We start from the raw sequence: 72,089 nt of genomic DNA, 5'->3' as shown, positions 1-72,089 counted from the left end.
GAAGCCCCCACACTGAGTCTCAGATTTGCACTGGAATACTCATAATGCTAAGGAATCCAAAACATTTAAAATAATCTCAGAATACAAGTGAATTCCGAACTGAGCGCTAGATTTGGTTATGGGAAATTTCTACCGCTACAGGAAATCGCATTGTGGTAATGGGTCAAAGGAAGCCTGTTGATTCTATTTTAGCAGCGTGATATTAAATGATCTCAGCATAAGGGGAAACGTTTCGAAAAAAATAAATCAGTCATTTCAGATATGATTTCTCACTTTCAGTGCTGTTGTATTAAAAACAGGGGGAAAGTGAAATAAAGGCTTTGTTGTCCCATGATGGCACGAGGCAGTGCTCTATTGATTATATCATTTCCTTTAGGTAATCTGTCACTTCCACAAACCTCAGAGCTAAACCACATGTGAGATTTTATGACTGGACACAGATGTTTGGATTGAACCAAGCTCAAATGTGTGTGGGGGGGTTGATAATTTCAGATTGCTATGGCTTAACTCCTCATAGCCCAAGGAATTGTTATTGCTTTATTTATTACTCGAACTCTTCTATTCTGCATATGTTTGATTTGCTGTACTGCAGACAGGAATGGTATGGCCCTGTATCCATGGGCAGGGTCGGACTGGGCCGGTGGGACACCGCGAAAATAAACAGAGGGTCCCGGCCCTCATAGGCCCCCATCCAGACCCCCTCTCCCAATCTGCTGGCCCTGAAAAAAAACAATTTGCGGCACCACGCAGCACCGTTTGCAAATGCATGCTGCATGACTCAATGAGTTGTTCTGCAACTCTCCAGTTTGGAATTTTAGATGCTAAATTACCCTAGCAACCAGGCAGTGGTTTGAATGAGAAATTGGATTATGAATTGGCGATTGTCTAAATAGAAAGACAGCAATAGTTGTGAGTTCCTCCAAAAAATCCTGTGAGCCCATGAGTAAGTGTATGAAGAAATTCACTGGCACACAGGAATTGTGATCGCAGGGCAAGCCGTTGCAATTTTATTAATGCAGTAGTGCAACGTTTCATGGACACGACCGCCTTTGTCAAGCATGATGAGTATGACGAGTAAGTGCCCAAACAGACACGAAACGCATTAGGCTTCACCTAATATGTCACAATAAATACTTATGTACTTTTACCATCCTTGGCTGATTTTTCGGAAGAACTCAAAACTTAAAACTATTGCTGTTTTTTCATGTATATGCAACCATGGACTGGGGGGAACTGTGAGTATATCCTCCTTTTTCACATTATATATATATTTTTTTATATTTGCTTTAACTTCTGGATCTATATCCACTGAGGTAGTGCCTATACTGGCTTTGTTCACCAATTCATTTTATAGTCTAAATAGAAAGACACCTAATAACAATAACAATAAGATTGTGTCCTCACAGAGCAATCATTTTTTGGCTGTGGGGGGTCAGTGACCACATTTAAAAGCTGGAAAGAGTCAGATGAGGAAAGCATGAAGAATGGTATGGAGTAGAAGAAGGGTATGGGGTGGGATGGAAGGTGCCTACAGTATATGCCTACCCCTGCCCCTCATGAATGCAGAGCCACCAACAACAGGTCCATTTTGGAGAGTTAATTTTTTTTACTTTGCACCCCAATAAAGTTAAAAGAAATTAAACTTACCTGGAATTGATGGTTAAGTGTCCTTTTCAAACCACAGAAATGTATTGACCCTTATGACCCTGCAAGTACAGTGAGGGTAAGTGGAATAAGGCACGGGACTTCCTAAAAGAAAATTAAAGTAAAAAAAAAAAAATTAAAAGAAATGCATACAAAAATGTTATATGGAAGAGTTTTCCATCAATTTGTGGGGGATTTCTGCAGTCAATCAGATGAAAAAGTTGATGGTGGAACCCCTGCCCTAGTGGGCCCTGGCTAAATGCCACTTTTGCCTGTTTATTAAAGTAATGTGCTGGTCACATTTCAGTGTTTGGCTTGTTTGTGACTCAGGCGCAGAATAATTAGGAAACTAAATCCTTTCACTCTTAGCCTAGTTTCAATACCAGTTACTCAACACAGTCAGTGCTTCAGTATTACCAAGGCCACCTTGTGTAACCAGCAATTAAATGTGTCCTGGGAAAAACCGCAGTGGAAACATACTTTATTGTAAGCTGCCTGCATTAGCGAGTTAGGCTACATTTCTCTCACACCTTAGAAGCAACAGAATCCTACAGCAAAGGTAGAGTTTAAAGAGCAGCCCAGTGCAATGCTTGGAAGGCTTGGAAGGGCGACAAGTATGGACAAATTTGTAAAGCTTCATCTCATTAATTCATGAATGTACAGAGCGCAGTTTGAGTTGGTTATGCAATATGTAATAGTTAAATAATTGCTTCATGCTCCGGGACTCAGATCTCATCTCTACAGTAAGGATTAACTTTTATGGGTAGATCAGTAATTATAAAGTACCATTTCCCGGGTTAAAGTAAATTCAGCACCTATGTCAAGGACGAATCATTTTAGAAAGGTTTAGAAGTGTTATCTTCAGTTGGGGTTGTATGGAGAATGGCAGGAAGTTCGTAGAGTAGATTTGGGGAGAGTAGCTGCAAAAAATGCCAAAAATGCTTTTCTGCTTGCAGTTGGTTGGTCCCATGTAATGCAAGGTTTTAGTTAATATATAATTATAACTGTTATTAACAATAAGGTCCCAATATATTGCATAGTGCTGTACAATAAATGGGTTTAGATATTGAACATACAGATTTACCTATAAAAACAAGAGGTCCCGGGCCAAACAAGCTTTAGCATAATTGCGTCTGATTCACAGCAAAGTATGGGCACAATGACTGCAATTATGCATCTTCCACAGTGAGCGTAATGGAATATTGAGTAAATAACATGCTGGAGAGAACATGAAAGAGATAAACTAAAGAGAGCGTACAAATATATGCTAAATATTAGGGTTTCCTACCCGATAGCCCCAGGGCACGTAGAAGCAAGAGGGCGACAGAAATAACTGGGGCCACAAGTTTAGAAGACCAAGTTGATAATTGACCATTGCATTATAGGTAACAGATTCCTCAGCAAGTGCTTCAAATACTGTATCACTGAATGTGGCCTACATTTAGCCAATGGTAATAATCATCAAGGAAATTATGCCATTAGTCATTAGGTAACTGTGCTTATAACACTTTTGTTGTGTCAGTGGCATAACTAAGATGGCAACAGCTTTATTATATAATATTATAGCTGAATCACTCAAGGCAATATTCACCTAGATGTAAGGAGCAACTCTTATAACCTTCTTATTATGCTCGTATCCATCACCCAATCTAAAAATGTTAAATTGCAAAACTAAATCAGTCAATAACCCAGAAATCAGCCTAATTATGCCTGTTCCTTTATCCAGAATCCAGAGTTCTTTGTACCCTAAGGGGAGCCACGTTCCCATTCATTTGCATAGGAGCCAATTGCAGTTGTGGAAGGGTGACTTTTACCCTAAGGCTGGTAATGTTCCCATTTATTTAAATGGAAAGCAACTGCAGTTGGGGATGGGTGACTTTTACCTTAAGGTTAGCCATGTTTCCATTTATTTCATTGGGAAGGAACTGCAGCTGAGAAATGGTTTTCTTGATCACCAACACATTTCGACCTGAGAGACCCATGACATTCAAAACCCTCAGTGTGGTAAAGGTCCAAAAGGATAGTGTTTTTAGGAAGTCTTTGAATTTCTGTTATTCGTTTTCTCTTAGTGTTAGATGATCTAGAGATGGAGAGACACAGGTTCACTGCTTTAGACAATATAGTGGATGGTCATATTTTCTGGTGCAGAGATGATAATCCTCATCTAGGTTGTGTATATTTCTTTATTTTCTGTTACATGTAAAGTCAATTACACTAGTTATGAATGTACATTGGCATCTGGGAAGCACATGTGAATTTGACTGTAAACTATGAGTCAAGCAAGTGTAGAGTTGGTGTAGAACAAGGAAGGCTTCTGTAGTTGTTATAGTGCCTTTTTAAGCGGCACTTGCTGTTTGGATCCTTTACCCTGAGTTGCATATGAAACTGGAATTCTATTTACCTGCAGCCAGTATTGCACTATTTTCCTACACATAATCCCAAGGTAGCCTGAAGTCTCAGTTATATTAGGAATTCATCATTTCATGAAGAATCCATTTTCTACCTGGAATATGACACTCGCCTTGTGGATAGAATGAAGCCAGCCACTGGGTACAAAAATATACTGCCCATTAGGATGTGGAACAAAAATATAAATCGCTATTTCCTTGCAGCCAACCTGGATAAAGGAGCTATTTATACACATTTAGGTGTTGAAGTGGCAGTAACTGGGTGAATACAGTGCAATGTTTTACTTAGTGGATCTATATTGGAAATTTCATCTTTTCTGATTTTCCATACGGTCAATGTTTATCTCAGAGCGTCATAGAGACTTTGGAACAAGTTTGGTTCCCTTAAACAATAAAATGAAGATCAGATAGTTCACTCTAAATTCTAAAAAGGCTTTTAATTTGTGGTTCAGGTAAGGCCGATCCCCAATTTCATGTCACATGTTGTATGTGCCAGGAAAAGGCAACGTTGTACTGTTTGAGCTGCAGCAAAAATAATGTGCCTTCTGCCAAGGAACTTGTACCTGTTTCCACATCTGTTGAGTTCAGTAAAATATGAGCAGCAGTATATATTGTTTACCATGGACTGTTAGTAATTATACCGAAATTATAGGTTAGCAGGTGCAATAACAAAGTACCCATATAGCACATTTAAGCCTAGGGCTCTACAGTACAATTTATAAGCAATTACAAGCATAGTTACTCATTATAATGAAATGACATTAAAAGCAGTCAAAAGCTTTGGTAGACAGATGGGGTTTGAGTGGTAAGAAGGTCCACGGTGTGGCAAAATCTGCAGTTTCACTGTACTTAAAAAAAAAAAACAAGTAAGTTGTGATATAAGGGAGCTAACCTATCTCTGCACTCCCTGTTCTCATTGGAATTTAGGACTTTAAAGTCATCAGAGAGATGTCACATGGCACTCCCATGGTTGACTACTGCATTGTGTAGATCTACAACTTGGTGAATTTTATCCCAAGTATACAGTATCCCCAACATCTCCAAGAGAAGCGTGGGAATGCGCCCAAAGGAGAGAAGAAGCATTTGCCAATCTACCAGTTGAATGGTGGCCAATAAACTATTAAATATATGAGCAGTTTCTTGGAGGCCCAGTAGCACAGATAACCATCCTCTAGGTTTGGAGGGTGGGATAGATAGCTAGAAATGTAATGTAGAGCAAAATAACTTGTAGTTATGCTACTGGGTGTAACATCAGCAAAAGAATATATCTGCAAGTACAGGAAAGGCTACAGTATAATTCAAGATTCACATACCAAGCTAAAGAAACAGTGAATATCAGCTATTGTGTGCTCGGTTGATCATTCATAAGATAAAGTTACTGGTCATGGCTTTCACTAATCTCTTTCTAAACTATGGCATATTAAAATACAAGCTAATATGATATCCAAGAAATCCCATGCAGGCCCAGACTGTGAATAGATCAAACCGAAGGCGAGCATCACAACATCACCTTATTAGCCAGACAAGCTCAATCAGTTGAGGCACACGCAGCATGATAGCAGCAAGAGCCTATTGTGAAAACCCTTGGCAGGCAGAGGAGGTCACTTGGTGTCTCAACAGCTGGAATGCTCTTTCAGGAGATTGTGGAGCCAAGCGAGGGACAGTGTTGAGTGCCAGCTGTAGGCCTCACTCTCTGCCAAAATCCATTACGAATAAGGCAATGGAATGATGAAATATATAGCACCAGTGACCTTTCGGGTTGGCTTTCTTTCCAACATGCAACCTTGATTTAGTAGTCATGATATTTTCTTGGACAGGGCTAGTACATGGGAAGACGTGACTTGTAAGTGCAATTAATATGGATGGTTAATGCCGCATGCAGGCAATATGGCTGAGGCATCATGAGCTCCAGTATTAGTCATGGTGTCCTATTCCAAAATCTGACGTGCATAATTCGTAAGGGAAAAGGCAGGCTCCAGTTACCACATTGATGTTGGAGAACGTGGGTGACCATCCATTGAATCCTTCACGCCACATTGTTCATCAAGACATACCTGCAGGAATTCTGAATCAAGCGATTCAGGGGAAGAGGGTAGAATATGTGCTTGGTGAGGCTACCAATAGAATACTTACATGGAAGTGCTTATAACAGTAGTCTTCTATATAGTAGATGATTTCTAATGTTAAGGCTAGGCTGTCAAGGGTTAGGTAGGGGATGCTGTGGAGGCAGCTGAGGGAAGGGTGAGTCCTTGAGGCAGGAGTTGCATGTGACTAAGAGAACACTACAAGGGAAGAGCAGGACCATGGTGACGAGGGTGTAGAATCAGAACAGCAGACCGGAGCAGACTAGCAGGAGTAGGTGTAGGTCAGATTAGGAGACAGGAGCAGACTGGATTGAGACTGGATGGTGCGGGTGTAGTTGCGATCAGGAGACAGGAGCAGACTAGTAGGACAGGATGGTGCGGGAGCTGATTTGAGATCGGGAGCAGGAGGACTGGATAAAGATCAGGCTAGGCAGACAAGATACAGACAGGAGAAGGAAAGGTCAAGACAAGGTCAGGATTGGAGCAAACCAACAATCAGGCTGCTTCTGGGCTTGGGCTGCAAAGGCCAGGTAATAGACAGTGATTAACCCTACAGGCTGCTCACCTGACCCAGTGGATAAGGCACCAAGCCAGAAGTCTCTGCCTCGAATCCCAGCAGAGCCGGACATAGGCCTCCTTATGCCTTAATCTCCAACTTTGAAGGGATCCCTCCTATTTATCTTCTCTGATTTAGGTACTAAAATCCACCAGTTTAGTTGCAACAACCCTTTTTTCTGCTGTCATACTGTTAGTAGACTGATCAAAACTACCATTTGGCTGCTATAGGCAGTAAATGAGTCCTAATATTATATATAGAGAAGAAAGTTGATTAATTTGTTTGGGCATTTCTTATGTGATTATACATTAAACAGATGCAATGAAGCTTATCAGGAAATATTTGGCTCCTGTTTGCAATGGCCCTATATATCAGGGCCCCATTAACTTTTAAATCAGGTCACCAAAAATAATTGATTTGGACACAAAATGCTGCAAAACCTTTTATGGATCCTCTGCTCATCTGGGAAACTACTTTTGATTCGCAACAATTTGGTACTTCTGATCAAAATGGGCCCAAATTCTATCTGACCAACCCATTTCAGTTTTTCATAGGCTACGATCAAACACAACAATACATTTACCCAGAAGTTTTACAAAGGTACTGAACTTCAATATGCCATTAACTCCCAAGTCACATGCCTAGTCATCTGACCAACCAGATTGCATCAAGCCCCTTTTAGTTTTTAAAAAATACACAGCACCACATTGTGGCAGAGGACAAAACATTCACCTAAAGGTGTTCAAAGGTGTTGAACTTCAGCATTCGATCCATTTATTAAAAAATTACATCCAAAGGTGATTCCATCCATTTACTCAAATATCACATGCCTGCCATCTGACCAATGAGATTGTGCTGTTCCATAGTCCAGTACATTGTGGCAAGGGAGAAACCACATATGTAAAGTTTTCACAGGTGATGAGATTGGTTATGAGGTCTATTTGCATGAAAACCTGATTGGCTTACTAGCTAGTTGTTACATATGGAGTCCCAGACCCAGAACTAACGCAAAGGTCCCGGTCACAGCTCACTCTTCTGCCTATAACTTTTGCTTCGGTAGGAGCCCTCTGATAGAGAGTTCTAGGCAGGCAAGGGAACCGTATGTTTGCAACAGGAATTGAGAACAAGGAGCGTGGTCAAGGGACAGGTTGAGTTTATACAAATCAGGCAGAGCAATACACAATCAGAAGACAAGAGCATAGTCAAGGCCATTTTGGGTTCGCCTTACCTGGCGCTTTTTTTTTACCTCTCACCCCAGACCAGCAGATACATGGCAGCCAATCAGGAAGCTCTCCCTCCTGGACCACCCCCACACCCCCTGGACCACTCCCCTTCCATATATAAACTGAAGCCCTGCAGCGTTTTTTCATTCTGCCTGTGTGTGCTTGGAAGAGCTAGTGTAGGGAGAGAGCTGTTAGTGATTTCACTGATTTGAGGGACAGTTGATAGTAAGTTTGCTGGCTAGTAATCTACTTGATACTGCTCTGTATTGGAGGGACAGAAGTCTGCAGGGATTTGAGGGACATTTTAGGTTAGGTAGCTTTGCTGGCTAGTAATCTACCTTCTACTGCAGTGCTCTGTATGTAGCTGCCTGCTGTGGGCACTGATCTCTTCTGATCTCATCTGCTGACTGCTGTAATAACCCAATAGTCCTTGTAAGGACTGCTTTTATTTTCTTTTTTGTTTTTTTACTTTGCTAGTTGCTACTATAAGAGCCCAGTGCTATTAGTCTAGCAGTGTTGGGGAGTGGGACTGGTGTGCTACTGTGCTGCTCCTAGTAGTTCAGCAGCACCAACCCGAGAATTTTTTTTTTTTTAATATACATATAATTTTTTTTTATTTTACTTATCTTACTGTTCTTTAACGTGTACAGTGCTGTTTGCTGTTCTTCATAGTAGTGCACCAATAGTAGTGCACTTGCAGGCATTATTTGCCCAGTGTGTTCTTCAAACAACTGCCATCTAGCTGTGTGAGCTTGTTCACATTCTGTCTAAATATCAATAATAATACCGTCTCCAGAACCACCACCTGAGTGACGTTTTTCAAGCAGCAATAATATATTCCGTATCCACTGCTGTAGTAGTGTATACGTTGACCTTGCAGGCATTGTTTCAATTTGTTTGCCCAGTGTGTTCTTCATTTTCAAACAACGGCCATCTAGCTGTGTGAGCTTTTTCACATTCTGTCTAAATATCAATAATAATACCGTCTCCAGAAACACCACCTGAGTGACGTTTTTCAAGCAGCAATAATATATTCCGTATCCACTGCTGTAGTAGTGTATACATTGACCTTGCAGGCATTGTTTCAATTTGTTTGCCCAGTGTGTTCTTCATTTTCAAACAACGGCCATCTAGCTGTGTGAGCTTTTTCACATTCTGTCTAAATATCAATAATAATACCGTCTCCAGAACCACCACCTGAGTGACGTTTTTCAAGCAGCAATAATATATTCCGTATCCACTGCTGTAGTAGTGTATACGTTGACCTTGTAGGCATTGTTTGCACAGTGTGTTCTTCATTTTCAAACAACTGCCACCTAGCTGTGTGAGCTTGTTCACATACTGTCTAAATATCAATAATAATACCGTCTCCAGAACCACCACCTGAGTGACGTTTTTCAAGCAGCAATAATATATTCCGTATCCACTGCTGTAGTAGTGTATACGTTGACCTTGTAGGCATTGTTTGCCCAGTGTGTTCTTCATTTTCAAACAACTGCCATCTAGCTGTGTGAGCTTGTTCACATTCTGTCTAAATATCAATAATAATACCGTCTCCAGAAACACCACCTGAGTGACGTTTTTCAAGCAGCAATAATATATTCCGTATCCACTGCTGTAGTAGTGGATACGTTGACCTTGTAGGCATTGTTTGCCCAGTGTGTTCTTCATTTTCAAACAACTGCCATCTAGCTGTGTGAGCTTGTTCACATTCTGTCTAAATATCAATAATAATACCGTCTCCAGAAACACCACCTGAGTGACGTTTTTCAAGCAGCAATAATATATTCCGTATCCACTGCTGTAGTAGTGTATACGTTGACCTTGCAGGCATTGTTTCAATTTGTTTGCCCAGTGTGTTCTTCATTTTCAAACAACGGCCATCTAGCTGTGTGAGCTTTTTCACATTCTGTCTAAATATCAATAATAATACCGTCTCCAGAAACACCACCCGAGTGACGTTTTTCAAGCAGCAATAATATATTCCGTATCCACTGCTGTAGTAGTGTATACGTTGACCTTGTAGGCATTGTTTGCCCAGTGTGTTCTTCATTTTCAAACAACTGCCATCTAGCTGTGTGAGCTTGTTCACATTCTGTCTAAATATCAATAATAATACCGTCTCCAGAACCACCACCTGAGTGACGTTTTTCAAGCAGCAATAATATATTCCGTATCCACTGCTGTAGTAGTGTATACGTTGACCTTGCAGGCATTGTTTCAATTTGTTTGCCCAGTGTGTTCTTCATTTTCAAACAACTGCCATCTAGCTGTGTGAGCTTGTTCACATTCTGTCTAAATATCAATAATAATACCGTCTCCAGAAACACCACCCGAGTGACGTTTTTCAAGCAGCAATAATATATTCCGTATCCACTGCTGTAGTAGTGTATACGTTGACCTTGTAGGCATTGTTTGCCCAGTGTGTTCTTCATTTTCAAACAACTGCCATCTAGCTGTGTGAGCTTGTTCACATTCTGTCTAAATATCAATAATAATACCGTCTCCAGAAACACCACCCGAGTGACGTTTTTCAAGCAGCAATAATATATTCCGTATCGACTGCTGTAGTAGTGTATACGTTGACCTTGTAGGCATTGTTTGCCCAATGTGTTCTTCATTTTCAAACAACTGCCATCTAGCTGTGTGAGCTTGTTCACATTCTGTCTAAATATCAATAATAATACCGTCTCCAGAACCACCACCTGAGTGACGTTTTTCAAGCAGCAATAATATATTCCGTATCCACTGCTGTAGTAGTGTATACGTTGACCTTGTAGGCATTGTTTGCCCAGTGTGTTCTTCATTTTCAAACAACTGCCACCTAGCTGTGTGAGCTTGTTGACATACTGTCTAAATATCAATAATAATACCGTCTCCAGAAACACCACCTGAGTTGTTGTTGTTGTTTTAAAAATAATGCCAGGCAAAGGCAGGCCGCCACGCAGAGGCACTAGGGGCCATGCTGCTATGCTATCCTGTGGCCCTAGGAAATTGCCCAGTTTTAAAAAGGCAATGACCCTGAACTCCCAAAATGCTGAAGAGGTAGTTGACTGGCTTACACAGCACACCCCATCCTCTACCGTTTCTAACTTTACCACAACATCCTCCACTGCTATGGCCACCCCACGTAACACTTCCTCCACCACCGGCGCCCCTTCTTCACTGGAGTCAGAGGAGTTATTTTCACATGAGTTTCTTGAACTGAGTGATGCGCAACCATTATTGGCAGAAGAAGATGAAGGAGATGAGGACGTTACACCAGATTTAATTCTGGCAGAGAACACAACAGAGATGGACATAATGAGTGATGAGGAGGTCCCCGCTGCTGCTTCCTTCTGTGAGCTGTCAGAAGAAATTGATGCATCTGAGGAGAATGATGATGAGGAGATTGATGTTTTGTGGGTGCCCAGTAGAAGAGAGCAAGAGGAGGATAGTTCAGATGGAGAGACGGAGAGTCAGAGAGGCAGGAGGAGAATAAGACGCAGGGAGGACAGCTTGCAGGGAACAGTAGGGCAACAACATGTATTGGCACCTGTGGTCAGCCGGCCAACGCGCCTGCCATTGCCGCCAACGCCGCCAACTTCTACTGTTACCGCCAGATTGCCAGCTTCAAAAAGGTCAGCAGTGTGGGATTTTTTTAATGTGTGTGCCTCTGACAGAAGTGTTGTAATTTGCAATGAGTGCAGTCAGAAACTGAGTCTTGGGAAGCCCAACAGCCACATAGGTACAACTTCTATACGAAGGCACATGAACGGCAAGCACAAAGCACTTTGGGAGCAACACCTCAAAGGCAACAGGCAAACTAAAAGCCACCCTCCTTCTGGTCCAGCATCTTACTGCTCTACCTCTGCTGTCCTTGACCCGTCTGAACCACCCTCCACTCCGCCTTCCACCTTGACCACCAGTTCCCATTCCCAGTCATCTGCCCCCAGCCAAGTTTCTGTGAGGGCCATGTTTGAGCGTAAGAAGCCAATGTCTGCGAGTCACCCCCTTGCCCGGCGTCTGACAGCTGGCTTGTCTGCACTCTTAGCCCGCCAGCTTTTACCATACCAGCTGGTGGACTCTGAGGCCTTCCGCAAATTTGTAGCAATTGGGACACCGCAGTGGAAGGTACCCAGCCGCAATTTTTTTTCAAAAAAGGGAATACCACACCTGTACCACCATGTGCAGAGCCAAGTCACCGCATCTCTGTCACTTAGTGTTGGGCCAAAGGTCCATATGACTACTGACGCATGGTCCTCCAAGCATGTTCAGGGCAGGTATGTCACCTACACTGCCCACTGGGTGAACTTGGTAATGGCTGGGAAGCAGGGAATGTGTGGCTCAACAACGACAGTGGAGTTGGTGTCACCGCCACGGATTGCACGCGGTTCTGCCACCACCTCTACTCCTCCTTTGCTCTCTACCTCGTCTTCTTCCTCTTCTTCCTCCTCTGCTGCTGGGTCCTCCTCCTCCACACCTGTGCACCCCCAGCTCCCCCTAGGCTATTCGACGTGCCAGGTACGCCGTTGTCATGCTGTCTTGGGGATGACGTGCCTGGAAAGCAGAAACCATACCGGATCTGTACTCCTGTCATCTCTGCAGTCACAGGCCGATCGGTGGCTGACCCCACACCAACTGAAGATCGGAAAAGTGGTGTGTGACAATGGAAGCAATCTGTTGGCAGCACTGAGACTGGGCAATTTAACACATGTGCCCTGCATGGCACATGTTCTGAATTTAATAGTCCAACGTTTTGTCTCGAAGTACCCAGGATTCCAGGACGTTCTCAGGCAGTCCAGGAAGGTGTCGGCCCATTTCAGACGTTCCTACACAGCCATGGCACGCCTTGCTGACATTCAGCAGCGGTACAACATGCCAGTCAGGCGTTTGATTTGCGACAGCCAGACTCGCTGGAATTCAACGCTCCTCATGTTGGAACATCTGCTGCAACAACAAAGAGCCGTCAACGAATACCTGTTTGAACTGGGTGGTAGGACTGGATCTGCAGAGCTGGGGATTTTTTTCCCCCGTTACTGGGTGCTTATGTGCGATGCCTGCAGGCTCATGCGCCCTTTTGAAGAGGTTACAAATATGGTCAGTCGCACCGAAGGCACCATCAGCGACCTAATACCCTTTGCTTTCTTCCTGGAGCGTGCCGTGCGACGAGTGACAGATGAGGCTGTAGACCAGCGTGACGAGGAGCAGGAAGCGCACGATTTCTGGTCGGAATCACCAGAACGAACCCAGGCACCTGCTGCAACGCAGGGAGAGGTGTCAGAAGTGGAGTCAGAGGAGGAAGGTGGCTTTGTGGAGGAGGAGGACCAACAGGAGCAGGCTTCCCAGGGGGCTGGTGGTGACCTTTTGGGGACCCCTGGTCTTGTACGTGGCTGGGGGGAGGAGACCGTGGATGATGCAGTCCTTGATAACGAGGAAGCGGAGATGGATACCTCTGCATCCAACCTTGTGAGAATGGGGTCTTTCATGCTGTCATGCCTGTTGAAGGACCCCCGTATCAAGAGGCTTAAGGAGAAGGACCTGTACTGGGTCGCAACGCTACTAGACCCTCGGTACAAGCATAAAGTGGCAGAAATGTTACCAACGTACCACAAGTCCGAAAGGATGCTGCATTTACAAACCAGCCTGCAAAACATGTTGTACAATGCTTTTAAGGGTGATGTCACTTCAGGAACTCATCAACATTCCAGGGGCAGAGGTGCCAGTAATCCTGCCATGAGCGCACCTGCAAGGACAAAGCACTTTGGCCACTCTGTAACGTCAGACATGCAAATGTTTTTCAGTCCAAGGCAGCGCCAGAACCCTTCTGGATCCACCCTCAAAGAACGCCTCGACCGGCAGGTAGCGGACTACCTGGCATTAACTGCAGATATCGACACTCTGAGGAGCGATGAACCCCTGGACTACTGGGTGCGCAGGCTTGATCTGTGGCCAGAGCTGTCACAATTTGCCATGAACCTCTTGTCTTGCCCCGCCTCAAGTGTCCTCTCAGAAAGGACCTTCAGTGCAGCAGGAGGGATTGTAACTGAGAAGAGAACTCGCCTAGGTCACAAAAGTGTGGATTACCTGACCTTTATTAAAATGAATGAGGGGTGGATCTCGGAGGGTTACTGCACGCCGGAAGACTTGTTCTGAGTTTCTGACTCCCCATGCAGCTGTCCTTCTCTGCACGCCTCATGACTCCACACACAGCTGTCCTTTAGCGTCCTCCTCCCTCCGCCACCGTTATAAACTAGGGTGCAAACCCTACTGGTTTCATTTGAATCCAGGTAAATCCTGAGTTTTTCTGGCCTCTGTGCTTCAGTGGCTGCAACCAAAAAAATGAATATTTTCAGCATTTATATGGCATATTTTTTCTGGCCTCTGTGCTGCAGTGGCTGCGACAAAAAAAATGAATATTTTCAGCATTTATATGGCATATTGTTTCTGGCCTCTGTGCTTCAGTGGCTGCGACAAAAAAAATGAATATTTTCAGCATTTATATGGCATATTTTTTCTGGCCTCTGTGCTGCAGTGGCTGCGACAAAAAAAAAATGAATATTTTCAGCATTTATATGGCATATTTTTTCTGGCCTCTGTGCTTCAGTGGCTGTGACAAAAAAAATGAATATTTTCTGCATTTATATGGCATATTTTTTCTGGCCTCTGTGCTTCAGTGGCTGCGACAAAAAAAAAAGAATATTTTCAGCATTTATATGGCATATTTTTTCTGGCCTCTGTGCTTCAGTGGCTGTGACAAAAAAAAATGAATATTTTCAGCATTTATATGGCATATTTTTTCTGGCCTCTGTGCTTCAGTGGCTGCGACAAATTTTTTTTTATATTTTCAGCATTTATATGGCATATTTTTTCTGGCCTCTGTGCTTCAGTGGCTGTGACAAAAAAAAAATGAATATTTTCAGCATTTATATGGCATATTGTTTCTGGCCTCTGTGCTTCAGTGGCTGCGACCAAAAAAAATGAATATTTTCAGCGTTTATATGGCATATTTTTTCTGGCCTCTGTGCTTCAGTGGCTGTGACAAAAAAATGAATATTTTCAGCATTTATATGGCATATTGTTTCTGGCCTCTGTGCTTCAGTGGCTGCGACAAAAAAAAATGAATATTTTCAGCATTTATATGGCATATTTTTTCTGGCCTCTGTGCTGCAGTGGCTGCAACCAAAAAAATTAATATTTTCAGCATTTATATGGCATATTTTTTCTGGCCTCTGTGCTTCAGTGGCTGTGACAAAAAAAAATGAATATTTTCAGCATTTATATGGCATATTTTTTCTGGCCTCTGTGCTTCAGTGGCTGTGACAAAAAAAAATGAATATTTTCAGCATTTATATGGCATATTTTTCTGGCCTCTGTGCTTCAGTGGCTGCGACAAAATTTTTTTATATTTTCAGCATTTATATGGCATATTTTTTCTGGCCTCTGTGCTGCAGTGGCTGCAACCAAAAAAATGAATATTTTCAGCATTTATATGGCATATTTTTTCTGGCCTCTGTGCTTCAGTGGCTGTGACAAAAAAAAATGAATATTTTCAGCATTTATATGGCATATTGTTTCTGGCCTCTGTGCTTCAGTGGCTGTGACAAAAAAAAAAGAATATTTTCAGCATTTATATGGCATATTTTTTCTGGCCTCTGTGCTTCAGTGGCTGTGACAAAAAAAATGAATATTTTAAGCATTTATATGGCATATTTTTTCTGGCCTCTGTGCTTCAGTGGCTGCGACAAAAAAAAAAGAATATTTTCAGCATTTATATGGCATATTTTCTCTGGCCTCTGTGCTGCAGTGGCTGCGACAAAAAAAAATGAATATTTTCAGCATTTATATGGCATATTTTTTCTGGCCTCTGTGCTTCAGTGGCTGTGACAAAAAAAAATGAATATTTTCAGCATTTATATGGCATATTTTTTCTGGCCTCTGTGCTTCAGTGGCTGCGACAAAAAAAAAAATGAATATTTTCAGCATTTATATGGCATATTTTTTCTGGCCTCTGTGCTTCAGTGGCTGTGACAAAAAAAAAGAATATTTTCAGCATTTATATGGCATATTTTTTCTGGCCTCTGTGCTTCAGTGGCTGCGACAAATTTTTTTTATATTTTCAGCATTTATATGGCATATTTTTTCTGGCCTCTGTGCTTCAGTGGCTGCGACAAAAAAAAATTATATTTTTAGCATTCATATGGCATATTTTTTCTGGCCTCTGTGCTTCAGTGGCTGCGACAAAAAAAACATAATTTTTCAGGAAAGTACACATGCCTAATTTTTCAGGGTTCTGCAACAGTGGCAAAATCGCATCTTTTATGGTCACCACAGGTGATCAATAACGTAGACCAAAACTGGGCCCACACTGCAGAATCAGTGTTTTTTGGTTCACTTCACTGTACATTGAATTACCTCTGCCTGACCGTGCACGTGCGCACAAGCACGGTGACTGCTAAACACACCACTACAGAAATATTGCCACCAACAGGACGAACATCCTGGAGGTGACAAGCTCAACTAGTAATTAACAACTATTATTTGCTCACTTGACGGTATCATTCATTAAAGCTCTTTGCGTTTTTTTGCGTTGCAGTAAGCGCCGCGTTTCGTCTTTGCGTGTGAACAGGCTGTAACCTTTACATGTAGACGCTGGATGTTTTAAAGCAGTTTATTACACAGGTTTAGAAATGTAGTGTGATTTCTGCCCTTTACAGCACAAAATGCAGCGCTGTGTCAACAATGTATTTTTCAGATACATTTTTGCCCTTGATCCCCCTCTGGCATGCCACTGTCCGTCGTTGCACCCTTTAAACAACTTTAAAATCATTTTTCTGGCCAGAAATGTCTTTTTTAGCTTTTAAAATTCGCCTTTCTTATTGAAGTATATGTGGTTCGCGACGTTCGCGAACCGTTCGCATTTTTGACGCAAGTTCGTGAATATGTTCGCGAACTTTTTTTCCGACGTTCGCTACATCCCTACTGCTGAATCCAAAGGCTGAATCCTGGCCAGATCCCGAACCGAATCCTGGATTCGGTGCATCCCTACTATTGACTATTGAAATTATAACCTATCAGAGACAGAACTTAAAGAACTTAAAACAAAATAACCTGCAAGAACAGGTTAAACAAAATAACCTGCAAGAACAGGTATCCCCCTTCAAATTTTTGATCAGTTAAAATCTGGGGCGTAGAAATTAATTTGCTTTTGAGAGTGGAAAACTGCATTTTGTACTCTTTATAGGCAGTATGAATATTTAGTTAATCACTTTTTGCTGAGTAATGCCCCAGCTACTTTTCAATTTTTTGCTAATGACATTTTTCTTGATCTGTTAGATTGGTTTGTAATCATCTGTCTTGATGATATATTGATTTTTTCTTAGGAGTTCGAACAGCATTGACAACATGTTAGGGTGGTATTGCTCAGGCTTAACAAACACAATTTATACGCAAAGCTCGAAAATGTGAATTCAAGGCTTTTTAATATATCTCCTGAATCCTGATGGATTAAAGATGGATCTGAATAAGGTTCAGACAATTTTAGGCTATGGACACACAGGCTGTTGTCAGTGGCAGTTTTCAGCCTGCCTAATTGGAGCAGGGGCACTGAGCAGATCTGCTTCTCTCAGCCAGCAAAATAAGCCGCTGACAACAGCTTGTGTGACCATAGCCTTACAGTGGGTTGCTCCCACTCATGTCAAAGAAATTCAGTGGTTTGTAGGATTTGCTAATTTTTACAGGCGCTTTTTCAGGGATTTTTTTGCAGTTATTGCTCTTATCCCACTCCTTATGTGCAAATGGGTTCCCTTTCATAGATCTACTCAGGAGCAAGTTGCTTTTGAGAAATTTAAATCATTTTAAAACACCCGGAATTGGAGAAGTCATTCATAGTTGCGGTGGACTCTTTAGATTATATGGTAGGTGCAGGTCTCTCCCAATGCCATGGTTCCATATCTCTTCCCCATCCTTGTGCCATTTTATCAAAAAGGTTAACTGAAGCAGAAAGAAATTATGATATAGAAAACAAAGACTTACTAGCAATTAAAACCGCCTTTGAGGAAAGGAGACATTTCTTATAGGGAGCTAGATACCCTATAATGATGTTCATAGATCACACAAATATCTGGAATTTCTAAAATCTGCTATGCAGCTTAACTTCTGTCAAGCCAGATGGTCTTGGTTTTTCTCATGATTACATTTTTTTTCAAAATGGAAAAGCTGATGATTTTTCCAGACCTCCAATACTAAGTCCAACTCTACCTAAAACTGAAATTGTAGACAAAAAAACATTTTCTTTTTTCCAATCCTCGCTTCAATTTTTGGGAAGAGATTAGAAATGCTTATGCTACAGACCCTGACACTTTGATTCTGTTGTCATCTTGGGAACTGCAAGCACTGGACAATTTCCTTGTTCACAGAAAGCAGGTTTTCATTCCTGTATCCCATCAAAAACAAATTCTGTTGTTTACCCATAGTTCCCAAATTGCAGGTCATTTAGGTATTTCTAAAGCATTAGAACTCCCACTAAGGAATCTTTGGTGGCCTAATATTCGTCAAGATGTAATTGACTTTGTTAATTAGCACCATGTGTGCTCTTGATGTAAGGTACCAAAGAAAGCATTTTTGGGTCGGTTAATGTCAGTTCAAGAAAAACCATGGTGTTCATTGTCTTTAGACATCATTGTAGACCTTCCTATGTCTCAAGGATCCAATATACCATACTGGTTGTTGTGGATCGTCAAATATCAAGCTTTATTCCTGCTCATTGTCTTCCTTCAGTGGCAACTAAAGTAGATTTGATGGTCTTTGAAAACTTCCAGCTACTTCCAGGTACCCTTGATACAATCGTGTTGAATTGAGGCACACAGTTTTCCTCAAAATTTTGGCGTGAATTTTGCAAATCTGTTCAAACCTCCTTTTTCACTGCCTTTCATCCGCAAACAAACAGACAAATGGAACGTGCCAACCAACCATTGGAACAATATTTACGTTGTTTAGTAACATTCTTGCAGGATGTTTAAGTTCCTTCCCACTGCAAAGTTCACATATAACAATGCGATTTAAGCCACTCCATTTTTCGCAAACATGGGCATCCATCCTTCTCTGTTTCCTGGAACACCTTGGGCCTCTTCATTTCCAGCAATCGAAAAACAACTTACAGCTTTACAAGATCTACACACCACTGATTCCTTCACTTAAAGGGATACTGTCATTTTTTCAAAATGAATCAGTTAATAGTGCTGCTCCAGCAGAATTCTGCACTGAAATCCATTTCTCAAAAGAGCAAACAGATTTTTTTATATTCAATTTTGAAATCTGACATGGGGCTAGACATTTTGTCAATTTCCCAGCTGCCCCTGGTCATGTGACTTGTGCCTGCACTTTAGGAGAGAAATGCTTTTTGGCAGGCTGCTGTTTTTTCTTCTCAATGTAACTGAATGTGTCTCAGTGGGACATGGGTTTTTACTATTGAGTATTGTTCGTAGATGTACCAGGCAGCTGTTATCTTGTGTTAGGGAGCTGCTATCTGGTTACCTTCCCATTGTTCTTTTGTTTGGCTGCTGGGGGGAAAAAGGGAGGGAGGTGATATCACTCCAACTTGCAGTACAGCAGTAAAGAGTGATTGAAGTTTATTAGAGCACAAGTCACATGACTTGGGGCAGCTGGGAAATTGACAATATGTATAGCCCCATGTCAGATTTAAAAATTGAATATAAAAAAATCTGTTTGCTCTTTTGAGAAATGGATTTCAGTGCAGAATTCTGCTGCAGCAGCACTATTAATTGATTCATTTTGAAAAAAAAATTTTTTCCCATGACAGTATCCCTTTAAAGAGGCTAAAGCTGGCCATAGATGCAAAGATACCAAGTCAGTCGATCTGACATGTTAAAAGATTTATATCGTCTACCGATAAGATCTCTGTATGTATTGCCTGACGATATCAATAGGAGACTGTCACTACTATTTGTCAGACATAACTTTCGTACAACTGCTGGTTGCCCTTTTATTGGCCACCACTGGGATCACCTGACTTTGATGTAGTTGGCCAGCTTAAATATATTGCAATATATGGACAAACAATCCCTGTTTTGTTTAAAGGGTAAGGCTTTTTTAGTATCTTAAAAAACAAAATGTCTCAATGTCCTTAATATATTGATAATGGGTTGAGTGCAGAGGACTCTTGTATTTGCCTGTATGAATTTTGTGGTGACAGCCTCATAGCACCCCCGCTTAATGGTTTTTAAAAATGAGTAGTGAGCACAACTTTCCCTTGTTTGTTATAATGAGTTAGCTTTCCATCTTGACTTACTTGAGTCAGTAAGGGTCCATCCAGTGGTTCATGTCAGTCTTTTAAAACCTTGTATTAAAGGGAAGTTTTCCCATCCCAACGTAGTTCCTCCTGCTTCAATTTTAGTCAGTGGAGAAGAAGAATTTGTCTTTTCATATATTTTTTGTAGACTTAAGGTATGGCAATCCAAATTATGGAAATACCCCTTATCTGGAAAACCCCGGGTCCCAAGCATTCTGGATAACAGGCACCATACCTGTATAACTCAACAGTAGCAAGATTAGAGGTTAAAAAGTTTGGGAACTCTAATTATAATTAAATCAATATAAGAGTTGTTAAAGATATACAAAATGTAATAAAGCAAACACAGTTTTAAATACAAGTAGATCTGGGGTTAAGTCTAAGATAATATGATAATATTTCAAGTCAAGAATGCAGATTTAAACTCAGTAAGTTATACATTTACCCAACATATTTAATCTTTTGTAACTGCAACACAAGAAGTAACCTGCTTAAGATATTAGATAAATTGCAGCTCAGAATCTCGATTTTATAGTTAGAGTTCCATGTACAGTAGAACCCCCATTTTACGTTTTTTTCAGGGGACCAGGAAAACATTATGTAAAGTCCGGGGAAATATAAAAAGGGGAAATGTGTTAAAGTAACTTTTTCATCAGATACTGAATGGATAGAAGCACAGGAGTCTGTTTTACTTTGAGATACAATATTTACTGTGTTAATAACAAGGGTTAAGCTTTGCAGCATTAATGTTACACTATGGGGGGCATGTGCAAGTATCTCTGTCAGTCACATGCACAACCTAAAGCAATAAGTGGTTGGTGCAGAACTGTATAAGGGGCAGACTAAATGGAATTGACCATTTACAGGCAGAACCATGGCAAAATATACATCTGGTTAGTATTTTAAACCTCTGTATTTCACAAATAATAACATTCATATAGGGGAAAAAAAGCATTTTTTTGAACATCGGGACAAGATTTTGATGTAAAAACCAGAAAAACATGACTTAAAATCAAGGAAATGCACCCACTGAAATGCATTATAAATTGGTGGGACCACAAATAAAAAAATGCTACTCGTATCACAATACTGAGTGATTGATTGGTTGTTTTCTGAACAGGCAGAGTTATTTCAGAGATTAAATCATTTGAACTTTCTCACTGTTTCCTTCAGGTTTCTAATGATATTTTCTTGTTGACCTGACACTTTGACCCTTTCAGTGAGATCTGGTATAAGAAATTTGAGCAGCAGATGACGTAGCCCCCAAGTAAGAAAAGGCTGGACAGTGAGGAACCACAGATGATGGTTATGTGCAACTTGTCTTGTGTGTGTCACTGGGATACTTTGGAGAGACCTCTGTACAATCCCATTCAGAAAAGAGACTTGATTTTATGTTTATTAGGCTTCAAAACAAGTTTAACTGCACACCCTGGTCAAAGGGCAAGTAGGCTCATTCAGGCCTGTGTGCTTTTACTTATGGAGCCGGAGAACCGGCTATAACTGACTTGAGTTTGTACCAAACAAACTGGGAGGATTAACTCAAAAGTGGAACACAGATTTAAATAAACACAGCAGCCATATTGCTGCTCACTGTAAATTCAAGACGTGGAAGTAGACAGTGTTGGACTGAGAAAATTAGTACAGAATAACTTTCATTTTACATTTCATTCCAAATTTCTTGGTTCCTCCCAGTTCCAAGGTCAGATAGTAGATGTGAATAAAAAGCTTTTCAGTTCAACCTTTTCTCCAAGTCGTATCTAGTTGATCAGAAGGAAGGCAAATAACTCATATAAAGCCTCTCTGATTTGCCAATCATCCCTTTCTCACAAGCCTCCTGAATAATGAACTATGCCTTATCTATTTTGGGTCTGAGACTCAAACAATAAAGTGGGGGGAGGGTATTGTTTACTTGGAGGTCATTATTTCTCGGGATGGGCGAATTTTTTTGCCTTGTTTTGCTGCGAAAATTACGCCCATAGACTTGAATGGCGTCTCACTTTCAACAAAAAATGGGCATCAGCGACATTTCGCATGCGGTGAATTTTTGGCGAAACGGGTCAAATTCGCCCATCCCCATCTCGGGGTAACCAGGCTCCACTGCTCTGTGTGTACAGGTATGGGACCTTTTATCCAGAAAGCTTGGGACCTGGAGTTTTCCATACATTCAAGTCTACTGAAAAATGACTTAAACTTTAATTAAACCCAATAGGATTGTTTTGCTTCCAATAAGGATTAATTATATCTTTGCTGGGATAGCTGTATTATTACAGAGAAAAAGGAAAGCATTTAAAAATGTAAATATTTTGATTATATTGGATTTCTTTGGAGATTTTCCCAGGGCCAAACTGGGTCGGCAGGGGATGGGAAAAAAAAAACAGGTGGGCCCCGGTGACACAGGTCTGTTCCCTGCTCCAATCCTGGGATTTTGGTGCTCCTCCCCCACCCCTATTTGCAGCATCTATGTAGTAGCAAATAGAGGTGTACGGCACACTGGAAGGAACAACGGGAGATGTTAGCTAACTTGCTAACTGGATTGGGGAGAACAGAGGGCCCATAATTTGGATTTTTTTTCTGTATAATGGGTTTCTGGATAATGAATCCCATACCTGTACTTCTATAGCTCTATGGGGCTTTTCAAAGTGAGCCTTACAGTGCAGCAGTACTAAGTCTGATTCCAACCAGGGCTTTATGTGCAAAGACTGTGTATATTTTTCCTGTGCTTTAGTGGGTTTCCTCAAGGTACTTAAAGGACCAGTAACATCAAAAAAAATTCTAAAAATTTGTTAGTATACATTGAGAAAAAAACACCAAGACAAATTAAACTTTAAAATCGCAAAGACTTTATTAAGAAATAACTTACAGAAACTCCGCTTCCGCTCCTCTTCAGGAAAGGAGACAGGGCTACGATCTATCGTGTGACGCTCAATTTCTCCTCCATGGCTATCTCTTATAAGTAAGTAAATTGAGCGCCGCATGATGGATCACGATCCCCTTTTTTAAAGAGGAGCACAAGCAGAGTTTTGGTAATTTATTTCTTAATAAAGACTTTGTGATTTTAACATTTAATTTGTCTTGGTGGTTTTTTTTCAATGTATACTAACTTTTTTTTTTTTTTATGTTACTGGTCCTTTAAGTTTCTTCCTACACTCCAAATACATACAGACAGATTAACTGGCTCCTGATAAAAGTGACTGTGATAGAGACAAGCTCCAAGGAGTGCAAGCTCCAATGGGGCAGGGACCGATGGGATTGTTGTATAATCTCTGTTTTGTGGAATACGTCCGTGCTATATAAAAAGAATTATCATAAAATGATAACTAGTCAGACACTTTTTTCTGTCTGATTCTGCTGCTGCTGGTTAGTAGTAGTGGAATAAATCAGAAAACAAACAAGCTAATCTGTGCAAATAAATATCGTTATGCCCAACTTCCTCCAGCAAAAAATGGAAACCAAATAATCCATTCATTGACAGTGAACAGTAATGTAACGTCCTGAGTATGTACTTGGAAGGCTACAAACCCTAAGGGATCTGTGGTTAAAGTCTAGTGAGTTTCAAAGCATGGCTGATGCCCCAGAACACAAGTCCGGTAGCTGGAATGGGAATGCTTTAAGATGCCTTTTTTCCATTTGGCAAATTTTAATCTTTTTTATACTGCTGCTGCTTACATTTTGTTTTGAACTGGAGCAGCATTGAGGTTTCAGCTGCCCCAGATTAGGCGTTTATGTACAGCATTCCTGTATTCCAATGTACCCTTATGGGAAAAGTGTAACTGTGCAGTGCCATGTTAAAATTGTGGGCAGCACCTCAATATGTACCACTATCATTACTCCTCTCTATATGGGGATAAATATGCTACAGGGTGTTCTAAAATCTCATCAGCCTGAAATTTGGTGTATTCCTTTCTAACAAAGGCAAACCATTTTTGTTCTGACTTGCTAAATCTTTTTGGTAGGAAGGAGTCCAAGCAAATATATATCATTCCTATGTAATAAAGTAATCTTAAACCGGTGTTTGCAGCATTTAGGGTGTCACCATATGTGCTGGTTTTGAAGGGGCAGTATACCCTCTTGTTCAACATGAATGCAATGAATAGAGCTTAAGCTGAATATTTTTGCCTACTGTTTTGCCAAAAATCAATGATTTTTTGGTTATTTCTTAAGCTAAGCAGGGCTAAACCATTCCATGTTTGGTCCTTGCAAGATACATTAGAGTACAGGTGTGGAACCTATTTTCCAGAATGCTAGGAACCTGGGGTTTTTCAGGGTAAGGGATCTTTCCATAATTTGGCTTTCCATACATTATGGGGCAGATTTATCAAGGGTCGAATTGAAAATTCGAATTTTCTAATTTTTTATGGCCAAAACTGTCAAATTCAACTAGGGAATTGTTAAAATTTCATTTGAGTTTTTTTATAATTCAAATTAGATTTTCTAAATTTATCATACACTAGCCCTTTAAGAATTCTAATTCGACTATTCGCCAAATCACCACCTTAGGGTAGGACTACACGGCCAACTTGGATGCGTTTCCATCGGATCCCATCCATCCATCGGACGCTGGGCGACAAAATGCCCGCGTCAAGTCAAATGCGACGGGAAACAAGATAATTAATACAAAAGTTGCATGGTGTCGCACCATTCGTCTGATGCGACATCTGCATCCGACAGTCGTTGCGACTGAAATGCATCCAAGTCGGCCGTGTAGTCCTACCCTTAAACCTGCCAAATTGCTGTTTTAGCCTATGGAAGACGTCCTGGGATCAATTTGTTGTTGTTTTTAGCCTTCCTGACATTCGAGTTTTTTTCGGAGAAGAAAACTCAAATCAAATTTGATTCGAATTTGTGGGTCGATCGTATTCACCCGACTTTGAAAAATTTGATTTTAATATTAAATTGGAATTGGTTGAATTTCAAGTTCCTTTGGAGTTTATGGGAGTATAAAGTAATTCCCATGAACTCGATAGTCGACCCATGATAAATCTGCCCTTAAGTCTACTTAAAATTAATTTAAACATAAAATAACCCAATATATATATCTTAGTTTAGATCAAGGACAAGGTATTTTTTAATTATTACAGAGAAACAGAAAATTTATTTTAAGGGGGTTATTTACTAAAACACGAATTTATCTCATATTTTATTTAAAAAAAAAAAACCATGACCAAACTCCCTTTCCCGATTTTAGCTTATTTATTTATAAAAACAAGATTTAATTGATTCGCAGAAAAACGTGATATACTTGAGCGAAAACCCAGAATCGCTTGAATTTTTCAGGACTTTTTCCCGAATTGCTTTTTCAGGCTAAACCCGGAGCAGACCACAAAAACTTCAAATTGAGATAGGTGCCTCTCCCATTGACTTATAAAACAACAATTTTTTTTCGAGTTTTCAACATTCGGATTTTAATAAATAACCCCTAAAAATATATTTTGGATTCGGCCGAACCCCCGAATCCTTGATGAAGGATTCGGCCGAATACCGAACCGAATCCTAATTGGCATATGCAAAAGGGGAAAAGGGAAAACATTTTTTACTTCCTTGTTTTGTGACAAAAAGTTACGTGATTTCCCTCCTTGCCCCTATTTTGCGTATGCAAATTAGGATTTGGATTCCGTTCAGCCGGGCAGAAGGATTCGGCCGAATCTGAATCCTGCTGAAAAAGGCCGAATCCTGTCCGAATCCCGAACCGAATCCTGGATTCGGTGCATCCCTAAAATGAAGTCTATGGGAGACAGCCTTCCTGTAATTCTGAGCCTTCAAGCCAGGAATTCAAAAATAAGTTTTGAGGCCACTGGGAGCAACATGTGTTGACCCTGGACCCCCACTGGTTGGGGTCATTGCCTCAGAGAAAGTGTCTCTGCTGAATGAATTCTCAGCAATGAGAGATAATGGCAAGATTATTGATAACTGTAGACAGCTACAAAGAAAACTGAATGTCTGAGCATTTATGACTCATTTAATTAAAAACAGAAAATCAAGGGGGTAGAAATAGCAATTATTGGAATTAGGCCCAAAGTCTTTCTCAACATCCCTTGAATCCTATTACAACTGGAAGCAAAAGTGGAAGCTGAGCCCATAGAAACCTAGGCTCTGTAGCAATCATTGTCCTTAAGTGACTTCTTCAAGTGTAACTCAGCAGGGTTAGACTCACAATGGAAGAAGGGATACAGGATCCACTACTGAATCTTGGCCTTGGGGCCAATGAAGACAATGAGGCAGAACAGTGTGGCATATATACTTAACATTAGCTGGTTCACCTATAAGCTAACTTTTTAGTATATTATAGAATGGCCAATTCTTAGCAACTTTTTAATTGCTCCTAGTTTTTTCATTCTTGAATTTTCTGATTTTGAAGAGCTTTTCTCGTCTGAGAATTACAAGTTAATAACAAATTTCACTCTGGAGAACCCGTCAGCCATGCAGTCATCCCTTTATTGTGTAGTGCACAACGTTTCGGAACCAAAGACCCTTCGTCAGGTTCTCAGTTTACAAAGGATCTTTGGATCTGAAACATGTTGTGCACTACACAATAAAGGGATGACCCATGATTGAAGGGCTATCCAGAGTGAAATTGGTTGTTAACTTGTGAAGTTGGGAAGGCTTGACGGACCCTCTACTCTGTATGAAGGATTTAAATACAGAAATAACAGGAAGGATATCACTTATTTCACATCTTAACCTTTTTTCTTCTGACTCTTTGCAGCTTTCACATGGGGTGACTAACCCCAGCAGCAAAAAAAAACTATTGCTCTTTGAGGCTACCATTTGTATTACTTTTCTTTATTCAGACCCTGTTCTATTCATATTCCAGTTTCTCATTCAAACAACTGCCTGATTACTAGGGTCATTTGAATCCTAGCTGCTAAAATATCAAACTGGAGAGCTGCTGAACAAAAAGTTGAATAATTCTAAATTACAAATAATAAAACATGTAGACCAATTGCAACTTGTCTCAGAATATCACTCTCTAAAAAGGTGATCCCCATTCCCAACCAGTGGCTTGTGAGTAACATGTTGCTTCCCAACTCCTTGGATGTTGCTCCCTGTGGCCTCAAAGCAGGAGCTTATTTTTGAATTCCAGGCTTGGAGGCAAGTTTTGGTTGCATCTAAACCAGATGTATGGCCAAAAAGAGCCTCCTGTAGGCTACCAGTCTGCACAGGGTCTACTAATTACCAATCACAGTCCTTTTTGTTACCACCAGGAATGTTTTGGATGCTTGTATTACTCCCCAGCTCTTTGAATGTGGCTCATGGGTAAAAAAAAAGGCTGGGGATTCCTGCTCTTCAACATACTATATGTTAATTTAAAGGTGAACAACCCCTTTAATGAATCAAACCACTGGAGAGCCCATGCAAGCATTGGTCATTATATTCAGAACCTAATGAATGACTTTCATTGCCTACACAACCATCATCACTTAAAGTAAAGATTGATTGGCAGTCTGGATTGGACCTGAATGCTATTTTTTTTAAACCTTTAAACTGTTTGCAGTTTCCTTGATAAATGGGGGAGAATGTATTACCTTGCCATTAAAAGGGACACTATTCCTTAAATAGTTCCTGTATATTTTTGGTTAGGTCAGAGAATAAGTATGCTGGCATAGTTTTAGGATCTTTGTGCTGACTAATAGAATTTAAGAAGTTGCCCTTTCTAATGCTCTGCCAGGAGTGTTTCATTACTAGCCATGTTCAAATTGCTGTTATTCCTATTACTAGCTTTCAAAGAAGGCACACAAAGGCAAGATTATACAAATAAATGTATAAGTGACTCTTTATAAATAAAGGATAATGTAGTAGAGTACGAGTAGTTATATTAGTTTCAAACCACAGCTCAGTTATAAACCCACAAGCCAATTAAGAAGGTGGCCGCATGATGAGACTATTCTGGCTATTTATGAGATGTATTTGTATGAGTCATATCATAGTGGTTATTTAATATATTAGAAACATACTTTTTAATACCAAGTGGCTCAAAACCATGGGAATACAGCCTTATTGGTGGTTGGATTGTTGGTAGGGATGCAAGGCTTGCAATAGCTCAAAGATTCTTGGAACTTTAAGGTCCTAGGGTCCAACGATCAGATCATAATGCAGGAGAACGCGCGGTCCACGATCCGATGGTATTTTTAACCCTGCCCAACTCTCGGCCAGATATCGATCGGGGAAGCCAGTCGGAGGGCCCCAAACACGGACTGACAAGCTGGTAGCTTTTATTGGCCCGTGTATGGCCAACTTAAGTCTACTAAAAAAAATGTAATCATTATTTAAACGCAATAGGATTCTTTTGCCTCCTATAAGGATTAATTATATCTTAGTTAGGATCAAGTACAAGGTACCGTTTATTTAATTAAAATTGGGTCTATGGGAGATGACCTTTCCATAATTTGGAGCTTTTTGGATAACAGGTTTCCAGATAACAGATCACATAGCTGTATTTGCACAATAAGCAATACCTTGGCCTTTCCCGTAGTCTGTACTGAGAAATACAAAACACAGAAACAAAACTATACCCCAACATTGGACACAATTCTGCAGGAAACGTTGAGAGTATAGGAGCCCATTAAGGGTTTCAGGGCAATAATCGTACGTCATACAAATTCTGAATTTGGCTTCTGCTATGACTACGTGACTGTGCAACACTGTCAGACTTTTACCCCTGTTCTAATTTATTATGAATACAAAAAAACCTTTAATTTGACACAGCTCACGTTCTATCTGTTTCCTATTATGAATATCAGTCTTTGTAAACCTTTACAATGTGTTTGTAATCGTAGCCTGACATGGTCTAAAGGATTAAATGTCTGCTTGCATGCTGAAGGCCAGCAATAACATGCTGTAATACTGTCATTAGCACCATAAGCAACTATAGGACATGATTTCTGCACAATAACAAACTTATTTGCCTGCCCCTAGTCCGCACCTCTCAGTTGTACACCCCTTCCTTCCCTCCTGACACCCTCCCCTCCATCGATGACCCTCCCTCCACTTTTCTCCCCTCCCTTGCTGCCCCTCCCCTCCCCTGCTGTCCCTCCCTCCCCTCCCTTGCTGACCCTCCCTTCTGTCACTGTCCTCCCTCCCCTCTGTCCTCCCTCCCTTCCGTTACCAACCCTCCCTCCCCTCCATTGCTGTCCCATCCCCTCCGTCCCTCCCCTTCATGGCTTACCCTCTACCCTCCATTCCTCCCTTGAGTCTCTCACCCCTCCATCACATTGCTCCATCCCAGGGGGGGGGAGGGTTGCTGGCCTGGTTGCCTAGGGCGCTTGGCCGGCCTGGCCCGGCTCTGCTGGGAAAACCCAGTCCTGGAGCTTCCACTGAGAAGTGCAATGAAGAGTATCAAATGCATATTTATTTCCCTCGTTGGTACTGTATGTTGCCTAACACATTTTATGCCAAATGGGCACTCATAGGCTAATGGTCCCACCCCATGTTCAAGCATTTTATAGGGTTGATGACCATTCAGTGAGTCTCCTTTACACATCTCATTTTAATGACTCTAAAGAAAGATAAACAATAAACCTAAGATTTATTATAGACTATACAGACCTTTATTGATGGGTATCTGATATATATATATATATTGTTAATGGGGATGGGATACATTATATGGAAACCCATTATCCAGAAAGCTCCAAATTACAGAAAGGCCGTCTCCCATAGGCTTTATTTTATCCAAATAATCCAAATGTTTAAAAATGATTTTCTTTTTCTCTGTAATAATAAAACAGTACCTTGTACTTGATCCAAACTAAGATTACATTTTTAATTGATTTTCTAGAAGACTTAAGGTATGAAGATCCAACTTATGGAAAGATCCATTATCTGGGAAACCCCTGGTGCAAAGCATTCTGCAAAGCAGGTCCCATACCCATATATGTCAGTGTACATGTACTGGTGGTCATTTGGAGAGGTTGAACTTGGACTGTTGCCTTTGTTTAACCCAAATTAACTATGTAAGCCCAACTTGAATATCCATCCTTTGACCAGAGACCACTACCTTATCCTTCTGGCTCTTTCCAGATTTCAAATGGGGGTCACTGACCCCATCTAAAAAACAAATGCTCTGTAAGGCTACAAATGTATTGTTATTGCTGCTTTTTATTAATCATCTTTCTATTCAGTCCCTCTCCTATTCATATTCCAGTCTCTAATTCAAATCAGTGCATGGATGCTAGGGTAATTTGGACCCTAGCAACCATATTGCTAAATTTCAAACTGGAGAGCTGCTGAATAAAAAAAAACGAAATAACACAAAAAACATAAATAAAACAAAATGAATAGTTACAAAAGTTAACTGTATGATTCATTGCTGTAATTTACACTATAAAGGCAATAGAGCACATGGTGTTTTAGTTGCCCCTCTCCTTCAGGAGGGCAGTGACAGTCAATATGCTTGGGGTAGTGATCGCCATTAGCCACTGTCTATGGCACACATTAGCCATAGTCTTTGACCCTGGTCCTGTGAATTAGTACTGTACATAGTACCCCTATCTGAAGCAGAGTAAAAGATACACAGCATTGCATCAACCTTAAAATGTAAAAATGAAACATGTGGCTGCCTTTAAATAAAAAAGCTGAAAACAGGATCACAGCCCACACTGACTTGGATCTCAGAGGAATGGAAGCTGCCAATACTTCCTGCAATAAATAGATAAGATCCGCCCAGCTCAGCACAACCTGACGTGTCATAGGGCCTGGGAGACAATGTTGGCCCAAACAGTCTTATCTCCATGATTATTCTTGTAGTTTGCTCTCTATTTAAATTGCTCTTGACTCGGTAGGAGTTCAGAAAGAAAACTGGTATAAGCAATAACTGATTCTAAAGGAGAAGCCCAAATCTGTAAAAAAAAAAAAAAAAAAACGTAAAAAAATAAGAAATTATTTTTCATAGTCAACATGTGTGGATGCAGAATGGAGTACAGTTCCCCCATGAATACATGTACCCCTACATTTGGTAGTACAGGTATGGGATCTATTATCTGGAAACCTGTTATCCAGAAAGCTCCAAATTATGGAAAGGTTGTCTCCCATAGACTCCATTTTATCCACATAATCCAAATTTTTAAAAATGATTTTCTGTTTCACTGTAATAATAAAACAGTAGCTTGTACTTGATCCAAACTAAGATATAATGAATCCTTATTGGAAGCAAAACCAGTCTGTTGGGTTTATTTAATGTTTAGATGATTTTCTAGTAGGCTTAGGGCAGTGGTCCCCAACCAGTAGCTCGTGAGCAACATGTTGCTCTCCAAACCCTTGGATGTTGCTCCCAATGGCCTCAAAGTAGAGGATTATTTTTGAATTCCAGGCTTGGAGGCAAGTTTCGGTTTCATAAATACCAGGTGCATTAGGTGCACTTCCAAACAGAGCCTCAATGTAGGTTGACAATCCACATAGGGGCTACCAAATGGCCAATCACAGCACTTATTTGGCACCCCAAGAACATTTTTCTTATGCTAGTGTTGCTCCCCAACTCCTTTTACTTCTGAATGTTGCTCACGGGTTCAAAAGGTTGGGGATCCCTGGCTTAGGGTATGAAGATCCAAATTATGGAAAGATCCATTTTCCGGAAAAACCCAGGTCCCGAGGATTCTGGATAACAGGTGCCATACCTGTACTGTAATTTGAGGGACACACATGGGGGACCCACATAGGTGTACCCCTTCCTATCATGTGGTATAAATCAAATCCAAACCCAAAGAATTTGTAAATCTATTGATGTATGTGTGGGTCCAGGGGGAAGAGGGCTTATATTATAATTGATATTTCTGAGATATTACCAGGTTCTCTCCCCTGGCCCTCCTCCTGTAGGCACAAGTCTGCTCTCCTATGTTTCATCACTGGAGCAAAGGTGCCAAAAAATATAAATAAAAATATTACTGTTTTCCATTTTTTGTATCCAGTACAGCCTTCCTTCTCTAAGCCCATGAGTCAGTGCCTGCACCGTGTGGTGCCTCATGCTGGAGCTTCTATAAGGCCACATGACTTGGACACATGTACAATGACTGGAATGAATGTCCTGTACTCTTTAGATGGGGGAACGGCAAAACAGAATACAAAATAAACGAATGGCATAAGGTCTGTGCTCATGAGTGGAAAGATAAAATCATGGACATGGTCTCATGTTCCAGCGTCACACATGCCGTCATTGGGGAAGGGGGAAATCATTATTACTATTATTATTAATTCCTTGTTGCTATTGTGGTTGAGTTCTGCCTTGTAAAGTATAATAGGAAGGGATTTGTTATTTTTATTTAAGAATTAACCAAAGCACAGTTTGTCCTGCCACAACAATCATTATTTAAATGGCCGCTGTTACATAAATGTATTCCTGCGGCACAGGCGTTCACGAGTATTTCTGTAAGCACAAGACAGTATTTTCCCCAGCAAAGAACAATTTGCTATATTTTCATATAACTATTATATACCCCTCCTCTGTTACTTTCTATAACACAAATATGGTGTTGGTTGTTCCATTAGGAATTGCTTAAAGCAAAAGGGAGTATTATATATTTAAGCATAGCTTGGCTAAAAAAAGGCTTTGTCAAACTAGTTAGATAAAACACAGGTCACATAGGATTCTCTCACCCAAAATGGGCCTTCACTAAGTGGAAGTGTTGTGCAACTACACCTCTCTTGTTGTTGTGTGATAATAAAAGCATACAGTAGAGGACACCAGAGGTTCTTTCAAACAAAACAGAAGAAACACATCATTGTCAAAGCATCCCTGTTCTCCAATTTTCACTAGAAGGGTTGTCCTCTAAGTCAGAACAGCTTTACTGGGCCTTGTTGACCCCAGGCTCCCCAGACACATCCACCTGAGTTAGCAGAGGAACTAACTTAAATACATGGGCTTCTGCCTAGTAACTGAGGAATAGAAAGTATGGGTGTTTAAAGTCGTAGGGTTTTGTAACCCCATGGGTCCCTACATATCTATATATCTAACTTTGAGGGTGAGGGATGCAGACGTCTTTGTGTGGTCTTACAGGCATCAAATTTCAATGCTTTATATATGTTCAATCACTACTGAGTATCACTGTCAACAAGGCCAAATATGCAAAGCCATGGCTGACATACTGTAAATGTGTATATGTCCATCATCATTCTTATCATTATTTATTAATATAGAGCCAGCAAGTTATGCAGCACTTAATTTAAATTAAAATAAATTAATAATGTATAAACACCAGGAGTCTTATTAAAAAATTAACAAACTGTCCTTTCCAAAAAGTCCTTTCCCAAGAGCTTTTATAACCCATAGGTAGCTTTCCCTTCCATAAAGTACCTCTTCCTTTAGGTAACAAATGTGCGCCCCCATAGCAAACCCAAATACAAGACCTGTTCCTAAATGGTGCTGATTACAAATGAGTTTGGCCCCCGCACACCCTACACACTGGCTGCCTCCCAACAATAACTCTAGTAGAAAAAATTCCAAAGGCACACAGGTCTGCTGAAACACCTCAAGTGTTTATTGTGGAGTACAGTGCAAAGTTTGCATGCTTAACAAAGGGGTCCACCCTGAAACTTTGCACTGTACTCCGCAAAAAACACTTGAGGTGTTTCAGCAGACCTAAATGGTGTTGAACTTGGGCATCTTGGTTGATATGGAGCTGGCATTGTCTCAGTGGTGGCTTACTTACTGGGGCACTCTCAGGACTATAGACACAGAACACACCGGCACAGCATGGGTATTACTAGCAGGTATAACCTTGCTTATACCTGCTAGTAATACCCATGCTGTGCCGGTGTGTTCTGTGTCTACGCTGCTTTTGAGGTTGCCCAATTCCTCTATCATCGAGCACCTGGGATTCGTTTGTTTCTGGACGGCCAGGGTGTGCGAGTGTAAGTTTGTTCTTTTACTCTCAGGACTATCACACTGGAGATCACAGACAGATCTGCAGAGCCAACACTCTCAACAGTGGCGTCAATCATTTCTTGGGCATCATGCAACTTGGCAAACACAAGGTCCATCTTTCTGCAAGGGTTGGAGCTTCAAGCCTTTCATCCAAGCCAAGCCACCCTCTGGGCACCAACTTCAGTCTTATTTCAGGTCTTTAAAGCTTGCCAGCAATTCTCCCAGAGGATTGATCTCTATTCTCCTGGCCAATTAGATTTCATGCCAGCCATTGACAATGCAGAGAAGGGCCTGACCTGGTTGTAAAGATAACTTGAGGCACAGGCAGATGGAGAGTAGGTTCCCTATGCCCCCTGCAAGAGATATTTAATATTCCCTGTGATAGAGGTGCCTGTGTGTAGTAGCAATGCCTTATATCCAAGATTCAGTTTAAATGCTTGGCTGGGATTCTGGGCACGTTACATCCTTACTATTCCACATCCAAATGTTACCTTTCCTCTGATTTTCCTGGAAATGACAACTAAACAGTTTAAAGTGACACATGCACAATCCTTTTCTTTGATTGCATAGGGTCTTTGTCTTTTTTGTTCTGTGGCTGCTGTGAACTAAAATTCCTATCTTAATGAGGCAATGATATTATAAACAAATAGTCTGACACAATTTTCAATTGATGTTCATTTTTTAAAGTGTTTTTTATTATTATTTTTCTTTTCTGCCTTTCTCCAACCTGAACTTTTAGGCTAGTCCAGACGGGGCTGAAATCAGCCTGCTGAAACCTGCAGCCCCTCACAACACACATTTAGAGAAGTGTGCTTTTCACTCTGCCGAGATTGTTCACGCCAGAGCCGACACAAGGGTTCCGGGTCCAAAAGGAGAAGAGGATACTGCTCTCAGAGAAGGACTGAAATTAGCATGTTTTCAGCAGGCTGATTTTGGCCCTGTTTGGCCCTAGCCTTAAATGCTATCAGGTTGCTGGAGTCACGATTCAGGCTGAAGTTTTATTATTATTATATTTTATTACTGATTCTTCTACTCGGGTTCTACCCCATTCTTCTTTCAGACGTGTCTGGTTTTTAAGGTAAGTGGTACCCTAGCCAGGGTCACAATCAAGTGGTACAAGGCAGTGGTGTAACTAGAGTGCGCCGGGCCCCCATGCAAATAAATCTTCAGAGGGGAGCGGAACACTGTGATCCCCATCCTCCCGGCCACTTCCTGTCCCACCTCCAGGCCCGGATTTGTGGGCAGGCCACATAGGCCCGGGCCTAGGGCGTCAAAATGCTGGGGGCGGCATGCCGCCCGCTGGCGGCAACAGAACCTGTCCCCACCTGTACTGAACCCACCTGCCGCCGCATGTCAACTCGCCCTCCCAGTGTCGGCTATTGAAAAAATTCCAAAGCAGGTGAGCGGGTCGGGGTGAGCTGGCTGGCAGTGGGCGGACGAGCGGGTCGGTGGCGGGTGGATGAGCAGGTGGGGGGTGAGCCCAATCCGGACCGGGCGGGGAGGTGTGCGGCCTAGGGGTGCACATTTTAGAAATCCGGCCCTACCCACCTCCACCCACCCACTCCCCGCACCAACTCTGCCCACTCCCATCCCGACTTGCGTTGGAGCATAGCCATTGACAGATCAGGGGTGTGACAATGTGTGTGATGGGCACTTTTGAAATGGGGCCCCCAGTCTAAAAAAAAGCATTAGAACATGAAATAAATGTGGGGGGAAAACATAAAATCCAGGCAAATGCAAAATCAGGGGATGGAAAAATTGGGTTTTGACTGTAACTGTATCCTACTAAAGGAGTTGGAACATTTTTAAAAAAATATTTTTTTCTTTCTTACAACTGAACATTTGAAGTTATGACATTTCCTTGCAAAAGCGGACCTGGCAGGCAGTGTCAATGTGCAGAGTCTATAGTAAATCAATCATTGACCTGTTTACGGCACATTGCAAGTTACATTCTTGTACCCAGTAAAGAATTGTTGTTGTTTTTAGTGCTGTGTCAGTGACACCGATAGCAAGTGTACCATACTTGTTTGTTTGCTCCTGTTTATATTCAGTGCTAGTCAACAAGTGTTAAAAGGGTCATATGCTTTGTCAATTGTTGGTGCTGTCATTGTATATACAGTGTATATATATATATATATATATATAGTGAATAAAGTACCCCCTCTTGTAAATTATAAGAATATTATAAGTTACCGAGGAGTTTCATGACCATAATACCATACATATTATAATACACAAGTTTCAGTGAGTCATGTGACAGAAATGACATCAGAACTCACCGTTTATAAGGATATAGTTTACAAAATATTCATGGCTTTTGTATATTATTATATATATAAATATATATATATATATATATATATATATATATATATATATATATATATAATATATATATATATATATATATATATATATATATTATCTCATGCTATGTATGATTGAATGAGAGATCACTCTATCATTCACCAAGTCATCAACAGCTTATCAAGCTCCCATGTGCTATGGCCCTGCATATTTCAGACTCTCTTTAATATATTAAAAGACTGGTTCATCTTAAAGTTAACTTTTAGTATGTTTTAGAATGGCTAATTCTACGCAACTTTTCAACTGATTTTATTTTTTTTAATAGTTTTTTAATTAATTGCCTTCTGCCTTTTTCTGACTCTACCTTATACTTAATCCAAGCTAAAATACAGTATAATTAATCCTTACTGGTGGCAAAACAATCCTACTAGGCAGGGGCGCTCCACCAATGAGGCGAGTTGAGCAACTCGCCTTAGACGGCAGTGCCCCACTAGGATCTAGGGGAACCGGAAGTTCGGCTCTTCTAGCGCAGAGAGCGCAATTATGCTCTCTGCGCAAGTGTTCTGGTCCCCTCTGCCTGGGGGGCGGCAGCAACACCAAGCTGCCTCAGGTGGCGGAGGGGCCAGAGTCGCCCCTGCTACTAGGTATATTCAATTTTTAAATTCAGATTCACCTTTAAGCTAACTTTTGGCATATTATAGAATGGCTAATTCTAAGCAACTTTTCAATTGGTCTTCGTTTTTTTTTTTATAGTTTTTTCTAATTATTTCCCATCTTCTTCTGACTCTTTCCAGCTTTCAAATGGGGGATCAATGACCCCGTCTTAAAAACAAAGGCTCTGTAAGGCTACAAATGTATTGTTATTGTTTAACCATATTTGTAACCAGACTCTCCCCTATTCTAGTCTCTTATTTAAATCAATACATAGTTGCTATGGTAATTTGGACCCCAAGCAAACTGATTGCTGAAACTGCAGACTGGAGAGCTGCTGAATAAAATTCTAAATAATCTAAAAACCACAAATAATAAAAAATGAAAACAAATTGCAAATTGTCTCAGAATATCACTCTCTACGTCATACTAAAAGTTAACTTAAATGTGAACAACCCCTTTAAGTCTTTGCAGCCTATCTACTTGCATTTGTCAGCAGTGTCCCTGATTTGCCAGATCCTCTAGTAACCTTATCCTGAGGACTCGTTCAGTACTTTGCCACCATTGTATTCCCCCAGGATAACTGGAACTCTGCAAGACTGCACACCCAACAAATTATACCATTGAACTGCTAAAGACAAATAACAAAATGTGCCTTCCTTTTCTGAAAATATATTTCATGTTCCAATGAAATTCTAATCATTATCAAGAAATATTGTTTTCATCAATGTTAATGTTCCACTTGCCTACCCCACCCTAAATACACAGCTTTGGGGCAGTATTAGGTGTCATTCTCTGGCTCTAGTTCATCTCATGTTCAGCTCCGTTGCCTGTTAATTCAATAATAGTTATTAGCAAACAGAACAGAAAGGGAATTCAGAATGTGTGGGGTCCTCAACCATTTTATACCCATGAGCCACATTAAACAGAGAATGGGAGCAACACAAGCATGAAAAATGTTCCTGGGGGTGCCAAATAAGGGCTCTGATTGGCTATTTGTTGGCCCCTATGTGGACTGGCAGCCTACGGGAGGCTCTGTTTGGCAGTACAGTTTGTTTTTTATGCAACCAAAACTCCTAAAAGCCATAAATTAAAAAATAAGCAACTGGCTTGAGGCCACTGGAAGCAACATACTGTACAAGGGGTTGGTGAGAAACATGTTGCTCTCAAGCCACTTGTTGGGAATCACCGCTCTGCACTTTTGGGGGCACAGGAGGTACTGGAGTCAGGGGTTCCTTGGCAGAGTGCCAAAGTGGAGCCAACACAGAAGGGCACCCAAGGCAAGCCCCCTACCTTGTTATGATAAAGTGGGTGTTGTTGAGTGGCCATGATAGATCCAGGGTGTGTTCATGTATGCGAGGGGCCCAGGTAACTAGTGAGCTAATATTTGGGCCCAATGATTAACTATGGTAACACTGTACCCATTCGTTGCCTCCAGTATTAGGCTAATGTCACCCAGTGCATTGTCTCCACCAGCCATTAAAGTCCCTAACTATCCATGCAGCCATTGGGTCAGATGTATTAAGCAACTGAGGGTGCTACACATTACATTTGATGTTAATGCTCTAAATTCCAGAAAAATACACTTATGTCCTGAGGATTATGGCATAAGGGTCCTTTACCTCTGCTTTAAAAAAAACACTTAGCATTATTGCTGCTGATTGGTTAAGCATTCCTTTATTAGCACAGATATTAAAGAGGTGAGAGAACATTTAATGCAAGTGTGTGTGGGGTCATCACACCATGAAGGACACATAAAATGTCTATTTCTAACCATATTCAAATCAGGTTTATAAATAAAATAGAAGCTTGTTACAGCTTGCTCTTCTTTATTTATATTCTTTTGTTGCTGCGACTTTTCATTCTCAATTGTTTATAAAGCTTTGCATTGACCCTGTGATATCTCATTGTGCTGCGGCAATGTCCTTACTCCCATTCCCATATAAAGGCTTAGCTTTTCCCAGAAATGTCTTCTTGCCATTAAAGTCCCTTATCTGCTCCATCAATCCCAACTTCTGGCAGGCAGGGAAAGTATAGGGCAATTGCACAAGCAGTGATTCTGACACAGTGTCACTAGTGATGGGTGAATAAATTCTCCAGGCGCAAATTTGCGAAACTCCCGCGATAATTGAAACAAAATTGGACGCGCGTCGGAAAAGTTGCTCGGTGAACGGTGTCAATATTGACGCGAATTGACGTGGGTGTCAAAATTGACGCGGGCATCAAAATTCGAGTTATGAGAATTTTTTGCAGTTTCGTGAAACGTGGATAAAATGGAGTGTATGGGAGACAGCCCTTCAGTAATTTGGAGCTTTCTGAATAATAGGTTGCTGGATAACAGATCCCATAACTGTCTATAGAAATATTACTGGTTTTTGCCATTCTGCTTTTGCAAGAAATAGAGATGAATAGAGAGGAATGAAATGATTTGCCCTTTTTAACTGGCAAAATATGCAGCCATTTAGGGAATTAGAATTTCCGTAAGTAAAAAAATCTCACTGTTTAGATGCAGACCTCTGATTTTCTCTTTCAGGACTCTGATATAGGGACAATTACCAATATTCCAAATGTCAACTTGTTCCCTACAGCTCTGGAACACGATAGTATTTGTGGCATTTCCAAGGCCTTCTGGCTGTCATCTCTCCAAGCGTAAGTATGTGTGGACATTCTCACAGATATAGTTACATTTGTTTTCCAAAGCAATACAAATGAACGGTCCTATGCAGGAATTCTCTGCTTTACATTCTCCAGATTTGGAAAGTCTTTAGGATAGTTGATATTGTATTTGCCAGTGCTTGAGTGCTGTGATGCCAGTCTGATGCCAATGACTAGGGATGTAGCGAACGTCGGAAAAAATGTTCGCGAACTTCCGGAAAAAAATGCGAACGGTTCGCGAACGTCGCGAACCCCATAGACTTCAATGGGAAGGCGAATTTTAAAAGCTAGAAAAGACATTTCTGGCCAGAAAAATGATTTTAAAGTTGTTTAAAGGGTGCAACGACCTGGACAGTGGCATGCCAGAGGGGGATCAAGGGCAAAAATGTTTCTGAAAAATACATTGTTGACACAGCGCTGCGTTTTGTGCTGTAAAGGGCAGAAATCACACTACGTCACTCCATGTTTCTGGACACGGAATGTGAAAAAGCTCACACAGCTAGGTGGCCGTTGTTTGAAAATGAAGAACACACTGGGCAAACAAATTGAAACAATGCCTGCAAGGTCAACGTATACACTACAGCAGTGGATACGGAATATATTATTGCTGCTTGAAAAACGTCACTCAGGTGGTGTTTCTGGAGACGGTATTATTATTGATATTTAGACAGAATGTGAACAAGCTCACACAGCTAGGTGGCCGTTGTTTGAAGAACACACTGGGCAAATAATGCCTGCAAGTGCACTACTATTGGTGCACTACTATGAAAAACAGCACTGGACATGTTAAAGAACAGTGAGATAAGTAAAATAAATATATATATATATATTAAAAAAAAAATTACTCTGGTTGGTGCTGAACTACTAGGAGGAGCAGCACACCAGTCCCACTCCCCAACACAGCTAGACTAATAGCACTGGGCTCTTATAGTAGCAAAGTAAAAAAACAAAAAAGAAAATAAAAGCAGTCCTTACAAGGACTATTGGTTTACAGGCAGCAGTCAGCAGATGAGAGATCAGCAGCAGTGCCCACAGCAGCTACATACAGAGCACTGTAGTAGAAGGTAGATTACTAGCCAGCAAAGCTACCTAACCTAAAATGTCCCTCAAATCCCTGCAGAGTTCTGTCCCTACAATACAGAGCAGTATCAAGTAGATTACTAGCCAGCAAAGTTACTATCAACTGTCCCTCAAATCACTAACAGCTCTCTCCCTACACTAGCTCTTCCAAGCACACACAGGCAGAATGAAAAAATGCTGCAGGGCTTCAGTTTATATATGGAAGGGGAGTGGTCCAGGGGGTGTGGGGGTGGTCCAGGAGGGAGAGCTTCCTGATTGGCTGCCATGTATCTGCTGGTCTGAGGTGAGAGGTCAAAAATAAGCGCCAGCTAAGGCGAACCCAAATTGGCGAACGTCACGCGACGTTCGCGAACATTCGGCGGACGCGAACACCCGATGTTAGTCCGCGACATCCCTACCAATGACCAATAGCTGCTAAATGATTACAGAATGAGACTGCTAGTGAGTGGAGAATGCATTCCATTTTTATTAATTTACATTAAAAAAGAGCCGGTCTTGTTATTAAAATATACCTTGTGTTATTAATATGCTTAATCATGCAGGACTGGTTATATTCTGTTAGCTACTGTGTTTGGTCTATTTGTACAGATGAGATTCTTTGTATCCTATTACATGTTATCTGTATGTACCATGTGCCTTTCAATGCAGTATCCTTGATTTTACATCTGTATAATGGCCGTCATTTCCATTTTTACCGCTGTCTGCTACCTATGTATCCTATGTTTTGTAAAACACAATAAAAAATTTTGAAATAAAAAGAAAAGAGCCGGTCAACGTTTCGGTCTATATCTAAGACCTTGTTCACCTTGATAAAGGTCTTTGATTTAGACTGAAACGTTAACCGGCTCTGTTTTAATGTAAATTAATAAAAATGGAATTTTAACCTTTTTGCTAAATCCTGGTGTGCAACTTCGTTTCTACAAAGTGTACAATCAGCCATTGAAGGTAGCACCCAGGAATTGCATTCTAACGGTGTGCGTTAGGAGCTTTTTGGATTGTATATATATATATATATATATATATATATATATATATATAATACACAAAATCCATGAATTTCTTGTAAATTATATCCTTATAAACGGTGAGTTCTGATGTCATCAGTTATAAACGGTGAGTTCTGATGTCATTTCTGTCACATGACTCCCTAAAACTTGTGTATTATAATAAATAAAGTACCCCCAGTTGCAAAATATGAGAATATTAGAAGTTACCTCGGAGTTCCATGACCTGTATAAAACACTCGGCCTTCGGCCTCGTATTTTTATATGGTCATGAAACTCCTCGGTAACTTATAATATCCTTATATTTTACAAAAGGGGGTACTTTATTCACTATATATTGTTTCTTTTGTATACATATATATATATATATATACAGTATATTATATATATAAAATGGATGTGACTTATATATATATATTAGGGATGCATCGCATCCAGTATTTGGGATTCGGCCGAATCCCCGAATCCTTGGTGAAAGATTTGGCCGAATACCGAACCGAATCCTCATCCTAATTTGCATATGCAAATTAGGGACAGGAATGGAAAAAGTGGAAACAATTCTTTTGAGAAGATGTGCAATTGATTTTCATTTTTTATTATTTGTGGTTTTAGAGTCATTTAGCTTTTTATTCAGCAGCTCTCCATTTTGCAATTTCATCAATCTGGTTGCTAGGGTCCTATTATGAATAGGAGGGGGTCTGAATATAAAGATGAGTAATAAAAAGTAGCAATAACAATACATTTGTAGCTTGACATCTCTTTTGCTTTTTTAGATGGGGTCAGTGACCCCAATTTGAAAGCTGGAAAGAGCCAGAAGAAGAAGGCAAATAATTAAAAAAACTCTTAAAAATTGAAAAGTTGCTTAGAATTAGCTATTCTATAACATACCAAAAGTTAGCGTAAAGGGAAACCACCCCTTTAAATCTTCTAAAAATTAATAAAAAAATTAGTAAACCTATTAGGATTGTTTTGCCTCCAATAAGGATTAATTATATTTTATTTTGGATTAAGTAGATGGTACTGTTTTATTATTACCGGAAAAAGGAATTGAGTCTATGGCAGATGGCCTTCCTGTAATTTGTAGCTTTCTGGATAAAGGATCCCGTGTCTGTATATACAGTATATTTATATCACCAACAAGTTTGCAAAAACACTCATAGCGTACAAGAAAAAAATGTATTTATTGTTCCATTTATTGTTCCATTTAGTTACCAATGACATCATTTATATATATGTATATATATAATTCAATCCTATTTCTATATGTATGTCTCATCATTGAATTACCAGCCTTGACAGTCACAAAGCACTCCAGCTATCTCTATTCATTTTTACATACCAAGACATAAGTGGGGAGCTCAACCTTCGCTGATTCAATCTATTTTGATTGCATACGGATATTTTCCCATCCCTGTTCGTGCAGATAAAATCTACAATAAAAAAAAGAAAGTGCCGAGGAAAACAAATGACAAGATGAAAGGAATAACTGAATGGAATTTGCAAAACAACCTGCTGTTTTCAGAGTGCGACTGATCAAGAAGAGTAGGAAAACAGCAAAGGGTCAGTGTAATCATTAACTTCAGAGGCTTTGACGCCAGTATTGCTCTTGGGTAGGATCTTCTGCTTGTTTGGACAAACCATGACTAGACTAAAATGAGCAGAGGAAAACACTTTGTTTCAAAACATGTGTACCGGCTGCTTATCCTATGGGTCAGAGGCCCTAGTGATACCCACAGGCATACATTCCATGGCAGTCCTACCAGTTCTCACAGTGAAAACCATAAGGAAAAACAAATGAATGGCCCACACACAATGGCTTGGTATAATGGTGACATGTTTGGCCTCATGTCTCATGTCTTCTTCATAACTGGAATTCCTTTTACAATATCTGTGATGTCATTGGTTTTTTCAAAGTAGAAATGTTACTGTGCACGACTGTATATTATTTGCAGCATACTTCCACGGGCATTCCCTTATACCTACTGCCACCAGTGACAAGCCAAATTCTGCATTTTGCAATAATTTAGTGAAATTGCAGCAAAATTTCAAAACGTGCAGGAACAAAACCCATTGACTGAAATGCATTTTTGGTCCAAGAAAAAAACTAGACTCCACTGGATTTGAACGGGAACAGGAAAACGGAGAAAAAAAAGTTCACTGACTACAATGCAATTTTGGCACAAGAAAATAATTTACCCATTGATGCCAATGCATTTTTTGCACAAAATAGTTGCAAAACAAAAAGCCCAATGCATTTTCACCAATTTGTTTTGCAAATTTTTCAGCAAAGGACAGATTCGTTCATCACAAGCTGACACGGTACCCAAATGTTTCTTAGGCTGCCTCAACATTTTGCCATCAAAAAATACAATGCCCGATGCATTTGTGATGAAATCTGTGATGAAATCTCTCTTAGCCTGCAACAACAAAGGGAACTAGGTTGCCTAGTGTGGCTCTTTCAAATGTAATTAGGTCTGCTTATCTCACATAGCATTACCTTAAACCCAGCGTTGGACTAAGGGGCCCGAGGCCCCCCTCCAACACCTACGCCCCTGCTACAACCCACCACCCACTCACACTCCCCTCACACATGTGAGTACCTTTAGGGCAGAGACATACGCTGCGATTCAAGGAGATTAGTCGCCAGGCGACAAATCTCCTCTTCTTCAGGGCGACTAATCTCCCGAACTGCCTCCACTGCCTTCCCAGGATCCCAGGATAGCACTCGGAGCGCTTCATTTTTCGAAGTCGCCCGAAGTTGTCTCACGAGGAAACTTTGGGCGACTTTGGAAAACAAAGAGCTCCGAGTGCCATCCCGCCGGGAAGATAAGTCGCCCCGAAGAAGAGGAGATTTGTCGCCGGACGACCAATCACCCTGAATCGCAGTGTGTGTCTCTGCCCTTATTGTTTCGGTGACCGGCAGGAGAGAGAGGTTGGGGGCAGCAGACGGTGACAGATTCGGGCAGGGAGCAGGACACCCAAGAACTGGGGCTTACTGGGTTATTTCCCGTTGTTCTGCTGATCCAGTCCAACCCTGCTTAAAACCAAAAATCTCACAATTTGATACATACCCAAGGTATCATGTGTGGAAACATTGAAATTACTCCTGTGAGTACTCTGCATCCAGAACCCCTGGTTTAATTGCACAGATATAGCCTTTAGATTCAGAACCATAAACTCATACCCGCAGCCTGATATTACTTTCTAGAATATCAAGAATTTTTCCAATAAAAGTTATTTATCCCAGTACTGATTAATGGACCAACAATTTCAAGTGTATCCTCCAGATAAGGCATGCCCAGTCTAAGCACTCTATGTTTTACATCTTGCATGACTGCAGCCCCTTGTTTTTATTGGGCAGTTACAATCTGACCAAGATTGATAATTTACCATATAATTATATTAATTATAACTAAGAGCTAAAGGTGTCTTGTCTCTTGATTGATTGAAAAATGCAAGGTTTAATAGTAACATCAAAAAATGAAAGGGTTTTAAAGTAATTCAAATAGGGTTGCCACCTTCTGTCCCGTGGAATGCCGGGCAGGGGGGCGGGTCCATGACACAGCAGGGGCACTGAGGGGTGGGACAGTGACATCAGGGGCGGGGCTATTAGGTGGCAATTGGATCGCCGCGTCAATCATAGGAAATCCTGCCCAGTTTTCCTAATTTGGAAAACCAGGCAGGCAGTTTTGACCAGGAGCAGCCTTTCAAAAAACCAGGCTGTCTGGATCAAAACTGGACAGATGGCAACCCTAAATTCAAATGTAATGTACTGTTATCCTGCACTGGTATAAGCTATGTGCTTGCATTAGACAGACTACTATAATTTATATAAAAACTGCTGCTGTGTAGCCATGGGGCAGCCATTCCAGCTGATGAAGGAGAAAATGTACAGGTTACTTAACAGATAGCAGATAAGCTCTGTAATGGAATACAAATATAATGGTATTCTGCAGAGAGCATCTGTTTTCTGCTACGTAACCTGTGCTTTGAATGGCTGCCCCCATGGCTACCCAGCCGCTTCTTTATATAAACTGTAGCAGTGTTTTTGAAAGCAAACACACCAGTTTTACCAGTGCAGGGCAATAGTAAATTATATTTTAATTACGTTAAAATACTTTAATGTGTTAGTGTTACTATTTCTTCAAGAAGCTGCATCTATAGCACTGGATCTTCAGGGGAGCAGAATACATTAGGCCACAGATCTTGCTATGAATAAAATGTAGCAGGCATAAGATGGGTGCAGGTGGAACACACACAACTCTGGATACTGAGCTTCAAAGCAGGTTTCCATTCTATTTTAGGACATCAGCTGGCTCCTTCCATCAGCTGACTATAATGCCTTCCTTTATAAGTCATACTTGTGACCTAAATCCATCCTGTATTCCAAGGTCCCCACAATAATACCACGGAGCAATCCTGGGTAAGGCTTTAACCTTGGACTTCTGTTTGTACCTACACCTAGGGGCACATTTACTTAGCTCGAGTGAAGGATTAGAAGGAAAAAAACTTTGAATTTCGAAGGGTTTTTTTGGCTACTTCGACCATCGAATTGGCTACTTCGACCTTCAACTACGACTTCGACTTCAAATCGAACGATTTGAACTAAAAATCGTTCGACTATTCGACCATTCGATAGTCGAAGTACTGTCTCTTTAAAAAAAACTTCGATCACCTATTTCGCCACCTAAAACCTACTGAGCACCAATGTTAGCCTATGGGGAAGGTCCCCATAAGCTTTCTAAGCATTTTTTGATCAAAGGAAAATGGTTCGATCGATAGATTAAAATCCTTTGGATTTAATCGTTCGATCGAATGATTTTTCCATTGATCGTTCGATCAAAGTAACTGCGGTACATCCTTCGACTTCGATATTCTAAGTCGAAGGATTTAACTTCGATAGTCGGATATCGAGGGTTATTTAACCCTCGATATTTGACCCATAGTAAATGTGCCCCCTAGATTTCACTTTTTATATCCCCTGACTACTGATGCCTCATGAGTCTGTAAGTGCAGATTCTGGAATTGTGTTGTGCATCAATTTACAAAGTGTGCCCTTTAGAGAGGAATGGTCTGACTGTAGTGAATATTTATTATTAATAATAATAATAACGGTATGGGATCTGGAAACCCGTTATCCAGAAAGCTCCAAATTACGGAAAGGCCATCTCCCATAGACTCTATTTTATCCAAATTTTTATAAATGATTTTTTTTTCTCTACAATTAAAAAAAAACCAGTACATTGTACTTGATCCAAACTAAGATATAATTAATCGATATTGGAAGCAAAACCAGCCTGTTGGTTTATTTAATGCTTAAATGATTTTCTAGTAGACATAAGGTATGAAGATCTAAATTACGGGAAGATCCATTATCTGGAAAACTCCAGGTCCTGAACATTCTGGATAATACCTGTAAAATGACACAAATTACATCACTAAGCACCGATTAGAACTAATGACATCACTAATACTAATGGCTTGTGTGTTTTATATAGATAGATAGCATTTTTAAGAAATATGCTTCATTCATTTTTTATCTTTTGACAGTGCTCGGATTCAGCCATATTCCTGCTGCAAACAACTCATTCATACCATGTCCTACCATTAGAATTTCGCATCAGTGATGGACGAATTTGTCCAGTTTTGCCAAAAAATATGTGAATTTCCCATAAAATAGTGAAAAGCAAATTTTTATGCCCGCGTCAATTCTGACGCTCGCGTCAATTTTGCTGCTGGCATTGAAGTCAATAATGTTGACATGCAACGGTTTTGACGCAAGCTTCTTTTCCGCCGCGTGTCCAAAATTTTTTTTACGTCAGTTTCGCCAATTTATTCGCTGGCAGCGAACACAGAAATTCACCATGTATTTGTGCCTGGCAAATTTATTCGCCCATCACTATTCCACATTTCTCTCATGCTCAACATTTCAGCTGGTTCAAATTCTTATTATTATTATTTGTTTTGAGATTTTCCTATTGCATGTGCTCACTATGACTTGCATTGTCATTATTCAATTTAAGGGCATGTTTCTATTTATCTACATCAAAGACTGTGCTACACCATTCTTCTAGAAATCACAAAACAACATTTTATTACTTTTTAAAAGTTTTTAATATTTATTGTAAATATACCATATGAGGAACGTTGGCGAAAAATACAGTATTGTTTATATACATAGCGGCGTAGAGATTTCTATTAAACTTTGATCTCATTTACACAGATTTCTGATACGGTAATAAAATGAATTTTATATGAAGACATTTATATACAATATATTTACATACATTCAGAAAAAAAGAGAAGCAAACCGCTTGGGCAGGGGTAGGTTGGCCCGGGTGGGAGGAAGGCGACTAAATACAAGGCGGTTAGTTGTAAATCGAGGACCTTATACTTTAATGCCTGTCACTGCTGTTAAACCATTTGGGAGTGGGTTTACATGTAGTGATACAATTTCTTTTATGAAAACCACAACCATTATAGAGCTTTTGGGACAGCAGTGGTATTTTTTTTATTTATTACAGCACTGTCATAAGGAATTTAATTTTTGAGCATTTAGCTCACCCCATGAATCTTCCATGCACTAGAGATGTGATTGACATGTAATTGTGGATCACCACAATGATCCTTATGACAGTGACAATGGCCAAGCTACCCCTGCACAAGGCATATTAGTTCTCATATAAATGGCTTTCTACAGGATGGAATGCATAACTCATTTACCCCTTTGCAGCCAGAGCAACAATATATGAAAGCAGCTTATTCCCTCCCCCACCCGCGCCTCTCTGGGCACAAATTTCCCACCATCGTCTCACTCTGAATTAGGCTTGTTTTTCTTTTTTCTTAATAGCTGGATTAAGGCAGAATTAACACATTTCATTACAGATTTCACAAGAAAATCACAAACGAGAAGATAGATCGCTTGAAGAAAAAAAGGCATTTAAGGAGCAGCAGAAATATCAGGGCTCTGTTTCTGGAAGAACCAAAAAAATATATCATATGGCTCCTAAAATAAATATAAAAATATACACATTTTCTAATATGTATATACAGTATGAACACGTAGCTACTTTGATCTTCAGTATGTCACTGGCAGTGAGTTAATATAGCCCTCTCTACAGCTGGTAGAGCAAAGACTATGGTTGACTTATAGACTTGACTATATGGATGAGTAACCTCTTTAACTATAGATTTCGTGGGATTCCAAATGTCCGCATCCCTCTAGCAAATATATAGGCAAGGGTGCTTGCTGAGTTTAATGTTCTGCAACAAGTGATGATTGATTCTGCCCAACACAGAAAGTCATAGGCTAATCACCAATTTGCCAGCATCTTAGTTGCCGTAATAGTTTGTTGAATTGCCACCTCAGAAGAATATATATAAGCACAACATACATGTGACCCTAAGACGTGCCTTGGTGTACCTCAACATATACTGAAAAGGTTTTATTAGACTAAGTTGCATAGGAGTTTCCAAGACTGGAAACATTGTCCATGCATCCAGTCGGTAATACCAATTCTTTACACAGTCTAATTAATACTGATATGTATGTTTTCACAGACTTGTTTCTCCGTTGCAGATTGATCATTCAGAACAGAGATACCCAAGAGAAGGACACCTTACACTGCAACTGTCATCGGAAGCTCAAACAAAGTCATAAGGTCATAATATGGGTGTGCTTGCTTAAAATACGGAACCACAGAGGCTGAAACATTCATCTTAGTATGTTTTTCTTATGTGGCAGTGAAAGGTCAATACTAGGGAGTGGATGGTGTTGTTAGTCCAACAAAGAGAAGAGTAGAACATGCACCCCACGCATTATTTCTATTGTTGAACTTTTTTATGAAATCCTATAATTTCCTAACAATTAATGATTAAGCCCATGCTTTGTTGACCAGGATTTATGAGGAACTCTGAATATTTTTATGAAGAATGAACTCACTCAACCATAAATGGAGTTTAATGTATCCTTCTGCAGAAGGATCAGCAGAGGATCATAGGAAATGCCGACTAGAATCAACAGCCCTAAGAAGCTGGCAAACGTTTTTACATTACATGCAGCCTGGTAGGTTTTACAGTTAACAAAGTTTTCTGCGGTCTAGCAACCCATAGAAACCAACCAGCAGTTACCTTGAACTTATCATAGTTAGAATACTGCAAGTAAACATTTGATTGGTGGTTGCAGTTTAACGGTAAGATAACCTTAATTCCTGTTACCAAGTAAAAACTCTCCATTTAACAGCAGTTTGTTTTAAAGCACTGACTGTATAATAGCACCATTTAGTCATGTTTAAAGAGATGAATGTGACCGGTTTGATCAAACTTCCTTAAGAGCTGCATCTGAAGTGAGCCTTGTTCTGAAGCTGGTTGACAGATCCCAGTTCACTGAGACTAAACACTGCTGATAGTGACTGGCCCATTTCCGTTCCTTTTTGTACAACCACTCGATACATGAGAACACACAATTGTATTGATAGGAAACATTCATTTTGTTACTCATAAATCATTAAATAACAAACCACACAGAGTAATCCAAGAAGAATACTGGACACTTGACCCATCTATCCCTATATTAAAACATCATAGGGTCCCACGTTCCTTGATATGTTTTCTCTTCTGTATAGAGGCTAAACCTTTTTCAAAAATAAGATTTTCTCCACTTTTTTGTATTCAATGATGAAATACTGGTAGCTAACTGTGCAAAAGCTGTGATATGCCCATAGGGCTTGTATAGCCAAACAGACAATGCAGATATGTCAAGGGCAACCAAAAGGTGTGACTCTAGCCTCAGACTCTGCTCACTGTTATGTTTGAATAGGTCACATCCTAAGCAAGAAAATACAGCTAAATATGAAGAGCACCACTTGTAAACATCTACAGACTGTGAGTAGATGACATTTAGGGCCATAGAGTCAACCTTTTTGGCATTTAGAAGATACAAATAGATTAAGGGAGCAACACCTCTATTGCCTTCAACAACAGATTTAGTGATAATAACATAATTCAAGTGCAATAGTGATGTGCAGAATATTGTCTCCCTCTTTAAAGGAGAAGGAACTCTGAGAACAGCCCTAGGCCCATTCCAGGTCCATTCCAAGTCCAACCTGGACTGGAAAACCTTGCTTTGAGTTGGCAATCCCAGTGAGGAGGACCTAAAGTGGCATGAGATGGATATTTCCAACCCCACTATGCTGCTGTTTTGTGAGGCACTGGTCATGTGGTTCTAGAGGGGCTAAGGTTGCCCTCAGAGTTTAATTCTACTTTAAAAAAGAAAGAAAACCCTTTAAAACTCTAGGTCATCAATGAGATGATGATTCAGTAATGATATCTGTAAGATCTTCTAATACTTCTGTCTGGTCTACTAACTTAGGAAAGAGTTGAAGTAACACAGATTCACATGTAGCATTATAACTTTAAAGATAAGTCAACTTTGATTGAGTGCAGTAGTACCTAACTGTGGGGCTAGATGGGGAAGAAAACACAGGAAATTGGTGGTAAATTCTTATTTACTGTCTTGGAAAACCCCTAAAACCCCTCAGCTTTTCACACATTTCTAACCTTCTTATGAACAAAGGGGGCCTGAGCAAAGAATACCTCTGAAAACCTCATGGAGGAAATTGAATTTCCATCAAATATTCAAATCTCATATAAAATTGCAACTTGCTAAAAGATAAAGATGCCAACATCTTTGGGTGATGGGTGGGGACCTATCATCTGTTGTAAAATGCATCTTCAGCCATTGCTTGGCCCTAGATGCTGGAAGATAAAGATGACACCAACAGAAGTCTGTAACCTTGCTGCTGAAGAGCAACTTGTACATTTGTATCCCTTTAAGACCCCTGATTATTGCTTGGGTACTAAATAAACTGGTCATACCAACATACAGTACCAACCAAGGGGAAGGGTTTGTAACCGAACTCGCTCTTTGTAACTAACAGTAGCAATGCAACTCTATGATGTACATGCTGCACCGGGAGACCCATATTTATGCAGTGAATCATCCCCAACTTAATCAACCATTCATTGCTTAGAGTATTGCATTGCTATACACCAGGGTAGCAGAGCGCACATATATCTATTATCCAAATCCTGCTTTGTCCTGGAGCACACGCTTCATTCATAACCTTGTTAAATAGTAAGAGTTCAGATCACATTCACAGCTGCTGTCCAGTCAAACCAACGCTCTGTTGCACGTTTAATAAGTTATAGCAGGTGGAAAAAAAGTGCTTGGGATTCGCATGATCTATACCATGATTATTTGTTTTGAGTTGGGCCTCGGGTGAAGAGAAGGGTCAGTTTGATAACCGTGTTGAACGGCTGCTCCTGGGAAATCTGTGCACCTTGATGTGTTTGGAAAGGTGGTCACTGCGAGCAAATTTCTTTTCACAAACGGCACACTGGTATGGCTTCACCCCAGAGTGCGAGCGACGGTGTCGAGAAAGCTCATCCGATCTGGAAAACCTGTGCAAAAAAACATAAATTCTATTTAAAATTTCAAACATTATGTCATGATAAGTGTAATATCTACACTGCCAAAATAAACATATGTTATAAAGATTCCATGTATAGTCAGACTATCCCCTTTGTGACCATAGCAGTAACCAGCTCCCATTGGTAACCCTACTCTGCAAACATATCCTGCACTGCTGATGTGACATGATTAAAGCAATCCAGATAATCATTCTGACATCATCTGATGACTTGCTCCTATTTGCAGGGGCACAATTATTCAAATGAGATTGCTCTACAGTAATCAAAACAAAATCATGTCATGTTTAACAACATCTAAAAAAGGTGCATTTCATACGTTCATGTGTTCATAGTAATTATCAACTCATCGCCTTCAAATATGTCAACTGGGGAATTAATCACAGCGCCAATTGATTGATAATTAAGATGTTTTTAAGAATTGTCTCCTGATGGTGGCTGATGATTGAGTGATTGAGAATTCGTGACTACCAAATAATTTCAGACTAGCCTCATTTCACACTAGGTATCTAGGTATCACTTTACTTTCTTGGCCCACATTGGATCCCTGATCAGAATTAGCTGCCTCCTCCTAAAGAACATCGCAAAAATATGTCCCTTCTGCTGCTAAAACAATGATGGAGACCCTAATCCTCTCCAGGATAGACAACTGCAACTTATTAATAGCTGGTCTCCCAATATCTCATCTCCACCCAATTTCATCCATCCATACTTCTGCTGCCTGTACCATCATACCTGCATCTAAACCTCCTTTTACATATTTACTACTAAAGTCTTTCTCCTGGCTTTTAGAGCCTTCAGAACCCTCCTCTCTTTATATCTACTCTCATCTCCCTATACTCTCCACTTCAGGCCCTATGCTCAGCTCTCTTGACCATACCGTTAACAACTAGAGTAATGCATAAAAACCTTTCTCTCTGATCACACCAAGCCTCTGGAATCTTGAATTAGACAAGCTCCAACCCTAAAAATTCCTTCTAAACTCCTAATAAATTCTCTCCGTGCAGCAACACACCTTTGTCTATCTGTCTCATTTCAAATATATACTGAAACCCCTAGAGCTTAAGTACTAATTCTTTCTGTCTAATTTATAATAACTATACCCTTATTTGTGTTTACACCTTGTAAAGCACTGTGTACATTTGTGGTGCTATCTAAATAAATACAATACAATACAGATGTCTCAGCCTGCCTGGACAATGGTAGCTTACTTACAACTGAAAAATGAGACATGCTTGGGTTAACACAGATATCAACCTGCCTACCTAGAAAGAACTTTTCTAATTTCAGATATAAATTCATCCCACCTTCCCTTGGATTTTGGAATGGCTCTTTTGATTGCTTCTGGCCAAATCAATTATGATTCATGAGATATGACTCAGAGAAGAAATATAGGTCACAAGCCCTTCTCAAGTTGCTTCTGTGTCTAATAAATATACTTTATAGGAGTGCGTTTGCATGGATTGCACGTCATAATAAAAAGACTGGAGTCTAGGTAGTTCTGAATACTTTGCAGATAGAAAAGGTATCTTCAGAAATACTTGCACCCAGTCTGTACACCCCATTTTGCTTTTTTTTGGCTGTATTGAACAACTTTATTCTAAGCAACCTAATAGGTTTTGCATTAGCTCTTTAATATTCCATGGAATTGACAAGTAGCCTTGTATAATTATGTCAATCATGAAAATCATATTTAAGGAACGGCATACAACTAGTGCATCCCTCTAAAAACTTAAAACTTGCTCATTACTTTTGGAAATAGCTTTTGCCTGTAAATCATTCTCTAATTCAGTAGATAATACAGTGATGTCCCAATGAGCTATATCTGCTTAATAATGTATAAAAGCCAAACACAAACTCTTGGCTGACCTTTGCATCAATAGTAGCAACTGTATTAACAGACAATGAAATAAATGAATTGCGGAGCACAAGCCAAAGTCATCTGAGGCTGCTTCTCATTCAAAAACTGGCACCTAGTAATGTAATACGGCTGGGTGCTCCACTTTGGTATAAGGCAAATTACACAATGATGTTCAACCTACAACCTATAATTTGGCTAGCTCTTCTGAGAAAAAAATTCTAAGGAAGTATTTCTGCAGTTATGATCATTCAGAAACTATAGGTTTTGTGCATCAGCTGTATGATGACATTTCCCTAGTAGAGAGTTTGAGGGCCTGATATGAAAAGCATTATTTACTACTACTACTACTACTATTACTAAGACTTTCTTTCTCTGTGGTTGGGTGCAATGCATTCTTACTCAATTAAGGCTTTGGTTCAATATCTGTGTCATCTCCATGTTCCTTACATGAAAGTAACTCACCCTGCCTGCTGTGTAATTAGAGGCAATATATAAAAATAATAATATGGTGTGCGCCTACAAGTGTCATCAAACTGATAGTTGAGTGAAGCATTGCAATAAATGGGCAGCATTTGATCCAGGTCTAATAATCCAAGCCTATGATTAAGTGTCCCAGTGACACAAAACGCGTCAGACGAGAGATGATTATATAATAAAGCTTTAATTTTGAATTTACTACTTTTCCGGTCTGATCAATACGTGAGTCTGCCAGTGTGCCCGGCACCAATACTTATGTGCTTTGTATACGCAATGTCCACTTCCCTGAGCTGAGGGCCTGGGCCTGGAGCACCTGGGCCACGTCTTTACTTGGGTAGGTGATTCTACCACATTCGCTTTATGCTTGAAAATCCTTTAATCTAACAACCCATGCCAGCCAATTAGAAGGCAACATTTAATGGCCATAAAACTACAAATTTGTTGCTCTGGATTACTAGAACTGGTGCCTAGAATGTTGTGTTGGTGGATCCCAAGGCATGATTAGCCGGTATTAGAATCCTCCCCTAGAAGAAGTGAGTTAATGCCCCCTTTTAGCAACACAACTCTATGATACTAGACCTATCAGATCGTTTCTCCTTTATTCATGGAAATGACATCACATCATTCTAATCTGCAGTCTTAAACCTTGGAAGTTGTTCTAAGCAGAAATTAAGATCCTGTTACACAATTAGCTGTCCTCTTCTTGACCCCTCTTACTATGAGCAATAGATTTGATAAGCCAGTTCCTCAAATTAAAATGATCAATGGGAAACAGCTAATATTCATCAAATGCTCTGGCTTAAAGGGGTGTTTGGATTGCTTAAGGACTGCAAGTTAACTGGCTGGGCTTCAAGAAATATCTAGTAGAACAAATCTCAATGGTACTGGCCTTCACATTGTGCCTCCATCCACTGCTTCAGATGCCCCTTGTTCAGCCAATTGTACAGTTTAGGATAAACCATTCTGATTGTAAAGTTGGGTATGGGCAAGAAAAGCCTGAAAACATACTAGAAGTGTACAATTGCTGGGTTACCACCTTCCCATTAGAGTATATTAAAGTAACAGTAACACCAAAAAAATGAAAATATTTTCAAAGGAATGACAATATAATTTACTGCTGCCCTCCTAGTAAAACGAGTGTGTTTGCTATAGAAACACTACAGTTTATATTAACAAGCTGCTCTGTAGCCATGGAGACAGCCATTAAAGCACAGGATACTCAGTAGATAACAGATCATTTCTGAAGAATCCCATTGTATACTACAGAGTTTATCTGTTATCTGTTGTGTATCCTGAGCCTTTTCTCCTTTTTCAGCTTTGAATGGCTGCCCCCATGGCTACAAATCAGCTTGTTTATATAAACTAAAATAGTCTTTCTGAAGCAAAAACACTAGTTGCACCAGTGCAGGGCAACAATACATTATATTTCCCCTTTTATATGTTGGTGTTACAGACATATCCAGCTTTTGCCTACAACCCCACCACCTGCTAATGTTGTTATCAGAGTTGTGTTTAGAGGGTAGAAAGAGTGGGAAAGGGCTAACAATATGATATGAAACATAGCAATAATAATGTTAATATCAGCGTTACCCAACCTGCAATGCTACAAGTGAGACATTCCCAGTATATAAGATGGGCCACATCTTATTGGCATGTGTTATTTAGTCATAAGTATTATGTGTGTAGATTGTGTCATTCTCTATTGATGGGAATAGTCATTAGATGGGCAGATCCTTTTCCCTACAATGAGACCACAGCAACAATGTCAACAAACAGATCAAACACTTTCCAGCTGAAAGGTCTTGTGCTGTTTACGAATCTGTTCAGTGAAAGGGAACACTCCGTTTTAAAAACAGCCTGGGGCTCCCAATGATTTTCATCAGAGACAACCTATATTCCAACCAAAGCTATTTTGGGCTTTGAACATACATAAGAACTCAACTGATGGTGGTTTAATTGCCTACGCAATGGATTAGGGACAAAACAAGGTAGAGATAACCCTCAGCACCCTCCTTAGTGCTAATATAGACTTCCTGGTATTCATCTAGTGAAGGTGGACATACACATCATACTGTGTCCAACTGATTGTCTCTTGGGCTCAATGGACAAATAGCACATCATGGCAAACGTTCTATATTTAAAGGGGTGGTTCACCTTTTCATTAACTTTTAGTATCTTATAGAGTGGCCAATTTTAAGCAACTTTTCAATTTGCCTTCTGCTCTTTCCAGCTTTCAAATGTAGTTCTAAATCAATGTGGAATGTAACTAGACCTTGTGAGCCTGAATTTTAGTGGCACATCCTGAGATTTTTGGGTTACCCCCTCTGAGACTCCAAATCGGGTTTGCCCCATTTTTCTGGGAAGAAGTGCTGTAATATGGGAATTTTATAAAGTCATGATGTCCTCTGTCATGCTCTGTGACTGGGATATAAGGTTTTATGGAAAAGGGGTTCTTTCCATAATGTGAAGAACCATGCCTAAAGATTACTAAAACATTGTTTTGCCACCAACGTGGATGCACGCTAGCTCCATCAACAAGTACAAGGTAAAGTCTTGTTATTATAGATAAAGAACATCATTAGGACATTTTAGGTATTTTGGAACATTATTAATAATGTTTTTTTGGATAACAGATCCCCTAACTCAACAAACAGGTTGGGGGGCACATTTTGGAAAGATAGTATCCCTTTAAAAAATTCCTTTCTCATCCTACAGTGGCATTCTTTCTTTGAAACTTGACCCATGGCCATGACCGTAGAGAACTACTGAAGTCAGTATGGCCTCACCAGATAATGAACCTGCGCTTGCCAATGACCTTGCAGATAGATTAGCAAATGAGTCAGGAGATACAGTGGAAATAGCAACGGGGAATGTGCTGTTTCCCAGTATGTAGTTACAGTAGAAGGCCCGCATGTATATTACAGTCACATATCACAAGGCTGCTATTTCTGGGAAGCCTGAACTCCGGTAACATTCATACTGAATGGCAAATCTTCCTAGATCCGCTGTGGATAGCTGCAATAAATCATATTTCCAATGAAGCACAGCCATGACTGTTATCTAGTTTTGCAGAATGTTCATATCTGGATACATTTTCTTTTATTCGCTACATTGTATGTGACTGTATGGCACCACAATGGCCCCAGTGTTTGCATACATATGGACAGATTTGCTAATCCCAAGCACAGGCACAAGCAAAACTACGAAAGACATATTATATTTTATAATAATCATTACATATCTCCAATACATACATTATTTTCAGTGCCAGGGACGACCCTCCACTTCTCTAACATTGCCTTGCCAGCAATGGGTTAAAAGCAGCACAGAACAAGCTTTCCTTATTCACATGGTCACATGTTAAAACAGGTTGCAAGGGTGCATGCAGGTGCAAGCCTGATCTGCCTGTATTGCTACAATAACTATCTGGGTTTACTAGAGGTTACAAACTACAGGTGTATTCACTTCTTAAACACACCCAGAGTTAAAACATGATAACTCTATAAGGTCCACAATTCCGCTTCATGGCTGAACAAAACCATATCTTGCTTTTCAGATGAATACATTCTTTCTTAAAGGGGAACTGTCATTGTGATAAAAATATAGAGTATTTCTGTTCTATTCTCAGTGGCGTAACTTGGCCCCCCAGCAAATTCAATCTAGGGCCCCAAAACTTTGCTAAGTTGACTTACTCTACTAAGATATATTAAGATATATTAAAATTGCTCATTAATTAGGGCCCCCTACACTCCTGGGCCTCCCCTGCAAACGCAGGGTCTGCTGGCTATAAATGAAGCGCTATAGAATTACATACTTTTCGCTAATACAACATGCAAAATTCCAGCATGAGTGATCCAGAATGGCCAACCGCTAGTGATGGGTGAATAAATTCATCAGGCATGGATTCACGGCGAATTTCCATATTCCGCTGCCTACGAATATATTTGCGAAACTGTTTCGACAATTCACTGCGTCAAAATTATTCAGATGCCCATTGACTTTAATGCATTTGGTCAAAACAGTCGCGCGTATAAAAATTGTCGCTGGAGTCAAAATTGCAGCGCATCCAAATTATTTTGACGCCCACTGTGTTTCGCAAATTTTTGCTCCGCCAAACAGCATGACGGAGTTGGCTGCAGCAGATAAAATGTTGAGGTTGAGGAGAACATTAAATAACCATTTAATATCTAAAAAAATTTAGATATGAACTTAAAAATGAACTTATTGTAAAACAGGTTTATTATGCATCCACAAGAATCTGGGTGGATTCTTACAGATGTGACAGGTCTCATTTAAAGGGCAACAAATGCTGTTCTATGTAGAGCTGACCTTGATTGCACTCAAGGAAGAAAGCTTTGGTCACCTTTATAAAAACTACTCAGCACTCAGCGCCGGATTTCATTTCTGGGCGCCCCTAGGCCGCACGGTCTGACCAGGCGGCCGCGCGGTCCTAGTGCCCGCCTTCCCAGCGCGCCGGCAAAAAAACGCCGGCACAGCTGGTGTAGTTGAACGGTGGCTTGGCGGCATGCCGCCCCTAATTTTTTGCCGCCCTAGGCCCGGGCCTATGCGGCATTGCCACAAATCCGGGCCTGTCAGCACTTGGCTCTCACTGTTCTAGATCAATTAGAATCCTGTAAACAATTATTAGATGTGTTTCTGTGGGTTACTATCTTGGGTCAATGTGGCTTCATTACTATACCTTACCCTTATCTCTTGTGACCATAAAAATACATTGGGAAAAAAAACCTTTACATTTTCTTCTGACAATTATTCAGAAGACCAAATACAGCACCATTTATGTATTATTATATATAAACTGACCTCCACCCGCATCCAGGCCATGTGCAAGCAAAAGGCTTCTCTCCCGTGTGTCTGCGCAGGTGGGCTTTGAGATGGCTACTTTTGGTGTACATCTTGGTACATCCTGGGAAAGTACATTTGTGCATTTTAATAAGTTCCGTAGCTGGATTTTTTTGAAACTTCTGACCTATCACTACTCCAGATTGTCCCTGAATGCCACCCCCTGGGCCGATAGGTTTAGCAGCAATAGGCACAGGGGCTATGCGGACAAACTTGGATGACTGGACTAGCTGCGGGACCAGAGCAAAGGTCTGGCCTTGAATATTGACCAGAAGTTGCGCAACTTTAATGTTTTCCGGAAACTGAGAAGACTGGGTTGTGTTGGACTCTTGCTTGATCTCAAGGGGTTGGATCTGAAGAATGACAGGGATTCCACCATCAACAGATAGGGTACCAGAGCATATTGAGTTTTCCTCTTCTGCCGCTAAACTGATTGTCTCTCCATTTCTATCCTCCTTCATGTTGCTGTTAATTACATGGGGCTCTTTAAATTGATCAGAAAACAACTGGCCACAGGTCCTCAGTTCCTTGGCGTCATGTCGATCTTCATCTTTAAAGTCGGTTTTCATATTCTCCTCTAAGAACTCCTCAATCTCATCCAGAGTGGGATGAAAAAATGTTGCTTCCTCCTTGTCCATGCCAAACTCCGGAACCTTAAGGAATTCCTCTTTAACCACTGGCTGCTGTCTTCTCTTGTCCCACCATGATAAAGAAGCATTGCCCAGTGAAGTTTGGGATAGAAGGTAGTCTAGGATGTTGTCCTGACTCTCTGCACTACATGCGCTACCATAGCTGGAGCTGAGTACTTGTGAGTCGGGACTAGAGCATGAGCGGAAACTCGAAGAATCACTATCATCCTCCGATGTAGGAGAGGGCAACATCTGATATATCCTTCTACCCATCAGCATTTCAGAAAGTCCAATGGTAGCTGGAGCAATTGTGAAACATTCATCTGTAGAAAGCAAGTGATCCACCATTCCTGGAAGAGCTTATGCGTGGGACCCACAAGCATACGTAGGATTTTCCCAAAGGAAGGGAACCTAAAATTGAATGAAAGAAAGAGTCAGGTGGTGTTCTATCAACTAAATGTAATTATTAAATTATAATAATGAATTTACCAATGTGCTTACCTACTCAAAGGAATACAAACAATATTACGTCAACCACAAAACATTAATCAAAACAGTTCTATAATGAGATCCTACGAGGAGAGTTTTAGTGTAAGACAAATTAAGAGCATGCATCTCATTCAGATGCACATCCACATGGACTATCTCATTGGACAGATGGGAGCCACTTCATTGGCTTAAACAAAGAGCCCTCCCATCTGATTGGCTGTGCCTATTTCACAACCTTTTATATCTACAACTAGTTTATCTTTACAGATCTATGGGGTGTACAGCTAGAAGAGGTGCCAGATACCTCTTGCCTAAGGACATTGCTGTAGAACCCAATGAAACTGCAGCAATGCAAACCTGGCCATTGTAATTCAGCAAAATTGAGATGGAAACAAATTCCCAATGGAAATTAATGGATAACAGGGTGGCAGCCTACAGCAGAGATATCATTCATGGTTTTCCCCTCTCCATCCCCAGCCATGGGAGCACTTACTGTACACCCTTATTTGGCCCATAGGCAGTAAATCAAATGCTGCATTTGTTGTTAATGGCATGTTTTAACGCAAGTCCATTATAAGATTGTTAAGACTGGCTATCAGCATGGCTCCAGTGGGGAAATGGATAAATGGCCCTTTCTCATGAACAGCAAGTGCATTATAAGGGTAACAGTCCCCCCCCCCAGGCAGAGAAAACTCCAGTCATGCTGCCTCCAGCACAGGTCTGTCTTACTCTACACTACAGCTCTGTCCGACGCACTTCATGCTGAATAGTCAATAGCGGATTATGTACGATGTCTGAAATACGACATTACTGGCCCCTCAGACAGCAGAAGGATTATGCATTCCTTATTCGACAAGGACTATTGGGTCTTTCAACTTTATCTCCCAGCATTCTCAGCCAGCTAATGGCTTCAAGTGATATTACTTTAATGAGGCACACATTAGCACTAGGAACTGCTTTGGGAGTATTGTGTCACATACAGATGAATTTGATTTAGACCCTTTATATGCAGAGATGCTATTAGGCTTAGCGGACAAGATGTGATGGCTACGATTAGCCACATGCATCATCATCATCATCATTTATTTATATAGTGCCAGCACGTTATGCAGCTCTTTACTTTCATTTATGATGAGCAGGGGTCAAGAGCTTACAATTTAAAGGGTTGGGGTAGATTTTAAAAATATGGAATATGAAAACAACTGGTGATTTATGATAAGTTCCGAGCAGTGAGTCCCTACAAGCACAAAAGGTTTCTGCATTGCATGCACATGGGCACTAGGTTTTCAGTAACAATAATCCTCTGTTTTTAACATTAGTAATACAATGGAACACATCAGTTGGCACTGGGGTACCACAGCAACCAATCAGAATTCTGCTTTCATTAGTCTTACTGAAGATGACTGCTCATTGGATCATTATCCCCTTCACTGCCCTGACAACTCTGGACAAGCCACTTAAAGGGGCGGTTCACCTTAAAGTTAACATTTAGTATGTTATAGAATGGCCAATTCTAAGTAACTTTTCAATTGATCTTTATTATTTATCTTTTATAGATTTGCCTTCTTTTGGCTCGTTCCAACTTTTTAAATGGGGGTCAGTGACCCTATCTGAAAAACCACTCTGTAAGCCTACCAATTTATTGTTATTGCTACTCATCTGGGAAAATACGCTGACAAGGAAACTTCAGTGAAAGTTTAACTGTAATCTTTTCCGAGCTCAGCGTTCTAGTGAATTTCTATGGCCTCTGAGCCATTCACTCAATCAACATGGACCACTACTATCAAGGTAAGTGCCATTCTGCCCATTCCTGTTACTGACCCCTATAAGATATTCTATTCCTGCTCTGAACCCATTGGAATTTCATGAGTTCAACATGCAGCATATGATCCCAATGGTTAACAAAAAGATCACATGTTTTGTGTTGTGTGTGTGTCAAGCTTGTGTTTAACTAAACTGGAAAGATTGTTAAAAGCTTATCAGTGTCTTTGAATGGTTACTCATTACTCAGAGCGTTAACTGGGCATGTGATGATTTAAAGCTCTAGGCACCGGCAAGGGTTAATACCAGCTTTTTCTTTTTAGAGGGGCCGAATATTTAGGAGTATGGTGAATGATTCCAACAGAGATATATATTGGGCCTCCATAATATGACTAAGCTTAATGAACTGGTAGTGTTCTCCTTTAAGACTGCAGGTGGATACGCTCATATTTTCCATTTACATATTGAGCTTGCACAATATTTGTGAATGGTATAATACTTATTTTTAATTAGTCCCCCGTGTCTCTTGCTAAAGGCAAACATGGAACAACTCCTTGTTTTTCCTACATAGCTGTAAAAGTTCCGTTCTCTGGAAAAATGTCCTAGAGAATTTACAAACTAACAACTGCCCACTAACACCCCTTCTGGCCAGCAAGCAGAATGCAAGTTTCATGATACCGTATACTTCGCTATAGTGATCTGCAACTATCCTGTACCCTTCCTAATACAAGTTTTTATTCAATACAACTGCCAGCATCAGTCAAATAGCAAAGAAACTCTTAGGGGTGGCTGGAGTTGTAGTTAGATGTAGCCATAGCCCATAACAAAAACTGCATGGCTGCATGCAATCCAGTGCAGTCACTGTCTGCAGCCTGAATTCACAATAACACCTGTTTAAAGGTGTGAACTGGGAGTTTGATGTTTATCACCAGTACAAATGTACAAGTGTTAGCAATGATTCCACTGTGCAGAATGGGACCAACAGATACATGGAATAACCATCCCCGATGCTGTGTTTTTTCCCATTTCTGGATGTAATTAAAATACTTCTTTATAGAACAACTAACGAGAGACAGAAGATTCTTTCATCTTAAATTCCTCAGTTCTTACTAACAGAACCACAGCCTCAGCTGCCACATGAGAGCAACGCCAACTGTGTGCGGATTTGTTTAAAGGGGATGAAAACCCAAAAAATGACCATGATTTCTAAATGGCGACTTTCCAATATACATTCATTATAAATGTTCAATGGTGGTCAAGTTATTTGACCTTCCCGTTCTCTTCCTATTGAAACCTTGTAGCAGAACTGACTCCTGACACATTGTACCACTGAAAGTGGTTTATCCCTTCCCGTTCTCTTCCTATTGAAACAGTGTAGAAGAACTGACTCCTGACACATTGTACCACTGACAGTAGTATTGGTTTATCCCTTCCTGTTCTCTTCCTATTGAAACAGTGTAGCAGAACTGACTCCGGACACATTATACCACTGAAAGTGGTTTATCCCTTCCTGTTCTCTTCCTATTGAAAAAGTGTAGCAAAACTGACTTCGGACACATTGTACCACTGAAAGTGATTTATCCCTTCCTGTTCTCTTCCTATAGAAACAGTGTAGAAGAACTGACTCCTGACACATTGTACCACTAACAGTGGTTTATCCCTTCCCGTTCTCTTCCTATTGAAACAGTGTAGAAGAACTGACTCCTGACACATTTTACCACTGAAAGTGGTTAATCCCTTCATGATTTCTGCTTCTAACTATTAAAACAATGTAGCAGACATCAATGAAAACATACATTAAAGGGTTAAACATGTTGATCCAGATGCCCTCATGCTCCCTGAATTCCACTGGTGAATCTACACGTGTTCTGCTTATTTATTATGATATGATCTGGACATCTGGTGTTTTTGATGTTCTTTTGTAAAAGTGACATTTTAGCCTTTTTCTCTGCAAGACACAAAAGCCTGAAAAACGGCCCCGGGGCCCTAAGCAGTGCTACACAAATAATAATGTTTACTTATGGGAACACATATGGCAACACACATTGGCCCAGTATAAATAAGCATGTTATATAACACTCATATATACACATGGGGAGGGGGCAGGAAGAAATTGCTGTAAGTTCTTTGTCACACAAGATGTTATTTCCAAATAACCCTTTTCTCTAACCCTCCAGATGTTGAAATCGCACCCATGCAGTTATCCATAATGACTGATCAGACTTTGCTTTTATTTTGGCTGAAAACAAATAACACACAATAGCTGACTGGCTGATATGGATAATTGCACTGTTGCAATTAACACCTCTATTAGGGAATCATATTGTAATACAGGTAATTACACTGGTGCAATTAACATCTATGTTAGCACAGCAGCCCTGTAAAATGAATTTGGAGCTTAAAGCGGAACCCAGTTCTGCTCCTAAAATTTCCATTTTCATGGAATACCCTATATGTAGCCTACCTATTGTTTTTTTATAGCAGAAATAGGGCGGGTGCTGATCAAAGGGAGGAGGTATATTCTTTCACTCCTATGCAAACTTTCCCCATTGAAGTTTGATCCCTGGCAGTATAACAAGCCCATGTCTCGTATGTCAGTGACTTGTTTCACCAACTAGCCGACATGCATAGACTTGCTTAACTGAATAGATCTGAGTGTGAGCTCTGCAGGGCAGCAACTTTTGCCTGTTACCTTTACCCCGCACCCCTCCCGAACGCAGCCCTCAAACAGAACAGGTCTAATCAGCCTCACTATAACAATAATCTGGCGTAACAATATCTCTCGGGCCTTATGATGCCAGGAATGGCTTCTCAATTCATTGTGAGCCAAATCTCTTCGGTGCGAAAGTGTGTGAATCTGTTTCTTAAAGCGACAGTAGTTCCAAGGGTTAATGCAGCTCAGCCTTGATGCTGTTTGTGAATGGCTTATTGTAAAGCCTGTTATTGAGCCCTTGTGTTAAAACTCCACTCCCCTTTCCATGGCCCCAGCATTGAACATGACCGCTAGTAACCCCCCTCCCTTTCTCCCTCCTCTCTCTCCATGCCTGGCTCCTACTGTCAACATTCTCACCATAACAGCGCAGGAGAATCACATGCAGAAATAGCTGCGCTCCCAACCCTCTCTCCCCAAAGCAGAGTGCACAGCAGCCCCAGCCAAACCAACGTACCCGCATCTCTGCTAAAATATATATATCTATATACAGCCAGATCATATACACAGCCATTAGCAGACAGCTCAGGGTGGAACAGTAATTCCAGTGCTGTAAATAAAATAATCCAAACACATAGCACAAACACAAAGAGCTACGATAGCTCTCTTAGATTGTAAGCTCTTGGGATCAGCACCCTGCATATGCTTTCGTTTGCTGCACTGCTTAAGGTTGCTACACTTTACTACACATAGTAGTAGTAAATTAAATAATTCAAACACATAAACAGCTACGATAGCTCTCCTAGATTGTAAACTCTTGGGATCAGCACCCTGCATATGCTTTAGTTTGCTGCACTGCTTAAGGTTGCTACACTTTACTACACATATGGGCACCTTGCAACCATCTAGATCTCATGGAACCACAATCCACCCCCCCCCCCCAACTTCCAGCCTTTGGGCTGGCAGTTTACACATCAAATAAAATTGCAAAAATGCAAATGACAATAAAAGTTTTAAAATCAATTTCTAGCACAACCCAATGTACAGCTCAACTGCAACTCCCAGAATCCCCAACAAGCTGTAGATGTAGCTGGTTAGTAGTAGCTGTGGGTTGCCCATCTCTGAGCTGGAGTAAAAGAGATACAGAGCTAAGAGGAATCCGATGCACAGGGAGGGGGATCATATGCGGAGAGGAGATATATAGATGACAGGTATATATATTAGCTATAAATATATACATAAACACCAATGAGATAGACGGTATATGAGCGAAGTAGAATAAAGGGAAAATAGGTCGCATTACATAGGGTGCCAGAGGGAGGGATCTATAACATTCCTCTCTCCATTCTGTAAAATCTATAGTTAAGAGCCCGCAGCTCACAGCAGAACCCTGCAGCAGGAAGACGCATGCTACAGTCGCAGTAGCAGTCACAACCTCAGTCTCAGGCCAGGAGATATTATACATGACACTGTGTCATACAGTACAAGCCCTGCAGTAAAAAAAAAACAAGATTCGATGTAATAATGGTCAGTCACTTAATTAAGAGTACAGGACAGGTTGCTACGGGTAACTAGACCATAGCCAGCTCTGCACTATTTATTGCGTTACCAGCAATAAATGCCCTTAAAGAATAGCGTGTAACATGTAAACAACATGGATGACAGGTCACCATATGGCAAGGGGAGCGCTGGCTGTACAACGCTGTAGTCTAGGCAGGCGCCGCAAAGGAGGGACGATTGTACGTACCAGTGCAGGTGCGCAGCGGCGGAGCCCAGGGAATCGCTGGCAAAGTGTTAGTAGTTGTCCCCTTGGTGCCCTTGGGCTATGGGAGCGCTGTCAGCGGCGAGTCTGAGAGTCGTGTGTGTGCCCGCAGCTCAGCAGTACTACTAACCATCATCACATGACTCGTGTGTGGAACAGGGGAAGGCTGGAGGGAGGCTCGACCACTTCTCGCCCGCTCATTGGCTCTGCTGAGGAAGGAGGCGTGGCGGGCATTTTTTTTTGTCGTCAATGGGAGTATCCCAGGCTCTCCCTGCCAACAAAATCTACGGGAATGTTTCCTAAATCCGTAACGATGGCTTTAACCCTCCGCCGTATGGGCATGATGAGGGACCTTAAAGGGGTGGTTCACCTTCAAGTTAACTTTTAGTAAGTTGTAGAATGGCTAATTCTAAGCAACTTTTCAATTGGTCTTCATTATTTATTTGTTATAGTTTTTAAACAGCATGCCTTCTTCTTCTGACCAGTGGTTTAAAGAGATACTGACATCAGAAAATGAACTTTTTTTATTATCTATTATGACATTGCCTTTGAATGCTATTTATAATTTTGCCAAAAAAGTATTTGCCTGATGCTTTTACGTTACCTTTTTTTACTAACCTGTTCCTCTATGAGCAGGCTCGGACTGGGGGGCCCGGGGCCCAATGGGACTGCTGTCCAGGGCCCTCCTCTGCCCCCCCCGTCACCCTGCTCTGTTACATGAAGGCGCCTGCAAAAACTGTGCTGCTATTTGCCGAAAAAAAATTGGGAGAGGTGGTCTGGCCCGGTGGGGGCCCACTAGGGTCAGGGCCCACCGGGTTTTTTCCCTGTGTCCCGCCGTGCCAGTCCAAGGCTGCCATATTTGTGCAACAGGAGTCGTTTGGCATTAGAAATTCTTACAGGTTAAGAAGGGACAGTCAGGTTGGCAAAACAGTCAGGTTTAGGAACTTCAAGTAACAATTGTTTACAAAAGCAGAACTATCAGCGAAAAACGATCAACATGACCTATAGGTAACTTTTAATGTAAATTAATATTTTTAAAAGAAGATTTTTAGTATCAGTATCACTTTAACTACGTGTTACTGGGCCCACAGCAAATTAATCATGTAGCAGTTGGGTGTCAGATGAATGATCCAATATATCTTACAGGGAGGCTCCTTTTGCCTAGAAGATGTATTAGAGCTCACGCTATTAAAATCACCAGACATAATGTCTATTTACATGCAGGATTTGTGCAAAAGGCAGTTATTTTGTTAGATTTTGTTTGTACTGGAATCAGTTATTTGAGTGAGCTCTAATTCATCTGCTAGGAAAGGGACCCCGCCCCTATAAGATATATTAGATCTAACTGTCAATGAATATCTGACACCCAACTGCTGCATGAAGAGAGAATGAAGAGAAACAGATGCTGAGAGAGGGATAGTGAAGATAACATGATTATTTCAGAAACAACGCAGAATTGTTTATCGGTTGTATTTAGAAAGTTTCTTACTTCAGTATGAGGAAGCTTATATTACATTTTTATTTTCACGATAGTTCCCCTTTAATCTGTGGTACCAGGATCCATTGCCTGTATATACTGTATAATATATGTTATATTTCGGCAGGTATACCATCAGTAATAATCGGGGCCCTATAATATTTAGTTGCCATGTCCTTCCACCCAGGGCATCCCAAAATCCAAACTATATGGCATTACCTACTAATTAAAGGAGCAGTAACACCAAAAAATGAAAGTGTTTTAAAGCAATGAAATTATCATGAACTGTCACCCTGCACTGGTAAAACTGATGTGTTTGCTTCAGAAACACTACTGAAGTTCATATAAACAAGCTGCTGTGTAGCAATGGCTGAAATTGAAAAAAGTCTATATGGCACAGGTTAAATAGTGGATAACAGATGACACCATTATGTTCTACAGAGCTTATCTGCAAACTGCTGTGTAACCTGAGCCTTTTCTCAGTTGAATGGCTGCCCCATTGCAGCTTATTTATATAAACAATAGTAGTGTTTCTGAAGCAAACACGGCAGTTTTACCAGTGCAGCGCAACACTGCATTATATTTTTATTACTTTAAAACACTTTTATTTTTTGATGTTACTGTTCCATTAACTATAAATCATTTTTTATGTGTTTGGTTTTAAGCGAGATGAAGTGGCATCTCTAATATCTCTTCACCAATCTACAGCTGATGTTCACATCAATGCCTTCACTACTTGATGCTGCTTCCTAGGTAGATTACCTGTTGCATGTCTTTGGGTCACGCTTATCCATATAAACATTTCCAGCTTACATAATGTATGTTTAGTCATTTTCAGCCACACTTTACTGAGCATCATTGCCAAGTTGGTGGTTATATCTTGGCTTTTAGTGCATCATCATCTGCGAAGGTCCATCTGTGATGCAAGTGCGGTCTTTTCATGGGAAGCCCTGACTGTCTTCACAATGCAAATATGGTAAAATGTATCCTTGCCATACCCCAGTGTTGAGTCCTGCAGCGGGTTGGGTACCCACGGGTACCCGCGGGTTACCCGCAAAAAAAGCAGGCATCCAGCGGAATGAGGGGAGGATTTTCGGGTATAGCCGCGGACTGAGGGTCGCAGGTCTGCGGGTTGCGGGTCAGGTTGTGGGTCTCATCTAAATTTCTTATCTTATGTAATATTGTCTCTATTTTACAAAAACTTGTTTCTTTCCCCACCCACTTTTGATGATGTCACTTCCGGTTTGCAGCACCATCACTTCCTGTTTGATGGTGGTCGACGGGTTGCAGGTCGGGTTGCAGAAAAGGCAGTTGCGGGTCCAGTAGCGGAGGTAAATATGCAGGTTAGGGTCGGGTCCGGGTCTTAGAAATTGGTTCAGTGCAGGACTCTACCCCAGTGTTCATATTGAAAAGGTCAACTGTGTTAAGACTGACATTATTACCTTTACTGTACAGCAAATCTACATTCTTTCACCCATTCTGCATCTTCTGGCTGTAGGCTGCATCATGCGGATATTAGGGTATCCCATGGGGTGACCATTGCCAAGCTTGTATCCCAGATCCAGAATGTGCAGATGATATCACAGCTAACAGAAATGTAAACCTACAAGACAAACCAAACTACATGGACAAAATGGGCAGTAAAGTAATGCAATTAGCAATGCAAGAATAGTTGTCAAGGCTCAACTCATTAATTATGTACACCACTTGACCTATCTAGGCAGCATACTGTCAGCCAGGGTATTGCTTCACGTGTTCATTTTTAGCAGTGTTCTAACAATGGCATCCAAACACAGAAGGTGACAACATGATGATGACCTGAACCAACACCACTATTATTTTGCCCAAGAGCAGAAAATCAGTGTGCTCCACCAGTGATGTCTAAGAACATCTCTGTCTCTGGGTTGCCAACAACAAGATCATAAAATAAGTTTCATGTTCAGTCTCCAGGATGTTGTGATAGAACACAGGAGACACCTGTAATGGATAGCACCTGAGGGAAACAGAACAAAAGGTAGGTCACCTTGCCCTTGGTGCATGACATTTTTGTGAGACTTGAAAAACATTGGTATTACAAGGGAAGAAGCAGAAACTGTTGCAGCTCATGGAATCCATGGTGAACATTTAGCAGCCAAAGTCCCTTGTGGCAACTACGTCTAAGTATCACCTGGAGACTTGGTAACAACTTCAACAATAGGCACCAATAGGCATGTAAGTGCCCTAGGGGCTTGTCTATCAGCATTTTTAATCCCCCCCCCCCCAATTTGGTCTAAACACTGTCCTCATACAACATGCACAAGGTATTGCAATCATTTATGGCAGAATGGTATCTACCATGCACAGGGACAGAATGTTATCTGGCTGTAAGTGTAGCACTAGCTAAAACACAGAAAATCTTCTGAAGCAGTGCCTATCTCTGTAGGCCACAGTTACCATCTATGCTGCAACAACATGCAAATAACATTCCATCCTCAGTGGTTTTAATATTCACTGTGTCATGTCAGGTGAGTGACATGTGACAGCAGTACAATACAATGTGCAGGGGGGAAACTTGTTAATGAGTCCTCCTAGAGAAGGTATGTTCTTCTGGCACAATCTTCTTCTCTCTAGGTTCCTAACAAGAACTATCTAGATCCTTCAACAAAATCTTTTTGAGGGACCCCACCTGATCCCATAAACCTTTGAGAAAATTATGCATTGTTCATAACAATCATCAAACCACAAGTCAAAAATGACATCAACCACCACCACAGGTAGCTATTAAATAATTGGTTGTCTTGAGCTCTAAGAGCTGTAGATAGTAAGCTTTGGGGAATAAGAGGCATATTAGGGGGTGAGATGTAGACAGCAGTGCCAGATGATGACAGTAGGACAAGATGGCAAAAAACAACACTTTATACACTGTCCATCCTGTAGGCCTTGATTTGTTGAACCACAACTGCACTTGTAGTCCAACAACTGATTAAGAGATTGTCCAGTCCTTCTTAAACTAGATAATGGAGCCCCCAAAGGCTGTTTTCCTTGGTTCCCTTCCTACTACAGATAGCCCTGTCTGGCATCCTTGACTTATTATATATTTTAAAAAGTCAAAGGACTTTGGCAACCTGCTAATAAAGCATTTTTGTGTTTCTTACACCATACCACCTTTTTTCATCAGGCAGACTTATTTGCCAGCTCCAGTGTTGGGCAAGAGATTGCAAAACCCACTATGGTTTCTGCAAATAAGGATGAGTCTGGTTTTTATTTACACAAAAGTAAATGAATAATGACAGTATTGCATGCGCAGGCAAATATTATCTATAGTGCAGATGTATGTACAGTATAGAGGAGGTGCAGTGAAGAATAGAAGGTATAAGACTACCATATAAATAATAGAACAGTATATACTTACAGCAGAAGGAGAATGTGCAAAGGTCAACCAGATATATTATATAATACAAAAGGGTATAAGGGTATATACCATAAGCATATCCTCAAGCCAGTGGCATCTAGGGAATATAATGTATTGTACTTGGTCCAATGATTTTAGCGGAAACATTGCCTCCAGCACCTCTAGGGCCCCTTGGGAAAAAACTAACCTGATAAATATACAAAATATATATTATTACATTGACTAGATTTCACAGTCCCACTGCTTAGAAGAGCAATTGCTCTCCACCCCTTAGAAATATCACTTCTCTATATCAGATACTTCTGACTCAAACAATCGCTAGGCACCATGCTACATATTTTCTGTGTCTCCCCCACACGAGCTGAATGGATACAAGAAATGGTAGAGATTCACAAATTTAAGGAGACCCATGCTGACTCACATAAAGATATACTAAAACATTGGGCCACCTGGCGCCTCTGGATACAATATCTGGATTCCACTGCTTCAAA

General features: G+C 40.6%; 1 protein-coding gene across 1 annotated transcript; it reads right to left on the bottom strand.

Annotated features, from left to right (window-relative positions):
- Window positions 1-47,855: 47,855 nt before the first annotated feature.
- Window positions 47,856-66,867, bottom strand: klf15.L (Kruppel-like factor 15 L homeolog). The gene is made up of 3 exons (XM_018259073.2): window positions 66,716-66,867; window positions 59,401-60,479; window positions 47,856-52,214 (listed from the first exon to the last, which is right to left on the bottom strand). The coding sequence occupies exons 2-3, from the start codon at window positions 60,414-60,416 to the stop codon at window positions 52,046-52,048; spliced, it is 1,185 nt and encodes a 394-aa protein (XP_018114562.1). The 5' UTR covers window positions 60,417-60,479; window positions 66,716-66,867; the 3' UTR covers window positions 47,856-52,045.
- Window positions 66,868-72,089: the final 5,222 nt, after the last annotated feature.

The sequence above is a fragment of the Xenopus laevis genome, chromosome 4L (assembly GCF_017654675.1).
Source record: "Xenopus laevis strain J_2021 chromosome 4L, Xenopus_laevis_v10.1, whole genome shotgun sequence".
NCBI classification, from domain to species: Eukaryota; Metazoa; Chordata; class Amphibia; order Anura; family Pipidae; genus Xenopus; species Xenopus laevis.
This window is presented reverse-complemented; position numbering and strand designations above follow the sequence as displayed.

Bases quoted from the DNA above. Each gene is read 5' to 3' on its own strand.
- klf15.L (XM_018259073.2), bottom strand. From the start codon at position 60,416: ATGGTGGATCACTTGCTTTCTACAGATGAATGTTTCACAATTGCTCCA. The intron at 52,215-59,400 runs GTCAGTTTATAT...TTTTTTGCACAG, and splicing joins TGGCCTGGATGCGGGTGGAG to GTTTTCCAGATCGGATGAGC.